The 72,089-nt window shown below is 45.0% G+C and overlaps 2 protein-coding genes across 2 annotated transcripts in view; one reads left to right on the forward strand and one right to left on the reverse strand.

The window, feature by feature from the left end:
- Window positions 1-569, forward strand: part of GPR174 (G protein-coupled receptor 174) — a 10,799-nt gene extending 10,230 nt beyond the window's left edge. Inside the window, exon 2 of the mRNA XM_083722452.1 lies at window positions 1-569. This exon is cut by the window's left edge and continues 2,907 nt beyond it. The gene's annotated coding sequence lies outside the window, so the exon portion shown is untranslated.
- A 7,906-nt stretch (window positions 570-8,475) lies between these two features.
- ITM2A (integral membrane protein 2A) lies at window positions 8,476-20,702 on the reverse strand. The gene is made up of 6 exons (XM_083722546.1): window positions 20,333-20,702; window positions 14,433-14,564; window positions 12,828-13,016; window positions 11,316-11,426; window positions 10,227-10,377; window positions 8,476-9,603 (listed from the first exon to the last, which is right to left on the reverse strand). The coding sequence occupies exons 1-6, from the start codon at window positions 20,414-20,416 to the stop codon at window positions 9,515-9,517; spliced, it is 756 nt and encodes a 251-aa protein (XP_083578672.1). The 5' UTR covers window positions 20,417-20,702; the 3' UTR covers window positions 8,476-9,514.
- Window positions 20,703-72,089: the final 51,387 nt, after the last annotated feature.

A 72,089-nucleotide genomic window follows, 5' to 3' on the forward strand; every position in this document is an offset into this window, starting at 1 on the left:
CCAAGTTTTGTTGGACTACGGCTCCTATCATCCCTGGCCACTGGCTGTGCTAGCTGAGGCTGATGGGAACTGGGTTCCAACAACATCCGAAGTTGCCAATGATTCCTCAGCTCTCAAGGGTGGCTTTGTGGCATCCCCATGTGCTGGATCAGATGTAAGAACATAAGAAGAGGCCTGGATCAGGCCCAAAACCCACTGAGTCCAACAAACACTTCTCACTGTGGCCATAGAATCTGGCTGGGGCTGGTGGGGATTCTATTCTGAACCATCTGGAGGACCCCAGACCCCCTTGGCAAAGGCTGTGTTAGAAGGATAGGTGTTCCTGAAAATAATCATGTATGTCCTGGAACATTGGTGCAAGTGGGAGAGGGGGATAAGCTCTTCCTACTTTCCCCACATGAAGTTTCATATTTGTTTGAGGGGTTGGTAGGTTGTTTTTCGTTGTTGTTTTTTGTACAAGCAGAAAAATACTGTGAACTGTTAATTTAATATGTTTGATGGAAGTAATTTATTTTTTAAAAGCATCTATTTTTTGTACTGTAATAAATCTGATCTGTGTAGTACTGCAATGCTGTAAAGTCTCAGTGAAATATAGTTTTAAAAGGAGAGAGAGAGAGAGAGAGAGAGAGAGAGAGAGAGAGAGAGAGAGAAGCTATCTGGAACTTTAGGCCTTTGGCCAAATATGGCCCTCCGGGGTTCTCAATTTGGCTCTCAGGGCTATTCCCAGACCACACCCCCTCCCACAGGCCATGCCCTCCTTTAACATTTTTGTCTACCTAGACTGCCTCCTTGAACTCTTGCTTGCCTATAAGGAAGATGGAAAGATACTTGGAGTGTGGGTGTGCATGTAGAAACCTTCAACTTTTGCAAAGTACAAAGGTAAGTGTCACATCGATTTTCCATCCACTTTTCCATCTAACACCACCCACCACTGGTATGTGACCTCTGGATGGCTGGCTGCCCACAAGAGCAACAGAGAACAATCTTCCATGTGACAACACTTCTAATATTTGATGAGTACCATTATGTCATCTCATGGTCTCTTTTCCAGCCTATAAAAATACCCAGCACTCGAAACCTTTCCTCATAGGGCTTGGTTTCCAAGGTGGAATAGAAATGTCTTAAGTGAATGAATAATTAAAAAAAAATGAAAGTGTGCAGCTCAATATGCTACCTGATTGCTCACTAAGGAACAACACCGTTACACAGAGCCTGCTGGATCAGGCCAAGGGCATATCTAGTCCAGCATCCTGTTCTCACAGCGGCCAACCAGAAGCCCACAAGAAGCACAGATGTAGGACCTGAGCATAACCCCTTCCACAGTTTTCAGCATCTGGTATTTAGAAGCGTACTGTCTCTGAATTTGGAGGCAGGGCATAGCCAATATGACTAGTAGCCAGGGTTGGATTTAGGTTTAATGAGGCCCTAAGCTACTGAAGGTAATGGGGTTCTTTATATGTCCAGCTGTCCTTTGTCAACAACAAATTATCACTGTTTTTTGTGTTGAATATATGCTATATGGTAATTTATGGACCTAATAGGTATCTAAAGCCATTTGCACATAACAAAATATGTATTTTATCAAAGTAATTGTTGAACTTATCTTATATTTTGGAAATGTACATCCAGGTTTTTTCCCCTTTAATTTTTTGTGGTGCCCCAAGAGTGCTATAGCTAGTTTAGCTTATACGTAAATCCAGCACAGCTAGTAACTGTTGATAGCCTTTTGTCTAATCCTCCCAGACTCTCCAGGTGTCCCTATTTTCCAGGAACAGTCCTAGATTTACAGAAGCTGCCCCGGTTTCTGCTTTGATCCCAGAATGTCCTGCTTTTCCTTAGGATGTCCCTATTTTCACTGAAGAAATGTTAGAAGGTATGTCTTCTTTTGAAGCCACCACTGCCTTCTAAGGGATTGAGTTCCATAGTTTAACTTTGCGCTGCTTGAAGAAGTATTTTATCTGTCCTGAATCTTCGAACATTCAGCTTCTTTGGGTGTCTGCAGGTTCCACTGTTTTATGAGGGGGCAAAAAGCCTTCTGCTATCTACTTTCTCCATGCCATGCATAATTTTATAAACTTGTATTATGCCCCCTCTGACCTGCTTTTTCTAAAAAGTCCCAAATGCTGCATCCTTTCCTCATAGGGGAGTTGCTCCACCCCATTGAACATTTGGATTGCCCTTTTCTGAAATAATAATAATAATAATAATAATAATAATAATAATAATAATAATAACCAACAGAATAATAATTACCTATTATTTATTATTTATTATTTATTATTTATTATTTATTATTTATTATTATTTATTATTTTTATATTGTATCCAACTAAGTTTTACTCATGAACCTTAGTTATGTCTATCAATTTCAATGAGTGTACTGAGTAGGAATAGAAGTGGATATGTTGTTGTTGTTTCTTACCTACCCTTCAACATAAGATTCCAGAGTGGCTTACAATATTAAAATGCAAGGTTAAAATCAGTTTAGACAATCTACACTCAGAAGAATAGGGTGGGTTCAGATAGATAGATAGATAGATAGATAGATAGATAGATAGATAGATAGATATGGTGTCAAAGCCCAGCATATGTTGAAAGCTATACAATGAAGATGCCAGATGGACCTCTGTGAGGAGGGAATTCTACTGCTTAGGGGCTGCTGCAAAAAAAGTCCTCTCCTGGGATGCCACCCCTCAAATTTCTGACAGTGGAGGAACGGCTGCTGGCCTTCATATCTGAGAGGTTTTCTGTGGTCTTCCAGATGTCTGAGGCTAAAGCGTTTGGGGGTTTTCAAACAGTAATGTGAGCATTACTGGAAGGTATATTAATTGTTCAGCAACGATTCCCCGCCCCAGCTTACTACAACACCTAAGTCTGGGACAAAAAACACCTGTTTCAATCTGCCACAATGATGTCACAAATAGCTCTCGCTTCATTCTGCCAACACCTAGCTCCCTGCTGCCGCCCCAGTAACAGTGAGCGGAAACCACAGTGTGAAATAAGAAAGAAAGAAAAAGTGAAAAGGAACACTGCTACAGGAAGCTCAGATGAAACATGCCACCTGAAGATGAAAAAAGGGAAAGAGGCAAGATGGAGCACACTGTGATGGCTCAGATAAGTGATAGATGCTGTGCATTACAAAGAAAGGCAGTCAACCCAGCAAAGGCACCAGCCAGTCTGCTCGCTACACAGATGATTTTTTTTAGCCAGCGGTTGCAGGTATTTTAAATCCACCAGCACAACCAAAGGCTCAGAACTTTTAGGGATCCCATTGCATGTGCCTACTATGAGCAAGGTTTGCTCACAAGTAGTGGATTGGGCTCTCCCTTCTCTCAGCCTGCATGATGGGCCCCCTAGATATGTAAGGTTTGGAATAATTCCTTTGTCACCAGAAATGACTGAACATATTGCAGAGGAATTGAGTGGGCATGTAGGGGGAGGCCAAGCAATAATCTCCCTATGCACAAGTAGGAGAAGATGAATCATGCCCTTCTGAAGAGGGCTTGTCCTCATGTCAGCACTAGCTTTCTTGATATGCTATCCCAGGGTTGTCAAGAGCTTACTACAGTGCTAATTACAGTTACAGTTGACAGGTGGCTGTATTGGCTCATCGTGTGATGCCTAAAAGCAGGGTGGGGAACCTCTGCCCTTGGCCCTTCATAGAGTTCAATTTGGCCCACAGTACAGTTTCTCCAAAACCACACCTGCCTGTCAATCAGCTGGTGCTGTTGGTGCTGCTTTATTGTAGTGAAGCAAACCCCTGCAGACAGCAGCAGAGGAAGCCGCTTGGGTGCCTGGGGCAGCGCCCAGGGGCGAGGTGAGCTGCCCATAGGGGTAGGGCGCACCGTGGGGCCTCCGGAGTCTGCCGCTCTACAGCTGGGGGGTGGGCAGCGGGTGGACAGTGTGGACAGCGCAGAGCCTGCACGCGCCCAAGCCACTGCATCTCTCCCAGGAGAGACACGTGGCTTAGGTGCGCTGTAGGCCCCGCGGTGAGTGCCGCCCGGCATTTTGTCATCCCCCTGAGTGATGACATCCAGAGCAGCCCGCACCCACCGTACCCCCACTTCCTCTGCCCCTGCAGAGAGCAGAACTGAACCCTCCACTCATCAGCTAATGAGCATGGAATTCAATCCTGCTGGGTGCCAACACATTCCTGGTGTGGAATGTGCTGGTGAAACAGACCCCCTTACTGCCATACCTGTGGGTCAACTTCAGCAGGCAGGCAGGACTGCCCACCTAATCAGTCACCTGAACTCATTATGACATTGGGTGATTGATAGATGGCCCTGCTTACACACCTGTAAAAGGTATACAGAGGAAAAGCAGGTCCTACAATTGGGACTCGATTTTGTTCCTAAGCCTCGCTGTAACACTTTTTGCACAAGTGTAGATTAACATAAATTTGTGCGTAATATTAAGTTACGTGACATGTTTGGTTTCAGAGATCAACAAACATAGCTTTTTAGACCTAAATAATCCTTTATCCCACCCAGTTCTAATCCTTCCCTCACTTCATTCCATCAGTTGGTGATCCGTGATTTAGACCAACTCGAAAAGAGGGGCCCTAGGACACAGGACAATTTAACCAAGTCCCAATGTGCCTGCCTTAATGACTTGTCTAATGATACTAACATCATCATTAAACCAGCTGATAAAGGAGGAGGAACTGTTCTGTCTGCTGCTGCGCTTGGAGCACCCTATTGTGACGTTTGGAGCACACATCTCACATTTGTAGGATATTGACTGTGGAAAGGCACTTTGCCTCCATTTCAGTGATCTTTGACAGTGACTTACCACTCCTACCATTCCTGTTCATGGAACATTTATTTGATTCTTATTAGTTTGTGACTCCATGCACATATTATATGTCTTCTATATAAAACATGGCACACTGGTCCAAACAGATCTCTCAAACCTGTTCGCAATAATTGTGTGTGGAACAAGTCTTTGTGAGCCAGAGTAAATGTGATCATCTCAACTGGTAGTTGCATTTGTAGTCTTCCCAGAAGCATCCGGTTGGCCATTGCGAATAGTTGTAGATGCTGAAGCAGACAAGCTTTTCACTCTGATTAGGCAGGGCTCTCTATTTTGTTTTTAACCAGTCTATTTTGATCTCCAAATGTATTATGCAATACTGGGTTTTCTTAGGACTAACATAGATTAGTGCACCTTCTGAGACCATTTCATAATGAGTGTGTTGCTTTCTGAAGAATATTTCCTTTTAGAGTTAACTGTTTACCGCAAAAAAAGGGTCTCATCTCAAAAGACCACAATGAAGGTTTTTTTTGTTGTGTAACTGCAGGTAACTTGTGATGGCAGGAAGTCTAAATCGCTTATTCAGCAATTCTCTCTCAGTACTGATAATCTCCACTATTCCACACCCTTTTCATGGACCAGATTGCGAACCTCTGAAGTAGACAATAGGTTGATAGATGGCACACAACAATATTTAAGATTGGACAGTACAGGAGAACTGGTGCCTGTCAAATTCAAAGAGATGCCAAAAATACATATGTACTTTTGAAGTAAACCCCATTCAAAATTTAGCTTGGAAATCCAAATTTCACATTTCAGATTCTGAATGGCAAAGAAAAAAAGGTTGCCAAATCCACAAGTAGGAGGCAACTCCATTGTTAGGAATTTGAAAAACTAAAAAAGCATTTCATTATAACCTTGAGCCTTCTGTCTGCAAAATAGGTACAGTAACGTTATTATTTATTAGATTTATATACCTTCCTCCATCACAAGATCACAGAGCATTTCGCAGACATTGCCCTCCCTCACAGAATTATAGGGATTGTGTAAACAAAAAAAATTCCTTCCAGTAGCACCTTAAAGACCAACTAAGTCAGTTCTTGGTATGAGCTTTCGTGTGCATGCACACTTCTGAAGAAGTGTGCATGCACACGAAAGCTCATATCAAGAACTGACTTAGTTGGTCTTTAAGGTGCTACTGGAAGGATTTTTTTTTTTGTTTTGACTATGGTAGACCAACACGGCTACCTATCTGTAACAGGGATTGTGTAAATACCTTGAAACAACTTTAACTCTCTTTACTTAAACACAAGAGTGCCTGAGATATTTTCATAGAATATTTTCATAGAATTGTAGATTTAGAAAGGATACCGAGGGCCATTCAGCCCAACCCCCTGCAATGAAGCACTCCTGTCCTCCCCCCTCCCCAGCAAACATCACTTTTAGTGGTGAGGAAAATGTGTTTGTACAGTGGTTGGTAGAAAGGAAGTATAGAAGTAGCTCAGTGACTCAGGAAATTCTTATAAATGCTGAATGTGTTACCTACAAAAGTCAAAAGCTGCTAACTTGAAACCTTAAATAGGGGGATGTGGCCTGATTTATCCCCCACAAATATAAAAAAGGACAAGTAAATTTAAACTCACATTCGAGCAGGTCTGATGAGCTACTTGCAACAGACAGGCAAAATAGTTTGCAGCAAGGCTAGTTGAACTGGCCAGGGGTGTGTGTGTGTGTGTGATGGTTTCATGAACAAACTACGAAACCAAGAGAGATTGCTTTGAAGGAAGCGGTGTTAGAAAGAGCCATAGCTCAGTGGTAGAGCACATGCTTTGCACACGAGAGGGTCCCAGGTTTAATCCCTGGCCTCTCCAGATAAGACTGACAATGGGGTGCTGCCCAAAATGCTGGAGAGCCTCTGCCAGTCAGGTCAGACCTGCCTGGGTGCCCTTCAGGTATTTTGGATCAAAAACCCGTTTGCCATGGTGGCTGGTTGATTTAAGTTGCAGTCCAAAACAGCTGGAGCACCCCATGGTGGGATAAAGCTGTGAAGAACATGAGTTAATTGGATTTGGTATAAAAGGCTATTCCCCCTCCCTGCTGCAAGAACCTAACAATAAGAAATCCAGACTGCTTTTGGAATATTCTCTGCAAGTTGTTTGCTCCAGTTACTGTATGCCCAAGTGCACCACAATGTGCATAAGAGGCTGGCTTGTCTTGGGCATGCAGCTTTCCAGATGCCAGTCTGAAAAGTTTACATGTAAACTGTAGCCCTCCCAGTATTAATGGGCACAAATGGGTGTAAAAAGTCCGGATCTACACCAAATGTTATAAAGGTGATAAGCCTTCACTGCCCTTCCAAAAGGCATGATTCTGGATCATATGTTGCTTCCCTGGAGTATCAAACTTATTTCCAGATTAGTTGGTGTGAAGCATAAGCATGCTCTCTCATCAAGAACATTAAAAGGCTAGAAGGCTTAAAACTTGCTTGCCAACTTCGCCATCTAGTGGATAAGTGACATATCTATTTTGTAAGGGATAACAAGCACTAACTCAAGGCTGCATCCTTGAGAGTTTTGCAAGGAACAGTCTTGACATACAACAGGTGCAAATGTTAACATTCCAGTTCCAGCATGTGTATTTGTTTGCAGATGTCAGCTTTTGGAAAGGGAGTAAATACTTAGCTATTTTTTACCAACAAGCCACCACTTGTAGCAGTAGATACCTGTTCCTCTCCCACAACCATGGAGTACCTAAAGAAAAGGTTGTAGGTAAGAGGATCAAGTAATTAAAAAGTGCAGCACTTCTTGAGCACCTACTGATTGCGGAAAGACAAAGGTAGTTCCTGTAGGCAGAATGGCTCCATGACCCAATATTCTATAGGCAGGCTGTGACAACCATGAACAGCTTTTGAAAGGGTACTTATCTCCACCAGGTAGAAGGAAGGCCCCCATAGTCTATAACAAACTAAAAAATAATAACACTAAAGCTTGCAAAAATAAAAAGTGGACCTGTTTCTTGAACTAGAAAGTGTTTATTCTCTGAGGCAGGCTGGGATATATAATTAAAGCTCCTATCAGAATCACATAAGGTCTGCAAGTTATTAACTTGTCTTGCATGGCAAAAGGTAACTAAAGAGCACCACTTTCCATATTTAAACAAAAAGTACCACAAGACTTCAGACAGCAAAGGTCCAGTGCACTAGATCAATTTTTAAGATGGACTTGCATTTGTATTAAAGGATGAAGGACAAAGTAGCCTATCTGACAACTTCCTTATTTGGTGTACAGGAAGGTTTTCAGTAAACAGGATTCACAAGCACCTCCCACCCCACCCATGAATAAATGAATTCAGCAGGCTAAATTATGCCTCTCTCAGGTGCATACTTTATTCTCCAACTATATATGAGTTACATACTTTATTCTTTGTTAGTCTGTGAGAGAAAAGGAAACCCTATGATCAATTACTCCACGCCTTTAGCTCTAGAGATACACTAATCTTTGCCTACAATTCAGAACAATGATGGCAAAACACAAACCTGAAAGCCTAAGTTTCTCAGGCAACTAGATTCTGCACCTAATATAACATTCTGAAGTACTGTAGAATACATGGTTCTTGACTATAGCAGTTTCAGCGCAGGAGTGATACTCTACCAATATTTTGACAGCATTAATATTCCCTCTCACAACTACTTTTATTGCCAACAAAGTGAGACCACCACCATAGTCTTAAAGAAACATTTATTGGAGGGCTGCAGGATTTGTGAGAAATATAAAGTCCCTTATACAAAACACTCAACTTAGCAGCTCACTAACAATCCCTTTATCATCGTGTACCACAGTCTTAAGCAAAGATAATACTTTCAACTGCAGTCTTAGTGCTACTGTGCTTATAAGAAGTTATTCTCTGAAATATAGGCTTGGGAGGTTGGAATTCACAGCTACAGAAACAATGACAATTGGGCCAAATCAGGTTGTAATTACATAAGCTTGCAATAAAGATGTTGAAACCAGTCCAGCGCCAAAATACTAACATAAAAGCTTTTAAAGAGTAACTGCTCCTGAACATATAACTAAATATCACCAAAGAACCAAAATAAAGAAGTACTAAAGTCAACTCAGGGAAGGTTCCAAATATACATACAAGTTCAATACAGTAATTGCACAAAATGGAAAAAAATGTTTATGATTACCAAGGTTAGTTTACATGCTTCTCCTATGAAGTTCAAATAAACCTTAGAAGTCTTGATGTAGTTTCTTACCAGACTTAATGTAGAGCAATCCTACAGAGCTACATATAAATGTGCAAACCAGATATTAATGTGTTACTTTCATCATTCTGTAAAGAGTCAGGTGTTGACTGGACTACATTTCTATGTAGGAATTTGCTACTTGCAGTCCTTTTTTAAATTAGTTTGAGGCTGCAATCCTACACACTTAATTTGGAGTAAGTCTCTTAACAAAATAAGACTTCCAAGTAGACGTGTAAGACTATGCTGTGAAACAGATAATCAGGTGGGTATAGGGTATTCACTTTTGTGTTAGCAAGTGCGAATGAAAGCTAGAAAATTTAGCCACACCAGGGACACAAAGAAAAAATCATGGTAAATTTGGAATTTCCTTCTTTTGTTTTTAAATTTAAGCAACCCACAAAAAAGCATAAGGTTTTGATTATCACTGCATGTTTTAATTCTGAAAATAAAGATATAAAGCTTCGACTTCTTAATGAAGATGTGTGATTGTCACTTTCTACCCTGTACTTTTCACTGCTGACAGATCTTGGTTTCCACAACAAACAAGTTTTCAAAGTGCCGGATTGAATGACACTTTTCAGCGGAGCGTTTCTGGAGGCCTAAATAAGAGAACACAACACCAATTAATGCTGAACAGTATATGAAGATTTCAGACAGAAGTTTTATTTCCTGGTTAGTCTATTTATGGCTGCATGTGCCAAGCTGAATGTATCTATTGATTTAAAACCAGGGAAATGCAATTTGGGAAGGAGTGTTGGGGATAGTGATGTGCAGGTTGGGTACAAACACTTTTCCTACCCTGGAAATGAGCCACTGTGTGAAGTTTCCCACAATTCACTAGCTGAATACTGAACCAAATACTTCCAAAATACCATCAAGCAAGACACCAATGCAGCTAACTGTTCAAACATTTTTAGATTCTGAACAAAATCTTAAATTTCTGACTTTATCAGAATATTCATGCTTGAACTGCTGCTAGAGGTGTTAACATTGACTTTTCACCAGTTTAATTTAATGATTTAGTCTCACTATGTACCTCCACTTTCCCATATGTAACCTTAGAAAGAAAAAGCCTTTTCTATTAAAGGAAAATTAAAAAAGAAAAAACTAGATAGATTTATCAAGTAAAGCTCTTTCTGGAAACTTACAGAAGATTTTTAGATTTTATTTTTTTCTGCTTAAGATAAGAAGCTAAGTTTACATTCTCAGTTGAAATACTCACCATTGGTCTTATCTCTGTGCTGAAGCCTGAAAGTTTCCTTCCCTACACAGAGCTGGTAAATGAAAATGCCCAGATCCGACACATTATCAATCTTTTCTGTCACAACCATTTCTTCACGAACAAGGTAAGTCTGAGGCAAATAGGAACCAGTCTGTGGAAAAACACAAATATCACCAATATGAATATTGGCAGTTCTTTTTTTTTCAATACCCAAAGAAGAAGATTCACATTTGCAAAGGAACTTTAAATAAAGGGAGCAACTATACATGTGGAATCTATGAGAAAAGGTGAAAACTTCAGATAATTAAAGCAAGATTTATTGCAAATAGTGTGCCCAGACCTTGATCACAAAAGGTTATTCCTTGGGGTCATGTTTCTAGGAGTTCTTACCAAATGCACTTGATAAAAATTTCTGAAGAACGATTTGTCCATGAATAATGATAATTTCTCTTGCTTCCTAGTATGGGGTGTGTGTGTGTGTGTGTGTGTGTGTGTGTGTGTAAACCTCTGGCTTTTGCATGGCTAGAATGTAGCCTCCTGTACAAAGGTAGTCGTTAAATCCATTACTCCACCTCCTGTTGGCATTTGGCTTCCAGGCTGCCCAGGAGTGAATGTGAACCTTAGACTGAAAAAGGCTCCCGCACCAATCCACTTGAAGGAAGTCTCATTTTAATTTAGTTTACTATTTAAGTATGCTTGATTTAGGAAGCAGCCCCTGCCTGGGCTTGTAACAAAGTTAAGAAGAGATCTATTCAGTCTTATCAGCTGCTTGCATCTAAATGCAAGTAAGAAGGTCTAGACATAGTTATGCTTGTCCTATCTCTGCCTATAAATTCTGAGTGACGCAAATAAAAACATTATGTGCATCATACTGAAAACAGTGTTTATACTTTTGGCATCAGTGATACAGATGCTCTCAATAAGCCATCAGTCAACCAACACTGGCCATCCACAGACTTTTCGTAAGCAAGCTATGTGCCAGCTAAAGATATCGCTGAAGAAAAGATACCATTGATAAACAATAATACATTTCACTGTCTTCATAGAAAAAGAAAACTCTTCCCCATGTTACACTGAAACAATGCAAACCGTTAATTTTGAAAAGAGGTCCATCAGATTCCGTGGTGGCATAACAATGGACGTGTTCAGAGGGATCACATAGCAGTTACCCAGCTGCAGATCAAGGTAGGCAGTCAGGAGCTGCAAGAAGAAAGAAGAAATCTCAGTAATTTGAATACATACTTTAATACGCCTGTTGTCTTGGTCTCTAAGATAATGGAAGGTATCTCAAGAGAAGCAAATTTTTTCGTCTCCTTTTTCCAGCAGCAACGTGTGATCAGTTCCACATTATTCAAGAGGGTTCCCCAACCCTCTAGAGAGGCATGAGTGAGTATAGGTAGGAAGAGGGGGCAGAAAACTTTCCTTCACTTAACTTCCTTAAGTCATTGTTTTCAAATTAGTTCAAATTATGTAGTTCAAATTATGTAACTGATTTGAAGAGAAGCAATAAAGTTTCAAGTACTGGGATTTATCAAAAGGTTCCCTTCCAACACAGAGAAAGAGTTCTTTCCAATGGAGTAAGAGAATCTATTTTGGCAAGCAAAGATTCTAATAACTTTTTAAAACAGCCATTCTAACCATAGGTCTTAAGAGTAATACATTCTTGAGATCAATTTTGAAGATAAGCAATTTGCACATAAATCACTTGCAACTCATGTAACAAGTTTAAGGTGGCAGAGAGCATATGACATAGTGACAACAGAACCAAGAATAAAAAGGAGATTTATTATCTGAAAATAAGTGCTAAGTCTATGTTGAATACCAACCTTATTGGAAAGTTTTATAAATAGCAGCTTTGCAGAGCTACATTCATACTTTTAAAAAATACATAGAATTATAGACTGTGAAGCATGGCAGACCTATGTATCTCAAAACACAGTTACAGCCAGAACACTACTGTTGTGGAATGTAAGGCACCACCTCGTTTCCAGGATCACCATTACTATTGCATTCAGTTTTTCAGCACAAAGTTTCAATCTATTTTCACCCTGGATTAAGGCACTTTCTTAAACCTATACATGGTAATGAATAACTGCTACCAGTGGACAGGCTACAGCAGGGGTGGGAACTGCCAGCCTGTAATACATCTACATGTGACCTACACTCTCCACCTCACTCTTTTGTTTCCCTCTTCCTTGAAATGGTAGCTCCCAAACTGCCCACCACAACTTTTCCTAACACAAGTATACACCCTCAGGAGCTGCTACCTGAAATGTAAAGAGACTGCATTTTAAAAGGGGCGGGGGACTAATAATGGACATTTAACACACAAAGTTAGGACTCAAAAAAGGAGAAACATTCCTGATTTTTTTTTAGGCAAGACTAGTGGCCAGTAAGCTGAAGCTGTGAATTATGTGCTTGTACTAACTTGCACCAGATGAACCAAAATTAAAGCAAGCAACAAGGCTAGCTGTTACTAACATTATTTCTGTTATTTGATGTAGAAGGATGAAGGTGTTTGCTTTTTGTGTTGCCAATTATGAAAACTCACCAGATGGGGTAATTTTCAAAAAGAAAAGTTCTAGACTTGTCACAACTCACCCTTTCAAAGTCATGAACAATCGCCGCAGGATCACTGTCAGAGAATTTTGGAACAGGAACCTGAATGATGGCAATATTATCATCCTCACGAATGTCAGCTTCTTCAGCAATGGGCAAGAAGTAGGGTTCGGCTGCCTGCTCTTGCTGATCCTCTCCCGCGTAACACATTTGCCCACGCATCATTGCACGCTAAAAATAAATCACAGTAATCAATTATGAGACTTCTTTTAGGGACAGATTATCCAGTGCTATTTAGAGCAGACCCATTTAAAATTATTAACTTGGGTCTGTTAATTGCAATGGGTCTACTCGAAGTATAACTTAGCTGGGTACAACCCAGCATTGGTTTGCCACAATCATAATGCATTTTAGCAGACTTTCCACTTCTGTAGTGTCACCGGAAATAAAATCAATATTGGGCAAAAAAAATATCTAATGAGGGCAAGTGTTTTTGTGGTTCTGTTAGTTGCAATAAATTCATTTAATTACAGTTCAAAAACAACAAAAAATCAGAGGTGCGTAAGAGGTATATGCAAAGAAATACAAATTACTTCCAAGTTAGCAAAGAAATACAAATTACTTCCAAGTTAGTTGTTTTCCAGCAAAGATGCTGGAAAGTTAAGTTTTTAAGTTAATGTGGAACAAATGTACAGGATACTGTTTCACATTTATTTAAGTCTTTTCAGTTTATTAGAGGAAGGCATTTCTCCATTTCATTAGATGCATGAGAGAACTGTAATAAATGACATTCCAACTGTACCTTACACCTTGTAAAATATATGTGCAAGACTGGTGCAGACAAGCGGAAAAGGTGACTTTCTATGTGTGAATTGTGTGATGGCACTGTTGTAACAAATACTTGTATTAAACATTTCCACAAATTCCTCCTGACTCAATGTTTTGTCTATTAAACTTTGTTCAGAACATGTGGCCTATATATATTCTGTTAATGTATAAGCTCACAGCAATTTGAGTTGTGTTTGCAAAGTCCTTCAAGAAAATAGCAGATCTGCTACAATCACACAGTTAAATAAAAGTTTTGAACTTTTCTGCATATTTTTTAAAAAATATTTTGGTGGGGGGCAGGAAGACAAGACTTGGTCCCCAACACCACTAAGATGTCCAAGACCAGCTTACCATCTCAGGATGCTGCACTGCAGAGTCTGGCACCCAAATCATGGCAAGCAGCCGAACTGCCAAGAATGCCAGTCCTACTGAGGCAGACATGGAAGCTTCAGGGAAGGATGCATCCGAGATCCTGCAAGATGCAAGGATCTCACAGGGCCCCATGGGGCAGTACAAGGACAAGGAGGGGAAAAGCCAAGATGGTGGCTCCCAGGTCTGAGGCCTCAGTTCAGCAAGATAACTCTGGCTGTCCCAGTCACAAACATGAGAGGAATCCAGGCATATTCACTTTTTAAGTTCTTAGCTTCCTCAGTGCCACAGCTTTGAGGTGCAGATCTAATTTTAGACCCATATTCCAATTCAGTTACATATCATGCTTACACTGTGTGGAATATTTTGCTTATTTTGTATGTTTATATTTGCTTTGTCAATTTTATCTGCAAAAGGAAAAAAAGGGAAAAGGAGTTGTATTTCCATTACCCTTGGCATGAAGTACTTATAGAGGCAGGCTCCACCAACCACCACTCCTGCTAATATAAGCGCAAGACCCAAAAGAATCAGCAGACATCTTCCAGATGAACTTTCGTGCCCATGTGTTGCAACTTCTGGATCCTTCAGGAGAGAGAGAGAGAGAGAGAGAGAGAGAGAGAGAGAGAGAGAGAAGGAGAGAGAGAGAACTTAAGTTCTTTGTTGTCTTGGAGACAATATTTTCTTTAACTAATTACACCTTACCTTGGCTCAGCAGGATGATACCACACTTCAAGGGGAAAGCCAACAATGCCAGACAACACCCTTGAGAAATGTTTGACCCAAGGATGCCATAGTACACCTATATTTCATTCATGGGAGAATGGAACGTGTTTTGAGCCCTTTGTTTGGGTTTAAAACAAGGATGCCATAGCATCTGCTTTAAACACAAACAGTGAATAGCCTTTAAAAAACTACAGATGGATTTGTGCCTCCTGTTAAATTACATAACAGTGCTACAGTGAATTTTACCTACTAGGCTGCAAAAATAAAGGTTTCACATTTTAAACTTCCCTTAACATAATTCAGCTCATTGTTCCCTTCCCCTCCCAAGACAATCCTTCCTTAAGTGTTAGGCAGGGATGGGGAACCTGTGACATTCTAAATGTTGAACTCCAATTCCCATCAGTTCCAGACATCATGGCCAATGGTCAGGGGTGATTGGAGCTGTTTCTCAGCAACATCTGTCAGTTATAACTTCTATAACTCTTTAAAGTTATAAAAAGTCAATTTATCTATTCAACAGCATTTGCTCCTTGCTCATATTTATGGCAAAGAACATTTAAAGGGGTTGTGGTTAACTGCAAATATACACAAAACCACAAAATTGTGATGACCTTCCAATCCATAATTGCTAACATCAAGATCATATTTATGAGGTGTGTGACTTCAAAAGGAAGATTATTTCCATAATTCTAAAAACAAAAGCAGTATGACTCAATGACATGCATATTTAGCCTTGTTTGTTCAAGAGCATTATCAGCTGAGAGGTTTCAGTGTGGCATTTGCTTTTAACATTCAGCTAAGCTCATTTAAAAAAAAATAATGAGTTTTAAAACAGGAAATTCAGATGTTAAACTGATTTCAAGGATCTTTGTCCACTCAAATCATCAGTACAGTAGGACTATAAAAGTATCCAAAGGGTTGGCAAGATGAGACATTCCTCCTCCTTACCTCTCCACCCTCAGATTTAGAAGAGGAACAGCAAGTTATAAACTATCGAAAAAGAAGCATCAGCAGATTCTGAACTTCTACTATGCAAATAATATTCTAGTTCTCTGAGAACCTAATATGCTGTTGAAGAAATTTTGCCAGTTAACAATGCTAGATATGTGGCCTTTTTTAAAAAAGAAAAAAGAAAAAAAGGGCAATACTAACAGCCAAAACATATTTGCACTTTTAGTAAGCAAGTAGCTTGGGTTCTAAAGTTTCAGAATCCATATAATTGTCTAATATAATTTCAGTTCTGCTCTACAGATAGTTAACTTCAGCTGTGTATATACAAGCCAGGAATATTTCTTCACTAGTTTGCTCAAGCATCTTGAAATCTGATGCTAGCATGTTAAAATTAAATATGCTTTTTCCAGCTTCAATTATGTCATTTAGTTGAAGCCAAGCATCTTCAAAAATCCAGAGTCAGGCACCGTGGTCAAGTTGTAACCTGCCTTTTAACTGAGCCAGTGTAAATGAAGAAAAGAGCAGGCACCAATGTGCTACCTGTACAATCATTAAATGTACAGCTCCTGCACAGTTCACAAGGAATTACTAGCCGCACTGATTATTTCCACATCAGCTTTTGGGAGAACTACTCATGTACTATTGCAAAGATCAAGACAATTTAATTTCATGCACAAATATATATTTTAGTCCAGTCAAAGCCTGGTTTAATTCAACTTCATGTATTACAGAAAATCCCAATATTAGGAACACCAAGACCAAAATATTTACAATCATCTATTTTTAGCCCATCCCTTTTTGCAAGGAGCTCAGTGAATTGCAGGGTGGAGGACAACCCTGAAGCTGGAAAGCTAAACATTGTTCTGAATGTGCCAGACACAGGATAATAAACAGTTGTGCCCCTAGCCCACCAGAAAAAAATTCAGAAAGCAATAAACTCGACCTTAGACTCTTATGCAATGTTATAGCCAGTTCAAAATGTTAAAACTGTATGTTCAAGTATAAGTTTTGCAAGACTGCAGATAATAAAATAGCATTCTGCAGTAAATAGCAAAGTTAGTATTAGAATGTAACAGCCACAACAGTATTTCCTTTCTGCCCAAAGAACTGTCATGCATGTCTTCTTGATACTTAATAACAAGTGAGCCTGCACATTAATTGTCTAATCTCACAATCCCAAACAGCAATTCATTCTTTTCAAGTAACTACCTGCAAAATTTCATTATAGTATTAATAGCTGCATGTTTAAACATATGAAGCTGCCTTATAACTTGCCCAATATTGTCTATTCAGCAGACTATTGGTTCAAGTACACAAATCAGTGGCAGATGCAGGCCAAGTGGATGTCTGCTGCAGTCCTGTCTAGAGGTGGGAGTAGAATATGTGATTTATAACATTAGAGAAAGACATGAAAATTAGTTATGCATAGTCTATAACCTGACTGGGAAACTTTTGAGGGACTGAATGTGGGGGCGGAGAGGATTAAGAGTACCTTTTGGCACATTGCATCCTTTTGGCACATTACATTGTACCACTGCTTTACAGAGATTACATAGTAACCCAGCATTTAAAGGCAGGTCTGTACCTATCATGTCTGCCTAGCAGCATCTCCTAAAGGCTCACAAAGAAATCTTTCCCAGACTTTCTGCTCCAAGAGGTTCTTTGGCTGGTTATCAGGAATCAAACCAGGAATGTTGCATAAACTTTGCTAGTCATCAGTAGCCTCCACCCTCTGAATCATTATGCCAATACAAATGCTGAATTGCAAAACAAATTTCTCATAATGCTTTTACTTGCACAATCTCAAAAGTGAACTGTAACACTAGAAAAAGCAGATCTGCCACTTGTTGGAAATTTGTAGGAAATAAGGGTTCAGGCACATTTCAGTTCAATTATTTCACCTAAAATGAAAGTAAGAAGAGAGGAAACATCTGTGAAAACAAAGCAACATTTCCATTTTATGTTTGAAAGGATTCTATTTATGCACCACTCGTACCTGGTTTTTTTACTGCTAGACAGGAAACTAAGCAAGGCTGTCTAGTCAGACTCCTCTTGGGTGAGGAGGATGCATGTGATGGTTATCTTTATTATGTTTTGCTAAGGAACATACTGGGCCTTATGTAGATTTTGTTTCCATGTAAATATGCTTAGAACCATAAAATATGGATCACCTGTAATGTTGAGACACTTTTGTATAAATGAAAACTCAAAGTTTTGGAACTAGGCCTTCACATGCCTCAAATTTAGGCATGAACTCTCCATCAGAGTCAAGACATATCTGCAAACCAATCAAATGTATATCTTTAATCAGAAACAAGCCCCACTGCATTTAGTGAGCTTTCTCCCAGGTAAAAATGGGCAGGGATAGAAGGCCAAATTTAAGATTATGTTATTAAGAGCTTGCATTTAGTTTCTAATGCATTGTGGATTTTACTGAAACTTAAGGATTTAAAAATATTCAGTGATCACATGGGAGCTACAATCAAACCAGCTTTCCACTACCTAGATCTATCCTGCAATGGAAGTGTAGCTATTTCCAACATGAGGATAAAGCAGAGATCTGTTGGCACTGAAGCAATTAAGGTTGCCTTACATGCTACAAAGTAAGAGATGGCACACAGCTACCACACGTGAAGCAAGTATTTGTGTCACAATGTGGTGTTCTTCAACTGCCTGCAGCTCCCCAGTACATGTTTGCAACCATTTCCAAATGCAATCATGCACAAACATATGCACTGTCAATCAACCACTTCTTTAAATTGAGAATGAGTCAACTTTTGTGCAGGAAAACACAGAAAAGAGCATTTGGCCAGAAAAAGACACACACTAGTTATCCTAATGTATATAAGCAAAACCCACCAACACAACACTTAGGGCAACTATGAAACAGGCAAAGCACTACCTGTGTGTTAAGCCTCAGCTGTGTGGTGTAGTGGTTAGAATGTTGGACCTAGAAGAACTTGGATTTCAATCTCCTCCTGAGTCATGACGCTCATTTGATGACAATGTAGTAGTCACCATCTCCCAGCCTAACCTCTATCACAGGGGGATAACATGTATGCCACCTTAAGGTCCTTGGAGATACCAAGAGAAGATGGCTCTGAACAGAGGCAGAGTGATATTAATGTGTTAAAGAAAACTGCACTTTCTATGCAGGCTTGCACTAATAATACCAGGAAAATCAATGCAAAAAGTTCCACTGTTGTTTTGCATGCAGCGAGTTCCAGGTTCAACTCCCAGCCACTATATAAAGCTATGAAAAGTTCTCAGGGAACATATACAAAACATTGAGACAAGGGTGGTTTAAAAGAAGAATAGAAGTGGTCCCCTAATGCATTTGAGAGGGCTCCAGAACTTGAAAGAAGTGGAAGACTTATGCTGAAATCCTACCCTCACTTGCCTAGGGCCCATTCAACACTACCCATATGTGTACTCTGATGTATATATTTTGGTTACTCACACTGATAAGTTGTTTAAAAGGCAAAGTAGAAACCCCCATAATGAACAGGTACATTTACACAGGTGCAACGCCCCCCCCCTTACATGCATGTGTGTGACCTACTTCTGCACTTTTAACCGGTGGACTTAGAATCAATGTCAGCTTAAACTACAGTGTCCCTGGATTTCAGACAAATGTCTTGCACATGCTAGCAGAGATCCTTTATGTAGCCGGAGAGGCAAGGGATTAAAACCTGGCAGCCTCTTCGTGCAAAGCATCTGCCATACCATTGTGTTATGGAACACCAGCATCCTTTTATAAGGTGCAGTGTCTGGGATGCTTGCAGCAGGCTACTCCACAACTAAACCACTGCTGGGTTGCAAGCGTTGGACTAAGGGAGTCACAAACCAGCACACTACACCCAGTCAAACGCAGGAGAAAATATGTTTTAATGCTATTGTTGTTATCAAAAAACCCAGCAACTATTACTTAAATTTCACATACACTCAAGGCAGCTTTGCAATCCAAATCACAAGCAGCAGCATTAATTCTCCCTTTACCCTTAAAACCACCACTATCACTATCACTTCCTCTCTCTTTTTTGGTGTCGTCTTTTTTGGGAGTATGAGTCTGCAGGCAGGGGCTGTCGTGTATTATTATTATTATTATTATCACACACTTTATACGCGCCTAATGCAGGTGCGGGCTAGAAAAGCTAGGGGGGTCCGCGGCCTGATCCAAGCATAGCTGTCAACATTTCCCTTTTTTTTAATGGGAAATCCCCTTATTCTGAATAGGATTCCTCGCAAGAAAAGGGAAAAGTTGACAGCTATGGATCCAAGGCACCTGCCGATTGCGAAATGGGTTTAAATAAGGGGGGGGGGGCAGATGGGTGTGCGTCTGAAAAGGCGAAAGAGCTGTCCTGCTAGAGATGACAGGACCCGGTCTCTGAAGTGGCCAAGGGAGGCTTAGGAATGGGGCTGCCTTTGGGGTTAAAGAGGCCTTCGCCAAGGCAGCGGCGCCATTATTTTGCTCCCCGAAGGCGCGTTATTGGGGTGCTAGTGCTGGTGGAGGGAGCGCTCCCGATGCGCGCCCCCCCCCTCGCACTCTCCGTCGTGTGTTTTTACTTCCCTTCTAATTCCCGTTCCGCCGCCACCACAAAATGGCGCCGGTGGGGGAAGGGAGATTAAAGGGCGGCCGGTTACGGGCCGACGTCGCAGCTTCGACCCGCGCTCACCTTGTCGGCCACCAGCACCTCGGCCGCCTCCTTCTTGGACTGGTCTTTGCCGGCGAAGGGCGGCTGGAAAGAGATCTTCACCATGTTGTTGGCGGCGGCTGCAGCGGCGGCAGCGGCTGTGATAGGAGCCGGGCGTCCGCCTCTCACGCGGCGGTCGTAGTTCGCTCTGCTCCGGTTCCTTCTGCTGCTGAGGCGGCTGCTGCTGCCACAAGCGCCGATAGGGCCTCTCGGTCGGCCACCTAGATGGAGGGGCGGGGCCTAACGCGGTAAAGATAAAAAGAGTCAGGCTTAGGTAAAAAAACAACAACAACAACCTCAAAGTCTCCCTCTCCCGGCAGCGAAACGTGTTGGCCGAGACTGAAACGCGCGTAACGTGGGAATGCGCACACACGCGCACAAACACACGCGCGCAAATTAATTTTGTTTGTGTACACACACACACACACACACACACACACACACACTCCATTTAGAAGCATTTCAAGAAGATGTAGAAATGATTTAATACTGGAAACTCAGATGAACCGAAATGGACAAATTTCGCCCGTCCCTACGTATGCTACACACAAGTGGCATTACTGCCCTGTCAGTAGATCTTAAAAGAATTTATGGCAGGGGGGTGCAAACTTGAATAAAATACTGGGGGATAGGGGTGGGGTCTGCGCTGCGCAGGTAAGCCCCACCCTGCATAAGCAATCACATGATGCAGCACACATGCACTATTTGAATAGCGATACCCATCAACTTTATTGGGGGGGGGGCAGCCAAGGGGGTGCAACTGCCCCTCCATCCAGTAAATAAATGAAAGTGTTTAATTAACTGACCAAACATGCGGCAGATAACTCGGTTCTGCCCGCCCCGCCCCCGTCCAACAAAGCGCCTCTACATCCATGCCTGGCCCCCTCAAATGTTTTTATGGGGGGCAAAGGGACCTCAGGCCCCTAAGAGTTGGCTCCTATGGATTCTGCAATGAAACATGTAGAACTTGGTGGCTTTGGAACAGGCCTGCTAAACGTGCCTCATACTGCAATATTGCAATATAACCAGGGACCAGAAAGGTTCTTGTCTGACTCCCATTTTCAAAACATAAAAAGTTGCTGCTGCTCTTAAGATTAAATAGCATAACCTGAAATGAAAGCGAGCCAAACCACCAAGAAAACAGTTTCCGGATGAGGCAGGAAAATTACCCAGCAACATGTGCTGTATGATAGCACAGCGCCAGCACTCAGTCATCATTTTGTATCTTTCTGGTATCTCTGAATTTCATACAGCGCTAGTCAACTGCACACTCAGAGATGGGTTACCTCTCCTTCAAACAGATAGTGGAAACTTAGTGCAAGATGTTTTTGTGAGATGATCTGATACATTAACCACATGGCAGGGAAACCACATGTAAAGTGTGTGTTCTGTATACATTATAACTTCTGCAAGTACTGTTTAGATAGGCCTTGGGTGTTTCCACATAGTTTGTTGTGGCCTCAGTGCAGCTCACACACGCAAGTTTGCTTGTTTGTTTGCAACAATCACATGACTTTATATTCATTAAAAATAGCACCCCATATTCCTTCCTCCCCTCATTTAATCCAGATTTATTGCTTCAGTTGTTTGTATGTACTTACCACCCTAGCAGCTCGCCTTAGAGTCCGTTTTCTGGCATTGTCTGAACACCTCATCTTGCTCTGTGGTCTATCAGCCCCTTGATCCTTCTCTTTCCTAGGCTTTGGAACTTTAGGCCGATGTTTGCCACAGTCCTTCCCCACCCTCTTGCTCATTTATAAGGATCATAGAACCCCATTGCCAACAGCTGTATGTCTCCCTCACCCAGCCCTTTCTTATTTGTCTCATCAGGTCCCACTGCAAGGAGGAGAAATGGTTGTTTGGTTGCAGGGTTGTTTCTCAGCTGATCTCCATCAGCAAGCCTTGCTCACCTGCATATTCACAAGATAGAAGCAGAGAGCAGGGCAGTCTCTGGTGATCCTCCACACCAGGTCTAATGAAGAAAGAATATGGGATAGCATTTTGATGAAGACAAAAGTTTTGTGGCTGCTGTGCAAAGCTTACATACATGCAGCGAGTCCAGAATAAACTGTTACATGGAAGCATCCTGTCATATGGAAGTCGCAATCTTTTTAAGCTTTCATGTTCTGAAGAACTCATAGTCCCAGCATCTTCTTCGAAGCCCCTTGATCACAGTCTCACCAACAAAGGGGAGGCTGGGATAAAAGGGTACACAGTCCCCACCTATAGGAGTTTTTAATGTTTGATATTTTTTTAAATTATTCTGTTATAAGCACATAGGCCTGCGCTTTCCTGGTCTGTGTATGAGCACTTTCTCCCCCTCTCCCATTTTTCCCAGGAAGACCCAATATCTACCAATGATTCGGAGCAAATGGCAATTCAAGTTTTCTGTGGATTACTGTTTGCTTCAATTCAGCAGCAAAGAACAGCACTTTCTCGTGGAGAAAGTGTTGGGGCAAAAAAAAAAACAACACTCTGACACAGACCTGGAAAGCCTAGAAATGTAGAGCATTGGTAAATGTGGATGAAGCCTTACTCAACCTTTTTCTAAAGCAAAAAGTCCCAGACACTGGAATCTTTTTTCATAAGGGTGCTGGCATTAAATCTGGATCTGGACTTGTGTTTTATTTCATCCCAGACAAACTATGAACAGCACCAAGGTTTGTTCAGTTGCCTTTTTTGTGCTTTGTAGGTGGCAGGGGGTGGGGTGGGGTGATAAAAAATGTACCTATTTCATGCTACAGTCATATCCACACCATGTATTTAAAACATATTTATAACACTATGAGTCATGACTTCCCCCAAAGAATCCTGAGAACTCCACAGAGCTACAATTCCATGGGGTGAGCTCCCATTGCTCTGTCCCAGCTCCTGCCAACCTAGCAGTTTGAAAGCACGTCAAAGTGCAAGTAGATAAATAGGTACTGCTCCGGCGGGAAGGTAAACGGCGTTTCCATGCTCTGCTGTGGTTCGCCAGAAGCAGCTTAGTCATGCTGGCCACATGACCCGGAAACGTACGCCGGCTCCCCGGCCAGTAAAGAGAGATGAGTGCCACAACCCCCGAGTCGTCTGCGACTGGACCTAACGGTCAGGGGTCCCTTTACCTTTACCTTTAAGAGTGCTTTAACACTGCTAAAAACTTCTGCAGGTTCAGGTTGGAGAGTCAAACAAAGATTATAGCCAGGATATAGAAGCGAAACAGCAGCCAAGGGGCTTGATCTTAATTGTTGCAACAATGACTCCAAACGTCAACATAGGAGATACAGACAGAAGCCCTGAACAAAGGGTGAAACCCTCTTTTAAAAGTTTTCCAGATCCTCCATAACCCCACATTGAAATCGTCACACATATGTCACAAACTAGGAGTAGCATCTTGGCTGAAAACTGATGCCTTGTCCATCAGGGATAGTTGGCATCCCTGGCGCTAGTTGAGACAGGTGATACCAGCAATCTCTGTCTTCCCGGCCAAGTCAAATACCCCCCATTGTCTCTCCCAGTATCCCAGTACTGAAACCGGTTGGTTATTGTTCTCAGAATGGGTTTGAGTCTGGCACTCCAGAGTCAGGAAGGTGAGACTTAGCACCTATCGAGTATGGGCAGGGGTACGTGACCATATGCCTGGGAGGGGGGGTATGGCTACCCCAGGCCTCAACTTCCTCCTCTAGTTGTCATCTTTTCCCTGAGCAAAACACCGTTGGAATGCTGAAAATCCGTCACAAACGTGATTTTATATTGAACTTTAAAGCTTTATACTATAGAAAATAGACTACGGATCTACTGGGTACAAAATAACAAGGCTAGATACAATGTTGCAAGTGAGCTTCACATTTTCACTGACTCTCAGTAGGTTCCTCTGCAAGTCTTAGCTGCTTTTGCGGGCACAGGGGCTAAACCCGGCCAGCTGTCCATTGTCCTCCATGGCCGGGGATGGTTCAAAGGCCGGCCCAAGGAGATGGGAGGCACCCGCCCAGGGGAGCCCCCGCTCGGTGCCGCCAACCCCGCCCACCTGTGGGGAAGGGAGGGTGGAAATTGCAGGTACGTGGTTTGACAGCTACAGCGTCTGACAGCTGCAGTACCTGCGTAGTCTTTGTTAGGGGGCGCTGCCTCGCAAGCAGCTGTCAAAATAACAAATGTCAAGGGATCGCTGTATGCTACGTTGTACAGCCCTTATCTACGGGCGTATGCTTATACTACTATTAAACAATAAAGGGTTTGAAAATTAAGACGTTGGTTGGTTCATTTCTTTGTGTATTTCTTCTTTATTTTTTCCGGTAACATTAAATGTATGGCGTGGATGAGACCCAAGCCAAACAATGGCATAGTTCACAGCATTGCAATAGCAACCACACTGTAAGAGGAACAGAGCAGCTGAGATATTCTCCGGGAAGCTGCATGTTTGCTTGTCTGCACTAAGCCATGGTTTTGTTCAGAAATAGATTTGACTAGGGCCAAGGATTAGAGTTCAACAACCAATCCCACATATACAGGGTCAAGGGTTAGACTACTTTGCTTCCACTGAGACTTCAGTCAAAGCACAAATTCTTTGAGGGTGTGCAACATTTGTCCATAAGCTGCTTTTATGGGGAAACATTATTGGCAAAGTTTGGTTGTTTGCTAAATGTTCTTCAAGAGCCACATCAAGCAAGAGTCAGGGGTATGATCTTGCTGAACACCTACAAGACCTTTTTTCTTATCATTTTGTCTGGAAATACTGCATTTCAACTTTGCCCTTCAGACTGTCCTTGTGTCACTTCAGCAAACAAACTTTCCAGATAGCTAGCCCAACCAGCAGCATCAGTTCACTAAAACACTTGTTTTGCATTTGTTTTTCTTTTTACATATTATTAAAGATTTACTAATATTTACTCTAAGGCTGAATACTTGTTTGGCAGCAAGCCTAGCTGAACTCATCGGGAAATACTTCTGGATAAACATATGCAGCATCAGCCATCACGAAGAATTGCTTGATCATAATGAAGGGTTGAACAGAGAGCAACATGTAAAAATTTAGTGCTTATCCCAACTCAGATGCATACTTTTGCACCACTTAGAGAACAATCATATGCTCCCTGGAAGGGCATCCCGGGAGCCATGGAAACATTGGATATCCCCCTCCAAGGCTGGAAAGTCTGTGCCAACTTCAGAGTAGGGCTGGGCAATGTCTGGTTTTCAACACCATAGTATGACACCAGCTAAACATCTTGATATACCAATATAACATGATGTCCAAAATAAGAATGGAGCTATATAGTGGTCTAAAACTTACACATTTTTACTTACCTTTAACATATTGTTATAACTGTTATTTTATAGTACAGATAATTTTTACACCAGCACATTTTCTCCAGAATTAAAACTGAAGAAGTAATTAGAAAACAAAGGTAAAGTGAGAGAATGTTCCCCAATCAACACTGGAGGGGGGGGGGAGGAAAGAGGCTTAAGAACAGGCAAGGTTGGATGAAGCAGATGGCCCTGTCTTAGCTGCTGCTTGTCCACCAGGTTTCTCTTAAGCACAGCAACCCAGGTCATGTGGGCAGGGAGGGGCAGGTTTGCAGTGATTTTTAGGAAGTCACTAGCTTGCATCAGGCATCCTACTGGGAAGACCCAGTTTTCTGAGTGCATGTTCTGGAAGTTGGGCAATAGGGGCAGTACAGGATTGCTTCAGGTTGTAGTGGATGTTCTCCTGGAAACACCTAGTTTAGTTGTCCTAGGGGATTTTAACATCCAAGCCGACACGACCTTACAAGGGGCTGCTCGGGACTTCATGGAAAGCATGGCCTCCATGGGGCGGACCCTGAATAAGTTTGGCCCAACTCATAGTCACGGACCTTAGACCTGGTGTTCACCTCTAGTGACGGGGGTGATCTGACACTAAGTAAAAGTGAAACAAAAGAAGTTCCATGGTCAGATCACTTCCTGGTGCAACTGGACTTCTCCTTGACCCTTTCCCTCTGCAAGGAGGTGGGACCAATTTGGAGGGTCCGCCCCGCCACTTAATGGATCCAATTGGCTTCCAGAGAGTGGTAGGGGATGCTTTATCCCATGTTGATGCCTTTCAGCTGATTCCCTGGTGGCCCGCTGGAATGCGGAGTTAACCAGGGCTATTGACTGTCTGGCTCTGAAGCGCCCTCTCCGATTGCATGGAGCCCGGACAGCCCCATGGTTTTCTTCAGAGCTGAGGGCGAGGAAACAATTGCTGAGATGGCTAGAGCTTCGGTGGCAGAAAACTCCTTCTGAATCAGACCATACACAGACTAGAGCTCAACGTCGAGCCTACCAAATGGTGATAGTAACGGTGAAGAAGATTTTCTTCACTGCCTCTATTGCATCTGTAGAAAATAGTAGCAGGAGACTCTTTCAGGTGGTTCTCAATTTAATGGAACCACCTTTACCATCGGGGCCTAGTAAAGACCCCAAGATCTTCTGCAATGATTTTGCAAAGTTTTTTTGCAGATAAAGTCGCTCAGATTTGGGAAGTAGACACCACCTGAAATATACTCAGAGTCGCAAAGTGATTTCATGCTCTTTATTCAGCTCATAGTGGTGAGGAGGAATGAATGAAAGTCCCCTCAAAGTATCTGCTTTATATACATTATTTACACAATGGGCTGCACATGATTGGCTAATTCCACAATTCTACTGTAAGCCAATCAGGTTGTGGATTCACTTCTATCTGGAGCATGATTGGGTGGTTCCTGCCAACCAATCATACTACTGCATTGTTCTAGGACCAATCAGACTGCTGCCTTTTGGATCCTATTGTTCTAGGACCAATCAGACTGCTGCAGTTTGGATCCTATTCAATTCAGTACATAACACCCCTCCCCTCTAAGTTCCAGTCCTGCCCGGGAGGTCGCATTCATAATCCTCAAGGTACGCCGGCGGCCTACATGTGCGTTGCGGCCTGGGGTGTTCCCTGGTCCAGGGTTCAGGTTCTGGCTCGTGTTCCAAGGATGCTGGCTGTGATGGGGTTGTTTGGTCTGGCGCAACCGGCTCGCTCAGTCGTGGTTCTGGTTCCGGTGTCCTTTCGGCCTCACGGGTCCTCTCTGTATTTACTGATTCTGCCTCTCCTGCTTGCCCCTGCTGCTCTATGGGCCTCACTGCCCCACTGTTCCCTTGGGACTCCTCTGACCTGTCCTCCTCCTCCTGGTTTTCTCCATGTGACTAGAATTGAAGATCGCATCCTTAGAAACTTGCCTGTGGAAGCAAGTCTTCAATTATTGGCTATCATTGTGGCATAGATTACCAAACCACTACCTTGTCCAATGCTTATGGCGAGATGAATTCTCTAGCCTTTGGACTAGTAGAATTCATGCCAAACTCCTGAGTTATGGAATCTCTCCTTCAGATTCCCTAAAACTAGACCAAATTACTGCTCAAAGACTGATCCGCCAAAGACTGGATGACATCGATCTACAGCGAAATTATATGCTGGGGGGAGGTGTTTGTTCGCCTCAGAACATTGGTATCACTTTAACCTACTGCGTTCCATCATACCTCTCCTCCCTTTCGACTGTTGCCCATAGACTGGCCTTCACCAAAGCGAGGTTCAACGTTTTTCCCTCCAACGTCCTGAGACATAGATTCTCAAAGGGCCAAGCCCCCGCCATTTGCGAATGTGATAAGGAGACACCGGAGTCGCTCCAGCACATTATGTTCACTTGCCCCCTGTTCAATGTGCCACGGGCAAATTTGTTGGGATCAATCATACAGAAACTAGAGGGTACCCCACCAAAATTCCACCTTGCCCAAATCTTGCAGGATAAGGATACTCATATGACCCTGAAAGTGGCAAGGTTCCTGGTCGCTGTCCTTACCCAAAAGCGACGCCAAGGAGCACTACAAGCTAACTAAGGCGTAGTATGCCATTCTATCTTATAGTATTTTATTGTTATAGTGGTATTTTAGCGGCTGTTTTCCCCACGTGCACAAGTTGTTATTTATGTGTCGTTTTTACCTGTATGGGCCTATGGCCGTAAATAAAATTACTTAAAATTACTCTCCCGGGAATCGTCGTTGTATCTGGTTGCAGTGGCGGCGCCAGCATTGCCCCCCATCTGTTAGCACCTCGTACGACACGGGGCCAGTGACCCTGGTGACTGTGGTGGGTACCCATGCAGGACCTGCCCCCAAATTCTTTGCGTACACTGGGTCCTGGGCCTCAAAGGTCCGGGGGTTCCTGCCTTCCCCCACCCCTACCTCATCCTAAGCCCTATCAGGGTGAAGGCGGTCCAATCTGATTGCAAGGCGCCGACCCATTAGTAGTTTAGAAGGGCTCCGGCCAGTCGTTGAGCTGGGGGTGCTGTGCTGTGCTAGAAGGAATGTGGCAAGGCTGTACTCCCAATCCCCTTGCGTCATGCGGCGAAGGGTGTCCTTGGTGGTCCGCACCATGCGTTCTGCTTGGCCATTGGTGGCAGGGTGGAATGGCGCCGAATGGATGTGGCGGATGGCGTTCTGCGCTGTGAAGGTTTGGAATTCTCCTGACGTAAATGCAGTCCCATTGTCTGAGACGAGAGTGTCAGGGAGCCCGTGGGTTGCAAACAGCCTGCGTAGTACCCGGATGGCTGCAGACGTAGAAGTGGACGGTACCAGTGCAACTTCCAGCCATTTGGTGTAGGAGTCCACCACTATGAAGAATGTTTTCCTCTGAAAGGGGCCAGCGAAGTCCACATGCAGGCGTGACCATGGTGCTCAGGCGGACTCCCAGGACTGGACTGGGGCCCTTGGGGGATCTGGGCGGGATTCTTGGCAGGCCTGGCAGTGTTTGCCCAGGCCTCTATCTCTCCGTCGATCCCCGGCCACCACACATAACTCCTGGCAAGGGCCTTCATTCTTACTACCCCTGGGTGTGTCTCGTGTAGAGCTGTGAAGACCCTTTTGCGGAGGGGCTGGGGAACAACGACCCTGCTTCCCCATAACAGGCACCCCTTGTGGGCCGACAGTTCGTGTTTGCGTGTTGTGATGCCAGCGAATTCTGGCCCGGGGCTGCTGCTGGGCTATCCCCTCCACACCCAGTCCAAAACCCGGGCGATGACCCTATCTTTCTTGGAATGGTGTGCAACGTCTTGTGCCTGAATGGGGCGGTCGGGAAGCAGCTCCAGGCTCATAACCTCTTGTGCAGGTGCTGGGTCGGGGCCTGTTTCCGGTAGTGGTAGCCTGCTGAGGGCGTCCGCATGGCCCATCGCCTTTCCAGGGCGGTGAATCAGTGCATACTGGTAGCTGGCAAGGACCACCTGAGGACGCGAGGAGACAGCATTTGGGGGGTCTGCTTTTCGGGGGCAAACAAGCCAAGCAACGGCTTGTGGTCAGTCACCACGGTGAAGGGCCACCCGTACAAGAAATCATGGAATTTTTTTTACTCCCTTCACGATTGCCAGACCCTCCTTGTCGATTTGCGAGTAGTTCTGCTCGGTTTCGTTGAGTGTCTGGGAAAAGTATGCCACCGGTACCTCTCTTCCATCTGGGAGTTGGTGTTCCAGTACAGCTCCGATGCCATAGGGCGAGGCGTCACATGCTAGCACCACCGGCAGCCTCTCATCGAAGTGTGCCAAGACTGAGTTTGAGACAAGCAAGTCCTTGACTGCCTGGAATGCGGCCTCCTGGCGCTGGCCCCACACCCAAGGGGCCCGCTTATCCAGGAGTCTGTGTAGGGGCTCTGCTACCGCCTCCTTGTGGGGAAGGAAGAAATGGTAAAAGTTCAATAGTCCCAAGAAGGCCTGAAGTTCAGTCTTGTTCTTGGGCGCTGGGGCATCACAAATGGCCCGTACCTTGTCCGCAGTCGGGTGGACCCCTTCTGCGTCCACCATAAATCCCAGAAAGTCCACCTGAGGCACTTCTAGTAGACATTTTTCCCGCTTCACCTTGAGACCCGCTGTCTGGAAACGGTGCAGAATGGTGCGGAGGTGGTCCTCAAACTCCTCTGGTGTGGGCCCAGCAATCAACACATAATCGAAGAAGGGGGTGATGCCAGGAATCCCTTTTAGGAGAGAGTCCATTAGATTCTGGAATATGCCTGGTGCCACGCTGACACCAAATTGCAGCCGCTTTACCCTGAACGCTCCTCTGTGCGTCACAATCGTCTGTGCCTCTGCTGTGGCCTCATCTACTGGCAGCTGTTGATATGCTTGGGCCAAGTCCAGCTTGCCAAAAATTTTCGACCCAGCCAGGGTGGCAAGGACATGGCTGACCACTGGCACTGGGTATGCATGGGCCGTGAGGGCCTTGTTTATGGTACATTTGTAGTCTGCGCAAATGCGGACCGAACCATTAGGCTTGACGGGTGTGACGATTGGGGTTTCCCAGGGGGCATTAGGCACTGGCTCCAGCACTCCTTGCTCCACAAGCCGGTCCAATTCCTCGTCTATACGGGGTTTCAGGGCGAACGGGACCCAGCGGGACTTGAGCCTGACCGGTCGTACTGTGGGGTCAAGCTGTTAGAGCAATGGGGGGGGCGTATACTGTCCCAATTTCCCATCGAAAACCCCCGGAAATTCCTTGCATATGGTGTCCACATCCACTTGTAAGCTGGTGTGGTTCACCCCGGTGACGGCTAGCCCCAATGGTCCAAACCATGCCAATCCCAGTAAGCTAATGTAGGGGCCCTTGACCACAAGCAAGTCCAGTTACCGCGTCCGCCCTCGGTATTGCACCCTGAAGGTCCCCACCCCCATTGTGGGGACCTTGCGTTTCTGGAAGTCCCGGAGGGTGAATGGGGCCGGCCTGAGTTTGGGACCCCCAGTAGGACACAGTTTCCTTAAGGTCCTTGCCGAGATTATGGATAGAGTTGAACCCGTTTCAAGCTCCATGCAGCACGGGGCCCCCTCTATCTGTACCTCTACATAAATTTTCTCTACGTTGGGGTGGGGCAACTGGTATACCTGGAAGTCCGTGAGCTCCGTCGAGTTGCCTTGGTGCGTTGGGCCCCGGGACCTGGGGCTCTTGGATTGGTCATCTGATGCCTGGTGTCGGGTGGGCCGAGCGCGACACACCCGGGCGATGTGTCCCAATTTTCTGCACTGCCTGCACTCTGCGTTGCGGAAACGGCAGGTCCTCCTCTCGTGACTTTCTCCACAGCTTGCGCAGTTCCCTCCTTCTCGTCGAGGCAGCTTTGGTATGTGGGCTGCTTGAGTGCGCTGCTGTACTCGGTGCACCTCCTCCCTGTTGGATCCTGAGTCGTTGGTGAGGTCTTCGTGGTGGACCCTCAGTTGGGATGGCTGGCTCGGCCGTGCCTCTTGCGTCGACCTCTCGGCAGCTTCCGTTGCCAGGGCCTACTCCAGAGCGACCTGGAACATTAGGTTCTTCTTAGCGTAGAGGCGTCGTTGCAGCTTCTCATCCTTCAGGCCACCGACGAGGCGGTCACGAAGCATGTTCTCCAGCTCTGAGAAGTTGCAGAACCGGGCAGCTTGGCAGAGAGAGGTCACAAACCCAGTTATGGTTTCTCCAGGGGCTTGCCGCTTTGCGTAGAAGGCATTTCGACGAGCCACCACTGAGGGCTGTGGCGAAAAGTGCCCCTTCAGCTGTTCCAATATTGTTTTGTATGGAACAGTAGCAACGTCTTCAGGCGCAAGGAGAGCCCGGGCGATTTCAAACGTCTCCTCTCCGCAGACGCTGAAGAATATTGCCCTCTTCTTGGCGTCTTCTTCATTGGTGATCCCTTTGGCTTCTAGGAGGAAGGTGAAATGGGAGGCATACGCTTCCCAGTCTCCAGATGCTGGGTTGAACGGCGAGAAGCTGCTGTCGGTTGCCATTCTGAGTTCCTTGTGTCCCGGAGCTGAAGCCTGGATACATGGTGTGAGGCAGCGGCGCGGCAGGTGGCGGTGCTGCGGTGCTGTGTGTGGCAGTCAGCTCAGCGGGATCCCACCTTCGTCGCCAGTGAAATATACTCAGAGTCGCAAAGTGATTTCATCCTCTTTATTCAGCTCATAGTGGTGAGGAGGAATGAATGAAAGTCCCCTCAAAGTATCTGCTTTATATACATTATTTACACAATGTGCTGCACATGATTGGCTAATTCCAGAATTCTACTGTAAGCCAAGCAGGTTGTGGATTCACTTCTATCTGGAGCATGATTGGATGGTTCCTGCCAACCAATCATACTGCTGCATTGTTCTAGGACCAATCAGACTGCTGCCTTTTGGATCCTATTGTTCTAGGACCAATCAGACTGCTGCAGTTTGGATCCTATTCAATTCAGTACATAACACCCCTCCCCTCTAAGTTCCAGTCCTGCCCGGGAGGTCGCATTCATAATCCTCAAGGTACGCCGGCGGCCTACATGTGCGTTGCGGCCTGGGGTGTTCCCTGGTCCAGGGTTCAGGTTCTGGCTCGTGTTCCAAGGATGCTGGCTGTGATGGGGTTGTTTGGTCTGGCGCAACCGGCTCGCTCAGTCGTGGTTCTGGTTCCGGTGTCCTTTCGGCCTCACGGGTCCTCTCTGTATTTACTGATTCTGCCTCTCCTGCTTGCCCCTGCTGCTCTATGGGCCTCACTGCCCCACTGTTCCCTTGGGACTCCTCTGACCTGTCCTCCTCCTCCTGGTTTTCTCCATGTGACTAGAATTGAAGATCGCATCCTTAGAAACTTGCCTGTGGAAGCAAGTCTTCAATTATTGGCTATCATTGTGGCATAGATTACCAAACCACTACCTTGTCCAATGCTTATGGCGAGATGAATTCTCTAGCCTTTGGACTAGTAGAATTCATGCCAAACTCCTGAGTTATGGAATCTCTCCTTCAGATTCCCTAAAACTAGACCAAATTACTGCTCAAAGACTGATCCGCCAAAGACTGGATGACATCGATCTACAGCGAAATTATATGCTGGGGGGAGGTGTTTGTTCGCCTCAGAACATTGGTATCACTTTAACCTACTGCGTTCCATCATACCTCTCCTCCCTTTCGACTGTTGCCCATAGACTGGCCTTCACCAAAGCGAGGTTCAACGTTTTTCCCTCCAACGTCCTGAGACATAGATTCTCAAAGGGCCAAGCCCCCGCCATTTGCGAATGTGATAAGGAGACACCGGAGTCGCTCCAGCACATTATGTTCACTTGCCCCCTGTTCAATGTGCCACGGGCAAATTTGTTGGGATCAATCATACAGAAACTAGAGGGTACCCCACCAAAATTCCACCTTGCCCAAATCTTGCAGGATAAGGATACTCATATGACCCTGAAAGTGGCAAGGTTCCTGGTCGCTGTCCTTACCCAAAAGCGACGCCAAGGAGCACTACAAGCTAACTAAGGCGTAGTATGCCATTCTATCTTATAGTATTTTATTGTTATAGTGGTATTTTAGCGGCTGTTTTCCCCACGTGCACAAGTTGTTATTTATGTGTCGTTTTTACCTGTATGGGCCTATGGCCGTAAATAAAATTACTTAAAATTACTCTCCCGGGAATCGTCGTTGTATCTGGTTGCAGTGGCGGCGCCAGCATTGCCCCCCATCTGTTAGCACCTCGTACGACACGGGGCCAGTGACCCTGGTGACTGTGGTGGGTACCCATGCAGGACCTGCCCCCAAATTCTTTGCGTACACTGGGTCCTGGGCCTCAAAGGTCCGGGGGTTCCTGCCTTCCCCCACCCCTACCTCATCCTAAGCCCTATCAGGGTGAAGGCGGTCCAATCTGATTGCAAGGCGCCGACCCATTAGTAGTTTAGAAGGGCTCCGGCCAGTCGTTGAGCTGGGGGTGCTGTGCTGTGCTAGAAGGAATGTGGCAAGGCTGTACTCCCAATCCCCTTGCGTCATGCGGCGAAGGGTGTCCTTGGTGGTCCGCACCATGCGTTCTGCTTGGCCATTGGTGGCAGGGTGGAATGGCGCCGAATGGATGTGGCGGATGGCGTTCTGCGCTGTGAAGGTTTGGAATTCTCCTGACGTAAATGCAGTCCCATTGTCTGAGACGAGAGTGTCAGGGAGCCCGTGGGTTGCAAACAGCCTGCGTAGTACCCGGATGGCTGCAGACGTAGAAGTGGACGGTACCAGTGCAACTTCCAGCCATTTGGTGTAGGAGTCCACCACTATGAAGAATGTTTTCCTCTGAAAGGGGCCAGCGAAGTCCACATGCAGGCGTGACCATGGTGCTCAGGCGGACTCCCAGGACTGGACTGGGGCCCTTGGGGGATCTGGGCGGGATTCTTGGCAGGCCTGGCAGTGTTTGCCCAGGCCTCTATCTCTCCGTCGATCCCCGGCCACCACACATAACTCCTGGCAAGGGCCTTCATTCTTACTACCCCTGGGTGTGTCTCGTGTAGAGCTGTGAAGACCCTTTTGCGGAGGGGCTGGGGAACAACGACCCTGCTTCCCCATAACAGGCACCCCTTGTGGGCCGACAGTTCGTGTTTGCGTGTTGTGATGCCAGCGAATTCTGGCCCGGGGCTGCTGCTGGGCTATCCCCTCCACACCCAGTCCAAAACCCGGGCGATGACCCTATCTTTCTTGGAATGGTGTGCAACGTCTTGTGCCTGAATGGGGCGGTCGGGAAGCAGCTCCAGGCTCATAACCTCTTGTGCAGGTGCTGGGTCGGGGCCTGTTTCCGGTAGTGGTAGCCTGCTGAGGGCGTCCGCATGGCCCATCGCCTTTCCAGGGCGGTGAATCAGTGCATACTGGTAGCTGGCAAGGACCACCTGAGGACGCGAGGAGACAGCATTTGGGGGGTCTGCTTTTCGGGGGCAAACAAGCCAAGCAACGGCTTGTGGTCAGTCACCACGGTGAAGGGCCACCCGTACAAGAAATCATGGAATTTTTTTTACTCCCTTCACGATTGCCAGACCCTCCTTGTCGATTTGCGAGTAGTTCTGCTCGGTTTCGTTGAGTGTCTGGGAAAAGTATGCCACCGGTACCTCTCTTCCATCTGGGAGTTGGTGTTCCAGTACAGCTCCGATGCCATAGGGCGAGGCGTCACATGCTAGCACCACCGGCAGCCTCTCATCGAAGTGTGCCAAGACTGAGTTTGAGACAAGCAAGTCCTTGACTGCCTGGAATGCGGCCTCCTGGCGCTGGCCCCACACCCAAGGGGCCCGCTTATCCAGGAGTCTGTGTAGGGGCTCTGCTACCGCCTCCTTGTGGGGAAGGAAGAAATGGTAAAAGTTCAATAGTCCCAAGAAGGCCTGAAGTTCAGTCTTGTTCTTGGGCGCTGGGGCATCACAAATGGCCCGTACCTTGTCCGCAGTCGGGTGGACCCCTTCTGCGTCCACCATAAATCCCAGAAAGTCCACCTGAGGCACTTCTAGTAGACATTTTTCCCGCTTCACCTTGAGACCCGCTGTCTGGAAACGGTGCAGAATGGTGCGGAGGTGGTCCTCAAACTCCTCTGGTGTGGGCCCAGCAATCAACACATAATCGAAGAAGGGGGTGATGCCAGGAATCCCTTTTAGGAGAGAGTCCATTAGATTCTGGAATATGCCTGGTGCCACGCTGACACCAAATTGCAGCCGCTTTACCCTGAACGCTCCTCTGTGCGTCACAATCGTCTGTGCCTCTGCTGTGGCCTCATCTACTGGCAGCTGTTGATATGCTTGGGCCAAGTCCAGCTTGCCAAAAATTTTCGACCCAGCCAGGGTGGCAAGGACATGGCTGACCACTGGCACTGGGTATGCATGGGCCGTGAGGGCCTTGTTTATGGTACATTTGTAGTCTGCGCAAATGCGGACCGAACCATTAGGCTTGACGGGTGTGACGATTGGGGTTTCCCAGGGGGCATTAGGCACTGGCTCCAGCACTCCTTGCTCCACAAGCCGGTCCAATTCCTCGTCTATACGGGGTTTCAGGGCGAACGGGACCCAGCGGGACTTGAGCCTGACCGGTCGTACTGTGGGGTCAAGCTGTTAGAGCAATGGGGGGGGGCGTATACTGTCCCAATTTCCCATCGAAAACCCCCGGAAATTCCTTGCATATGGTGTCCACATCCACTTGTAAGCTGGTGTGGTTCACCCCGGTGACGGCTAGCCCCAATGGTCCAAACCATGCCAATCCCAGTAAGCTAATGTAGGGGCCCTTGACCACAAGCAAGTCCAGTTACCGCGTCCGCCCTCGGTATTGCACCCTGAAGGTCCCCACCCCCATTGTGGGGACCTTGCGTTTCTGGAAGTCCCGGAGGGTGAATGGGGCCGGCCTGAGTTTGGGACCCCCAGTAGGACACAGTTTCCTTAAGGTCCTTGCCGAGATTATGGATAGAGTTGAACCCGTTTCAAGCTCCATGCAGCACGGGGCCCCCTCTATCTGTACCTCTACATAAATTTTCTCTACGTTGGGGTGGGGCAACTGGTATACCTGGAAGTCCGTGAGCTCCGTCGAGTTGCCTTGGTGCGTTGGGCCCCGGGACCTGGGGCTCTTGGATTGGTCATCTGATGCCTGGTGTCGGGTGGGCCGAGCGCGACACACCCGGGCGATGTGTCCCAATTTTCTGCACTGCCTGCACTCTGCGTTGCGGAAACGGCAGGTCCTCCTCTCGTGACTTTCTCCACAGCTTGCGCAGTTCCCTCCTTCTCGTCGAGGCAGCTTTGGTATGTGGGCTGCTTGAGTGCGCTGCTGTACTCGGTGCACCTCCTCCCTGTTGGATCCTGAGTCGTTGGTGAGGTCTTCGTGGTGGACCCTCAGTTGGGATGGCTGGCTCGGCCGTGCCTCTTGCGTCGACCTCTCGGCAGCTTCCGTTGCCAGGGCCTACTCCAGAGCGACCTGGAACATTAGGTTCTTCTTAGCGTAGAGGCGTCGTTGCAGCTTCTCATCCTTCAGGCCACCGACGAGGCGGTCACGAAGCATGTTCTCCAGCTCTGAGAAGTTGCAGAACCGGGCAGCTTGGCAGAGAGAGGTCACAAACCCAGTTATGGTTTCTCCAGGGGCTTGCCGCTTTGCGTAGAAGGCATTTCGACGAGCCACCACTGAGGGCTGTGGCGAAAAGTGCCCCTTCAGCTGTTCCAATATTGTTTTGTATGGAACAGTAGCAACGTCTTCAGGCGCAAGGAGAGCCCGGGCGATTTCAAACGTCTCCTCTCCGCAGACGCTGAAGAATATTGCCCTCTTCTTGGCGTCTTCTTCATTGGTGATCCCTTTGGCTTCTAGGAGGAAGGTGAAATGGGAGGCATACGCTTCCCAGTCTCCAGATGCTGGGTTGAACGGCGAGAAGCTGCTGTCGGTTGCCATTCTGAGTTCCTTGTGTCCCGGAGCTGAAGCCTGGATACATGGTGTGAGGCAGCGGCGCGGCAGGTGGCGGTGCTGCGGTGCTGTGTGTGGCAGTCAGCTCAGCGGGATCCCACCTTCGTCGCCAGTGAAATATACTCAGAGTCGCAAAGTGATTTCATCCTCTTTATTCAGCTCATAGTGGTGAGGAGGAATGAATGAAAGTCCCCTCAAAGTATCTGCTTTATATACATTATTTACACAATGTGCTGCACATGATTGGCTAATTCCAGAATTCTACTGTAAGCCAAGCAGGTTGTGGATTCACTTCTATCTGGAGCATGATTGGATGGTTCCTGCCAACCAATCATACTGCTGCATTGTTCTAGGACCAATCAGACTGCTGCCTTTTGGATCCTATTGTTCTAGGACCAATCAGACTGCTGCAGTTTGGATCCTATTCAATTCAGTACATAACACCACCGTGGGAGCAGGGCTGGGGCGGGAGAGTGCTAGCACCCTGTCTGGGCAAGTTGCATGGAATCAATTTCAATCTATTACCCCCGAGTATGTGGACAGGCTGCTTGGATGTGTGAAGCCAACCACCTGACTCCTTGATCCTTGCCCATCCTGGCTAATAAAAGCAAGTCGGGAAGGGCTGGGCAATGGGCTGTGCAGGGTGGTGAATGCTTCTCTCTGTGAGGGAACATTCCCAGACCCGCTGAAAGATGCAGTCATTAAACCGCTTCTTAAAAAAAAATCTTTAGACCTGGCCAATATGGCCAACTATCGCCCAGTCCCAAATCTTCCATTCTTGGGCAAGGTGATTGAGCGGGTGGTTGCTGAACAACTCCAGGCACACCTGGAGGGTGCAGATATTTGGATCCCTTCCAGTCGGGATTCAGGCCTTATCATGGGACTGAAATGGCCTGGTTGTACTGGTTGATGATCTCCGGCGGGCTAGGGACAAAGGTGTGAGCTGTTTCCTAGTTCTGCTGGATCTCTCAGTGGCCTTTGATACAATTGACCATAACATCCTTCTGGACCGTCTTGAGGGGCTGGGAGCTCTGTTATACAGTAGTTCCACTCCTTCCTCTTGGGCTGTGTCGAGAAAGTGGTGGTGGGGGATGAGTGTTCAGACCCCTGGGCCCTCACTTGTGGGGTGCTTCAGGGTTCCGTCCTCTCCCCCATGCTTTTTAACATCTACATGAAGCTGATGTGAGAGATCATCAGGGGGTTTGGACTGGGTGTCCATCAATATGCAGATGATACCCAGCTCTACCTCTCTTTCAAATCAGAACCAGTGAAGGCGGTGAAGGTCCTGTGCAAGTGCCTGGAGGCGGTTGGAGGATGGATGGCGGCTAATGGATTGAGGTTGAATCAAGACAGATTCTTGGGGGACAGGAGGTGGGCGGCTGTGGAGCCCTGGTTCTGAATAGGGTAACTGTGCCCCCTGAAGGACCAGGTTTGCAGCCTGGGAGTCATTTTGGACTCACAGCTGTCCATGGAGGTGCAGGTCAATTCTGTATCCAGGGCAGCTGTTTACAAGCTCCATCTGGTACACAGGCTGAGGGCCCTCCCTGCCCACACACTGTCTTGCCAGAGTGGTGCATTTTCTAGTTATCTCCTGCTTGGACTACTGCAATGCACTCTACATGGGGCTACCTTTGAAGGTTACCCGGAAACTACACCTAATCCAGAATGCGGCAGCTAGACTGGTGACTGGGGGCAGCCACCGAGACCACATAACACCAGTCTTGAAAGACCTACATTGGCTCCCAGTACGTTTCTGAGCACAATTCAAAGTGTTGGTGTTGACCTTTAAAGCCCTAAATGGCCTCATCCCAGTATACCTGAAAGAGCATCTCCACCCCCATCGTTCAGCTTGGATGCTGAGGTCCAGCGCCGAGGGCCTTCTGGGGGTTCCCTCACTGCGAGAAGCAAAGCTACAGGGAACCAGGCAGAGGGCCTTGTAGGTAGTGGCACATGCCCTGTGGAATGCCCTCCCATCAGATGTCAAAGAGATAAACAACTACCTGACATTTAGAAGACATCTGAAGACACCTGTTTAGGGAAGTTTTTAATGTGTGACATGTTAATGTATTTTTAATCTATATTGGAAGCCACCCAGAGTGGCTGGGGAAACCCAGCTAGATGGGTGGGGTACAAATAAATTATTATTATTATTATTATTATTATTATTATTATTATTATTATTACCGTATTATTATTATTATTATTAAGTAAATAACCAAAGTTTATTTTTTCATGGTGGTGCCAGGGCTCTGGTATCCAAAGCCCTTGCACTGCTCCTCCCCCAAAGCCAGACTTCAGTAATCTTTTGAGGCTAATATGTGTCATTCCCCCAACTGGATCTTCTCAATTATGGATCTTTTCAATATTGCACCATCTCACCTCTCCCTGTGTAGGAAAACTGTCAGATCTCAGACTGCAACTAAGGAAGGTGCCATGGAAGCACTTACTAGGCTTCTGGTTTAGGAAGGGTGGTACCAGGGTACTGAGAAAGTGGTGACAGCAGTGCTCTGACAGCATCCCAGGGCCTGGGTGTCGTCCTCCAAAAACCAGAAAAAAGGGACATACTTGGTAAACATTTATGAAATGGTGCCCTGTGTGAGGCCAATATTTGGTACCCCAAAATAGTATTTCTCAGTTATGGATCTTCTCAATTTTGCACTACCTTGGCTAAGCGCCCTGTGCAGGGAAACTGCTAAGCAAGGTGCCAGGCTCTGGGAAGGCAGCTCCAGGGCTCCAAAGCTGGAATCCTAGCAAGTGCTCCCCTACCTTTGCAAAGGAAGGAAGGGCTCTTGGCAAAGCCCTGGCGCTACATTTGCTGAAGCAGGTGCCTTCCTCAGCCACAGAGCTGGATTTCAGACTCAGAGCTGAAGTTCTGCAATATTAAGAAGATCCACTTGGGGGAGCCAAATATTGGCCTCACAAGATGCCATTTTAACACAGATAAGAGATGAACCAGATAAGATAAACTTCATAAAATGGCGCCCAGCGTGAAGCCCATTGGCGTCCCCAAGTGGATCTTCTTAATTTTGCAGAATCTAAGCTCAACCCGATGTTTGGTTTTCCACATCGTGATACTCAACATTGTGATACATTAGCAGCTAAACATCGCAATGTACCCATATTGCATGATGTCTGAAATATGGATGGAACTATCTGAAGAAGTACATTTAAGGAGACAGAAAAACAGAGAGACAGATAGCCACCTCAGCACCGCAGATTGTGCAAAGAAACTGTTGGCACCACTCTAAATCCACCGTAGCTAAACATTGCAGTATCCCAATAAAACATAGTGTTTGAAATTAGGATGGAACCACGTGGAGGTGAAGAGCATAATGTCCTGGCAACTGCTGCTTCTGAGGTTGTCTTAAAGTTACAAATTTCTACTTCCCTTTAATATATTGTTACAACTGTTATTTTATAGTACAGCGCATTTTCTCTAAAGTTAAAGCAGTAGAAGTAATTAGTATCATAGACCTCAATAGTAAGGTGGCAGATTGTTCCCTAATAGACACGATTGTGACACAGACACACACACAGAGAGAAACTCACAGAGAGGCACAAAAACAGGAGGTGAAGGGAGGAAATAGGCTTAAAGAACAGGGGAGGGGTTTTTTTTTTTAAAAAAAACCTCAGAAGTAAACAATCCCAGTTTATTCTTCCATGGGATCAGCAGCGGCAGCTTCCAAGCAAGTCCTGGCTGAGGGCAACAGCTGTTTAACAGGCACAGCTGGGCAATAATTTGGGGGGCATTTCAGAGGCAAGGGAGACAGTGCCTCATTACAGCAGGTGAGTGGTGAAGTAAATTCAGAGAAGGAGAAAGGGGAAACCCACTCTCCATTTATTTATTCCTCTCCTTCCCACCCCCCCACCCCTGAGCAAAGCTGTGGTCAGATGAGGTCTACCTGGCTTTGTGAAGGTGGGGGTGGGGTGGGAAGGAGAGCCCTGACACTGCCTATGTGCAGGAAAATGCTGGGTCCCGCACTGCAGCAAATAAAGGTGTCTGATTCTGGGAAGACTGTTCCAGGGCTCTGGCCAGGTCCTAGAGCCCTTCTCTCCTTCCCAAAGCACATACTAGGCTTCTGGCTTCGGAAGGGTGGCACAACCTTCACAGAGATCGGCCTCACACAGCTCGCCGTTTTATGTTAGATCACAAATAGACCACACAAAATGGACTTCATAAAATTGCGCCTGGTGTGGACCAATACTTAGCGCCCCCAAGTGGAACTTATTAATTTTGCAGCTGAGCGCACTGCATAGAGAAACTGGTGGCAGCACTCTAATTCCGCACTGCGACTGAGCATGGCACCTGCTTCTGTGAAAGCAGCTCCAGGGCTCTGGCAGGGTCCTAGAGCCCTTCTATCCTTCCCAAAGCTGTGGGATTGCTTACTGGGCTTTGGGAAGGGGAATGGAGGGCTCTGGGGCTCTGCCAGAGCCCTTTCTATACTTTCCCAAGATCGGCAAGGAGCCCTCCACACAGGTTTTTTCCGCAAACAGCGGAGGTGAGGCAAGGGCTCCAGGACCCCAGCGCAGGAGGTACGTGTGGAAGTAAATACAGGAACCAAAGCTAGGATCCGATGAGATTTTTCCCAGCTTTGGGGAGGCAGTGCCAGAGCTCTTGTACCCCAGAGCCCTGGCACCACCCTCTCAAAGACTGATAAAATGGATGGAGCTTAGTAATATTTTGAAGCAAATATGTTGCCCTCTTCAAAAAATGGATCTTCTCCTTTATGAATATTTGCAATTTTACACCTGCCCAGATCAACACCTACGCATGAAAATTGCAGGATGCTGCAGTGCAGCTAAGCAAGGCGCCTGCTTTTGGGAAGGCAGCTCCAGGGTTCTCGCAAGGTCCTAGAGCTCTTCTTTCCTCCCTAAGGTAGTACTAGGCTTCCGGCTTTGGAAATGCAGCAAGGGCTCCCAGATACGGCCAGAGCCCTGGCAACATTAAGAAGATCCACTTGGGGGCGCGAAACATTGGACTCGCACAGCACGCCATTTTAACAGATAAGAGATGAACCAGATAAAATGGGACTACATAAAATGGCAGCACCTCAGCTCTGCACGATGTTTGGTTTTCCAACATCATGATATGTTACCTGCTAAACATCGCAATATACTAATATAACATGTTGTCTCAAATAAGGATGGAAATATCTGGAGGTGAACGGGGGTGATGTTCTGAAAACTGCTACTACTGACGGGGTCTAAATCTTACGTATTTTTACTTGCCTTTAACATATTGATACAACCGGTATTTTATAGTACAGATAATTTTTACATCAGCATGTTTTCTCTAAAGTTAATACTGTGAAAGTAATTAGTAGCATAGATACTCCACACACAGAAATAGGAGAAGAAGGGATGAAAGAGGCTTAAATTACAGGGGAAGATTTTATTTATTTATTTTTAACTCAGAAGCAAGTAATCCCAATTTATTCTGCCACGGGACTAGCAAGGGAGCCCTGGCTGAGGGCAGCAGGGCTGGGCGGCAACTTGGGAGGGTGTCTTTGGGACCCGCCTTCGCTGACATAATGCAACATTCAGAAGATCCACCTGGGGGCGCCAAATATTGGCAAGATGCCATTTTAACAAAGATAAGAGATGCATTAGACAAAATGTAAAATAGTGCCTGGCGTGAGGCCCGTTGGTGCCCCCAAGTGGATCTTCTTAATTTTGCAGCATCTCAACTCAACCCAATGTTTAGTTTTCAATATTGTGATAAATTACCAGCTAAACCTCGTGATGTACCAATATAACATGATGTCTGAAATATGGATGGAAGTGGAACTATCGAGAGAAGCACCCTGTACAGAGAAACTGCTTGCACCACTCTAAATTCGGTTACTGTGGCTGAGCAAGGCACCTGTTTCTGGGAAGGAAGCTCCAGGGTTCCATCAGGGTCCTAGAGCCCTTTTGTCATTGCCAAAGCAAGAGACAGGAGGGGTCTGGGATGCTCCCAGACTTAATTCCACCCTTCCAAAGTCAATTAAACAGATCTCCACCTTGCTGAGCCCATTCTGGTGTTTTGTGGCATTACACATTTCCCCCCCATGTACGGGATCCTCCTGTACATTCAGTTGAGTGGGGCCTCTGATTTCCCCATCCCCCCAGCGTCCTGTCCTGACAAAACCACAGGTGAACATCTACCTGCAGCAAAATGAATAGTGGAGCCACTGTTCATATCCTTCCCCCAATCACCTGTTACTGTTCTTGTAGCACTAGCTAGCAGGTGGGTGATAATGCTGAGGCAAAGGGATATGCACAAGAAGGACCCCCCCCCACCCTCAATGTTGGTTTGGCTGCAATGGAAAGCATTGAAATGATCTATCCAGCAGCACACAATCCTGGGCAATGTACATGGAAGTCCTGGACTGCACAGACAACAAGACAATCCCCCCCCACTTGAAGTAAACCTATTCTTCATTTATTTAATTTGACGCACACAGACACACACCCATGTGCAAAACTGTGATCACATAATGTTTACCTGACTATAGGAAGGCACTGCCAAAGCTCACACAGCCCTCCCAAAGATGAGGGATGTCTATATTTGGCAACCCCAAATGGATCCTCTCAATTTTGCACTACATTGGCTTAGCACACTGTACAGGAAAACAAGGCTCTGGCAGGGTGCTAGAGTTTCCATCATTCCCAAAGCTGGGCAAGCACTTGTGAAGGCGTTGCCAGGGCTCAGCAAAGCCCTTCCAAAATCAGAGAAAACTGACATATTTGGTGTCCTTTCATAAAATGGTGCCCTGTGTAAAGCCAAAATCTGGGGCCACCAAATGGTGGTTTTCAATTAAGGAGCTTCTCAATTTTGCACCACTTCAGCTGGGCATGCTGCTGGATTCCACACTGCAGCTAAGCAATTTGCCTGGCTCTGAGAAGGTAGCTCCAGGGCAGGGTCCTAGAGCCCTTCTCTCCTCCCCAAAGCAAGGGAAGCACTTACTAGGCTTCCTGAATTGGGAGGGTGGTACCCAGGCTCTGGGAAGGCAGTGTCCCAGAGGCCTTCTCTCCATCCCAAAGCCAGAGGTGCACCTACTAGGCTTCTGGGAAGCTGCGGAGCAAAATCTGAGGCTCCCTACAGCTGCATGTGTAGGAGGAAAAAATGTGTACAGCCAAAAAAATCCCAGAATGCGGAGGGGTGCTCACCTCACCTCACTTTGGGAAGGTGGCACAAGCACTCTAGCAGCCTTTCTGTCTCCTGCTAAATCCCATAAGTGCTTGTGCAGCTTTGGGATAGAATGGAAAGACTTTAGGACCCAGCCAGAAACATGGAACTTCCTTTGCAGAAGCAGGTGCCTTGCTCAGCCACAGTACCAGATTTACAGTGGATGTGGAGTGATACTAGCAATTTCTCTGTGGTGCTGCAAAATTAAGAAGATCCACTTCAGGGTGCCAAACATTGGTCTAGTGCCGGCCGCCATTTCCTGCTCCATTTATGATCTGTCATAAAATGGTGCCTTTGGAGGCCAGTATTTGGCACCCCTAGTGGAAATTCTTAATGTTGCACCTCTTCCACTCCACACCCTAAATCCGCACTGCAGCTGAGCAAAACACCTGCTGTTACAAATAATGCAATGCCATACTTCCCTGCTTTTTGAAGGAGCGACGGGCTCTAGGACCCTGCCTGACCCCTGGAGCCTGCAAGAACAGAATGCGCTTTCCCCTGCCACCTCAAATGCACCCCAAGTTGCTGCACAGCCCTGCCTTTTGAATAGTATTGGCCTCTGCTGGAGCTCGCTTGGAAGCTGCCGCTAGTCTGGTGGAAGAATAGACTGGGATTATATACTTCTGAGTAAAAAAAATAATTGAAACCTTCCCCTGCTTTTTAAGCCTCTTTCCTCCCTTCTCCTCTTTGTGTGTATGTCTATGTGTTTCCTTATCCATCCTGTATCTCTAACAGTTTTAATTTTAGGGAAAATGTGCTTACTTAAAAATTATCTGTATGGTAAAATTACATTTGTAACCATATGTTAAAGGTAAGTAAAAATTTGTTAGTCTTAGATCCCTCAGTAGTAGAAGTGGCCAGGACATTACCCTGATCCCTTCTAGATAGCTCCCTTTTTTCAAACATCATGTTATCTTGGTATATCACAATGCTTGGCTGGTAACATATCACGATGAAACATCGTGCTCAGCTGAGGTGGTGCCATACTAAGAAGATCCACTTGGGGGTGCCAAATATTGGACTAGAACCAGCCACCATTTTTTCTGTAATCTGCCATACTAAGAAGATCCACTTGGGGGTGCCAAATATTGGACTAGAATCAGCCACCATTTTTTTCTGTAATCTGCCATACTAAGAACATCCACTTGGGGGTGCCAAATATTGGACTAGAACCAGCCACCATTTTTTCTGTAATCTGCCATACTAAGAAGATCCACTTGGGGGTGCCAAATATTGGACTAGAACCAGCCACTATTTTGTCTGTAATCTGCCATACTAAGAAGATCCACTTGGGGGTGCCAAATACTGGACTCGAATCAGCCACGATTTTGTCTGTAATCGTGCATCTTGGCGAGGCCAATCCTTAGCGCCCCCAAGTGGATCTTCTTAATGTTGCAGCACCTCTGCAAAGATGACGACATCCGAAGAGCCCTCATGCCGCCCTTCCAAAGCTGGAAGCTTATTAAATGCTTCCCCAGCAGCGGGAAGGAGGGAAGGGCACTAGGACCCAGCCAGACCCCTGGAGCTGCCTTCCTAGAGCCAGGCACCTTGTTTTGTTGCAATGCGGGATCTGAGCTGAAGTGGTGCAAATTGTGAAGATTCATAATTGAGAAGTTCCATTTAGGTGTGTCACATTTTGGCTTTAAATATTATTAAAATCTGTCCATTTTATCCTTCTTTGGGATAAATATCCCACAGCTCTTTGATATTGTCAGAGCTAAGGCTAGTCCTCTGAAAGAATAAAATGTGTTAATTTACTTCTAAGTTAAAAAATAATAATAATGAAACCTTCCTCTGCCCTTTAAGCCTTTTTCTTCCCTTCTCCTCTTCTTTTTGTGTTTGTATATGTGTTTCTTTGTCCACCTCATATCTATTATGGAACATTCTCTCACCTTACTTATGACATCTATGCTTCAAATTACTTCTACAGTTTTAATTTTAGGAGAAATGTGCTGATTTAAAAACTATATGTACGGTAAAATAATATTTGTAACAATATATTAAAGGTATGTAAAAATTTGTAAGTTTTAGATCCCTCAGTAGTAGCAGTTGCCAGGACATTACCCTGTTCATTTCCGTGCAGTTCATCTTATATTGGTATTTCACGATGTATAGCTGGTAACATATTACGATAAACCGTGCATCGCACCAAGCTCAGGTGGCACAAAATTAAGAAGATCCACCTGGGGGCGCCAAATAGCGACCTTGAACTGGGCGCCATTTTATGGAGTCCATTTTCTCGGGTCCACCTGTAATCTGCCATAACATGGTGCCTTTGGAATATTTGGTGCCACCAAGTGGATCTTCTGAATGTTGCACCACCTCAGCATAGGCGGCGCCAGGGCTCTGGATAGGCAGTGCTATGGGAGGTGTCAGAGTCCTGGCACCGCCTTCTAAGAGCCCTAGTATCACCCTCCCAAAGCTGGAAGCCTAGCAAGTGCTTCCATGGCTTTAGGGAGGAGAGACGGGCTCTAGGACCCAGCCAGAGCCCGGGAGCTGCATTCCCGGAGTCAGGCTCCTTGTTCTGCTGCAATGCGGGATCCGGCACAGAGATCTGAGTTGAGGTGGTGGAAGATTGTGAAGATTCATAATCAAGAAGTTCTATTGAGGCATGCCACATAATTGGCTTGAAATATTATTAAAGCCTGTTCATTTTATCCATGACTTCACTGAGGAGGTGCAACATTAATAAATTCCACTGGGGGGTGCCAAATACTGGCCTTGCACAGGGTACTGTTTTATGACAGATAATAAATGGAACAGAAAATGGACTTTGTAAAATGTTGGCTTGTGTAAAAACAATGTTTGTTGCCCTGAAGAGGATCTTCTTAATTTTGCCCCACCTCAGATGAGCTACAGAGAAATTGCTAGTAAGGCACTAAACTAAATGCACTGTAAATCTGGTACTGTGGCTGAGCAAGGCACCTGTTTCTGGGACGGCAGTGCCAAGGATCTGCCAGAGACCTAGAACCCTTCTGTCCTTCCCAAAGCAGAACAAGCACTTATGACAGGGGTCAGCAAACTTTTTCAGCAGGGGGCTGGTTCATTGTCCCTCAGACCTTGTGGGGGGCCGGACTATATTTTGGAAGAAAAGAAATGAATGAATTCCTATGCCCCACAAATAACCCAGCGATGCATTTTAAATAAAAGCACACATTCTACTCATGTAAAAACACCAGGCAGGCCCCACAAATAACCCAGAGATGCATTTTAAATAAAAGAACACATTCTACTCATGTAAAAACACTCTGATTTCCAGACCATCCGCAGGCTGGATTTATAATGTGATTGAGCTGGATCCGGCCCCCAGGCCTTAGTTTGCCTACCCATGACTTATGGGCTTTGACAAGAGGCAGAAGGGCTCTGGCACCACCTTTCCACAGTGGGGCAAGCAGCCCCTCACCTTGCTGGTGCAGGTTCTGAGGTTTTGTGTATTTATGGATTTTTTTTACATGTATGGGATCCTTCTACATATTCAGCTGTGGGGGTCCTCAGATTCTTCCCCCCAACATCCTACCCACAGACGAACATATAATTGCAGCAAAATGATATGCACAATAAAGTGTCCCTCCTTTAATGTTTGTTTGGCTGCAATAGCAGTACTGAAGTGATCTCTTTGCAGCAGAAGGCTGAGCAATGTGTGAGAAGGTTATGGGCTGCACAGAGGACAAGACCCTGTCTGAGAAAGTGGAATACAAGGCGCTATCCAACCACCTTAGGGGTTCTACTCAGGATTTGTGTAGAGTTTACTCCTGAGCAGTTTCTTCTCTGGAAGAGATCCCCCAACACTGAGATTAAAGTGAGATAAGGGTTTGACTCTCCTGAGTTAACAAAAGAGCAACCCTTAAATGCTACAAGCTGAAGGGCAACAACATTTCTCAGAAATAATAATTAGAAGTACCACAATTAAGAAAAGTGGTTCAATTGTACATTTGTGTACTATTATATACTTATTCAATTCTGGAATTCCACTTATTCAATTCTGGAATTCCAGTTGGGATATCTGGTTTACTGAAATAGCATAACAGTATGTAAGAATCATAACAGAAATAACAAACTAGAAACAGCATTAAGTACCACAGGAGTATCAAGAAAAGCAGATCCTACAGGCAATGTATTCCATCATATATGAGGTTCTGTTAACTGAAAAGGCATGCAGATTGACAGACTGAAAGAGCATCCTACGCAAAAAAAAGGCAAAGGTGGTTGCAACAAGTTCTGGGCAATGCCTGGTAATGCAGAGCCCTGGTAATGCAAAATTGTGTCCAGTGAGGTTCTGATATTTGGTGCTCCCGAGTTCATCTTAATATTGCACCACCTCAGCCATCTTCCCAAAGTTGGGTAAGCAGCCCTCCAAACATTTTTTTCCATATATGGAAAACTCAGACACATTCAGTTGAGTGGGGCCTCAGATTCCCCCCCCCCCAGTGTCCAATGCTGACAAAACCACAGAGGAACATATATTTTAATAATAATAATAATAATAATAATAATAATAATAATAATAATAATAATAATTTATTCTTCTTTATTAAACTGGCAGCTGCTTCCAAACAAGCCTTGCCTGAGGACAGAAGCTGTTCAAAAGGCAGGGCTGGACAGCAACTTGGGGGACTTTGGGGATGTGAGACCATGGCCCCAGGGCAGACATGTGAGGAAGAAAATGAAGAAATCAAAGCTGCAATCAAATGACGCTTTCCCAGCTTTGGGAAAGCAATGCCAGGGCTCTGCTAATATCCTATAATTCTTGCGCCACCCTCTCAAAGATGGATAAAATGAACAGGCTTTAATAATATTTGAAGCCAATTATGTGGCATGCCTCAATAGAACTTCTTGATTATGAATCTTCACAATCTTCCACCACCTCAACTCAGATCTCTGTGCCGGATCCCGCATTGCAGCAGAACAAGGAGCCTGACTCCGGGAATGCAGCTCCCGGGCTCTGGCTGGGTCCTAGAGCCCGTCTCTCCTCCCCAAAGCCATGGAAGCACTTGCTAGGCTTCCAGCTTTGGGAGGGTGATACTAGGGCTCTTAGAAGGCGGTGCCAGGACTCTGACACCTCCCATAGCACTGCCTATCCAGAGCCCTGGCGCCGCCTATGCTGAGGTGGTGCAACATTCAGAAGATCCACTTGGTGGCACCAAATATTCCAAAGGCACCATGTTATGGCAGATTACAGGTGGACCCGAGAAAATGGACTCCATAAAATGGCGCCCAGTTCAAGGTCACTATTTGGCGCCCCCAGGTGGATCTTCTTAATTTTGCAGCATCAGTCTAGTCCGATGTTTAATTTTCAGCATCGTGATATGTTACCAGCTAAACATCGTGATTTACCAATATAACATGATGTCTGAAAAAATTTAGCCATCTAGATGCAAATAGGATAATGTCCTGGCAACGACTACTACTGAGGGGTTTAAACACAATTTTTAACTTACCTATAACATATTGTTACTACTCTTATTTTATAGAACAGATAATTTCTAAATCAGCACATTTTCTGGAAAATTAAAGGTGTAGAAGTAATTGGCAATACTGACATCAGAAGGTGAGAGACTGTTCCCTAATATACAGGAGGGATACACAGAAAAATATACACACTCAGAAAGAGGTGGGGGGTTGGAAGTTGAGGCCAGTGTCCCAGGGCAGGTGTGAGGGAAATTAAATAAAGCAACCAAAGCTGGGTTCAAATCAGGTTTTCCCAGCTTTCGGAAGGAAGTGCCAGAACTCTTGTAGCAAGCATCACAGGTCCTTCACTCTGCCCTCTCAGAGCCAGATAAAATGGACAGATTTTAATAATCATTGAAGCCAATATGTGGCATGCCTAAACAGAGTGTCTCAATTATGAATCTCCTTAATTTTGAACCACTTCACATCAGATTAGAGCCCTTTGCAGGAAAACTGCAGGATCCCAGATCCTTGGCTTCGGGAATGCAGCTCCCGGGCTCTGGCTGGGTCCTAGAGCCCGTCTCTCCTCCCCAAAGCCATGGAAGCACTTGCTAGGCTTCCAGCTTTGGGAGGGTGATACTAGGGCTCTTAGAAGGCGGTGCCAGGACTCTGACACCTCCCATAGCACTGCCTATCCAGAGCCCTGGCGCCGCCTATGCTGAGGTGGTGCAACATTCAGAAGATCCACTTGGTGGCACCAAATATTCCAAAGGCACCATGTTATGGCAGATTACAGGTGGACCCGAGAAAATGGACTCCATAAAATGGCGCCCAGTTCAAGGTCGCTATTTGGCGCCCCCAGGTGGATCTTCATAATTTTGCGGCATCAGTCTAGTCCGATGTTTAATTTTCAGCATCGTGATATGTTACCAGCTAAACATCGTGATTTACCAATATAACATGATGTCTGAAAAAAATTAGCTATCTAGACGCAAATAGGATAATGTCCTGGCAACGACTACTACTGAGGGGTTTAAACACAATTTTTAACTTACCTATAACATATTGTTACTACTCTTATTTTATAGAACAGATAATTTCTAAATCAGCACATTTTCTGGAAAATTAAAGGTGTAGAAGTAATTGGCAATACAGATATCAGAAGGTGAGAGACCTAATATACAGGAGGGATACACAGAAAAATATACACACTCAGAAAGAGGTGGGGGGTTGGAAGTTGAGGCCAGTGTCCCAGGGCAGGTGTGAGGGAAATTAAATAAAGCAACCAAAGCTGGGTTCAAATCAGGTTTTCCCAGCTTTCGGAAGGAAGTGCCAGAACTCTTGTAGCAAGCATCACAGGTCCTTCACTCTGCCCTCTCAGAGCCAGATAAAATGGACAGATTTTAATAATCATTGAAGCCAATATGTGGCATGCCTAAACAAGGCACCTGAAGCTGTGCTGCCTCTTACTTGGCATTGGGAGGAGGGCTCTGAAACATTGTCAGAACCCTTATGCCACCTTCTCAAAATTGGGTAAGCAGTCCACCATCTTGCTGCAGAAGCCTGGATGGTGTGCGTGGAGGTCCTGGGCTGCTGCCCGAAGGAGGAGTAAAAGACACAACCCAAAGCCATCCCGTAATGTCCCACTTTTCCTTAGGGTGTTCCTATTTTCTTTGAAGAAATGTTGGAGGGTATGGAGTAATTTGATCCCTGAACCGTCTGAAGGCAATCCTGTATAGGAAAGGTTTTTTAAAAAATGTTTTATTATGTTTTTTTATATGTCAGAAGCTGCCCTGAGTGCTGGGGCAAGATGTGTGTGTGTGTGGGGGGGGTGTAAATAGTAAAATTATCATATTTATGGAATGGTACGACCCTATTTTCATCGGCGAAATGTTGGAGGGTATGAAACAGCAGCCCTTAAAGCCCACCAGCTGAAGGGCAGCATAATTTATCAGAAATAATCATTAAAAGTACGTACAACAATTAAGCACAGTGCTTGAATTGCACATTTTTGTGCAAAGTACACATGCAATTTCTGGAGTTCCACCACCAGAGGTGCAGTTGGATTACTGAAATAGCATAGGTAGCTCTAAATAGAAATGAGAACAGGAATAACGGACTGGAAACAGTGTTAAGTACCTCAGGGTGAACATACCATACAAAAAAGCAGGCCTTCTATGCAATGTGTTATTTTAAATTTCTGCTACTTGCAAAGGCATGAAGAGCCACAGACTGAGCATCCTACAGAAAATAGTTCAGAAGTGAAATGGCCACAAGGAGGGCTGGGCAATGTCATTGTGATATATCACCATCTAAATATTAAGATATACTGATATAACATGATGTCTGAAATAAGGATGGAGCTATGGGGAGGCAAATGGGGCAATTTCCTGGTGACTTCTACTATTTAGGTGTCTAAAACTTACACATTTTTATTTACCTTTAATATATTGTTACAACTTCTAGATTCAGGTAGGTAGCCATGTTGGTCTGATGCTGTTGAAATAAATTAAAAAATTGTCCAGTAGCACCTTAGAGACCAACTAAGTTTATTCTGGGTATAAGCTTTTGTGTGCATGCACACTTCTTCAGATATCTTCAGATATATTGTTACAACTGTTATTTTATGGTACAGATAATTAATACATCAGCACATCATCTCTAAAACCACCAAAGTAATTAGTAGCATAGATATCAAAAGGAAAGTGGGAGAATGTTCCCCAATAGACACAAGGAAGACACAGAAACACACATGCGTGTGTGCATGCGTGCACGCTCACGCGCACACACACACACAAACATATGGGGGGGAGAGGGGAAAAATAAATTTATGCAACAGGCCTGGTTTATTTTAATTTTTAAATTAGAAGCATATAACCAAAGTTTATATTTCTATAACTGGCAGGGGTTTCTAAGTGAGCGCCAGCTATGGACAGCAGCCATTCAAAAGACAAGCCTGGGCTACAACATGGGGGGAATTGGGGGAAGAGAGCAGGAAAGGGCTTTCTTCTCTTGCAAAGGCCCTGAAGAGTCCTGTTTGTATGTTATTTTCCCCTTTCACACACACCTGCCCAAAGCTGGGATCACATGAGGTTTACCCGGCTTTGGGAAGGTGGTGCCATCCCAGAGCCCTTGCAGAGTCCACCCAAAGATGGACTTTAGCAATCTTTCAAGTCCAATATTTGGCACTCCCTATTGGATGTTCTCAATTTTGCGCCACCTTAGTTCGACTCCTTATGCAGAAAACCTGCTGGATCCAGCACGCAGCTAAGCAAGGAGCCTGGCTCTGGAAATGTGGCTCCAGGGTCCTAGAGCCCTTTTCTCCTTCTTAGTTGCAATGTTAAGAAGATCCACGTGGGGTGCCAAAGACAGTATTGGCATGGACCAGACAAAATGGCGACTGGCACAATACCAGTATTTGGTGCCCCCAAGTGGATCTTCTTATTTTTTCAGGCATTTGTACAGAGAAACTGTACAATAAATCTGGCACTGCGGCTTAGCAAGGCACCTGCTTCTGGGAAGGAAGGCCAGGGCTCCAGCAGGGTCTTAGAGCCCGTCCATTCTTACTAACACTGTGCAAGCGCTACCAAGCTTTGACAGGAGACAGTAGGGCTGCCAGAGTCCTTGCAGCACCTTCCCAAAGTCAGGTAAGCAGCCCTCCACCATGCTGGGGCCCTATTCTGGGGCTTTATTTGGGGCACAAGCCTGGGCAGTGTATGTGGATGTCCTTGGATGCCAAGAGGGCAAGATACGCACATACCCTTGACCTTACTGATGTGGTGCAAAGGAAAGCAGAGCAATACATTTGGCACCAGCTTGACTGCAGGAGTTGCCCAAAGGAATTGTACAAGGTGCCATCTAACCGCCTTAGGGACTCCACTCTGCATTTGCTCAGATTGTTGCAGCATTACAAACACCCTCGACATAAGAGACAGCAGTAGGTTAAAGTGAGATCAGTTGGTAACTCTCCTGCAGTAACAAAACAGCAACCCTTAAAAGCCACCAGCTGAAGGGCAACCTCATTCATCAGAAATAATAATTTGAAGTAACATAATTAAGCTCAGTTATTCAATTGTACCTTTTTGTACAATTAAGTACTTATTCAATTCTGGGGTTCCACCACTAGAGGGGCAGTTGGGATTTTTGGGCTGACTGAAATAGCATAGCACTATGATGCAGGTGGTGCTGTGGGTTAAACCACAGAGCCTAGGACTTGCTGATCAGAAGGTCAGCAGTTCGAATCCCTGCGATGAGGTGAGCTCCTGTTGCTCAATCCCAGCTCCTGCCAACCTAGCAGTTTGAAAGCACGTCAAAGTGCAAGTAGATAAATAGCTACCTCTCCAGTGGGAAGGTAAGCGGCATTTCCGTGCGCTGCTCTGGTTCGCCAGAAGCAGCTTAGTCATGGTGGCCACATGACCCGGAAGCTGTACGCCGGCTCTCTCGGCCAATAAAGCAAGATGAGCGCCGCAACCCCAGAGTCGGTCACGGCTGAACCTAATGGTCAGGGGTCCCTTTACCTTTACCTATGAATAAATGAGAACAGGAATAAAGGACAGGAAACAGTGTTAAGTGCCTCAGGGGTATTGTACCCTTCAAGAAAAGAAGATCCTACAGGCAACATATTCTTTCATATATGAGGTTCCACTAACTGAAAAGGTATGCAGATTGTCAGACTGAGATTAGCATCCTACATAAACATAGTTAAGAAGAGAAGAGTGTTGCAAGGAAGGCTGGGCGATGTTTGGCTTTCAACATCATTATATATTACCAGCTAAACATCGTGATGTGCCTATATAGCATGATGTCTGAAATAAAGATGGAGCTCTCTAGAGGAGAACGAGATAATGTCTTGGCAACTGCTATTACTGAGGTGTCTAAAACTTACACATTTTTACTTACCCTTAACATATTGTTGCTATATACAACAAATACAACATTTTCTCTCAAAGTAAAGCTGCAGAAGCAATTAGTAGCATAGACATCAAAGATATGGTGAGAAAATGTTCCCCAAGAGACAGGAAGACACAGTCTCTCTCTCTCTCTCTCTCTCTCTCTCTCTCTCTCTCTCTCTCACACACACACACACACACACACACACACACACAGAGAGAGAGAGAGAGAGAGAGAGAAGTAAATGAGGGGGGAAAGAGGCTTAAGCAACAGGCAAGGTTTATTTTCATTTTTTAAACTTGAGATTATATAACCTCTGTTCCTTCTTCCATGGGACTAGCTGCAGCTTCCAAGCCAGCCACAATTGATGGCAAGAGCTGCTCAAAAGGCAGAGTTGGGCAGCACCCCACAGAGGTTTGGAAGAGGTGAGGCAAGGGCCCCAGGGCCCCAAAGAAGGTGTTTGGGGCAGTAAATAAAGAAACTAAAACTGTGATCAAATGAGGTGTTCCCAGTTTTGGGAAGGAAGTAGCATCTTGTAGCATCTCTGATACTTTGCCCTGTCCTCCCAATGAGGATAAAATGAACAGGCTTTAATAATATTTCAAGCCAATTATGTGGCATGCCTCAATAGAACTGATTGATTATGAATCTTCACAATCTTCCACCACCTCAACTCAGATCTCTGTGCCGGATCCCGCATTGCAGCAGAACAAGGAGCCTGACTCCGGGAATGCAGCTCCCGGGCTCTGGCTGGGTCCTAGAGCCCGTCTCTCCTCCCCAAAGCCATGGAAGCACTTGCTAGGCTTCCAGCTTTGGGAGGGTGATACTAGGGCTCTTAGAAGGCGGTGCCAGGACTCTGACACCTCCCATAGCACTGCCTATCCAGAGCCCTGGCGCCGCCTATGCTGAGGTGGTGCAACATTCAGAAGATCCACTTGGTGGCACCAAATATTCCAAAGGCACCATGTTATGGCAGATTACAGGTGGACCCGAGAAAATGGACTCCATAAAATGTCGCCCATTTCAAGGTCGCTACTTGGCGCCCCCAGGTGGATCTTCATAATTTTGCGGCATCAGTCTAGTCCGATGTTTGGTTTTCAAAATCGTGATACATTACCAGCTAAACATCATGATTTACCAATATAACATGATATCTGAAATAAAGATGGAACTATTTGGAGGCGAAGGGCGGGGGCGAAAGTAGGCTTTATTTCACCCAGGTCAAAGATGTAGTTTGGCAACTTCCAAATGCATTTGTGTATACTCACACACAGCCTGACAACCTCAATAGCTCCCCTCTGGAGGCTTTACCTGGGGCAAAAATCCTGGTTACCCCCTGGAGTGTTTTGTTTTGTTTTCAAAACTTGCCAATTTTTACTTCTGTTTATTTATTTATATATTTAAAATAATTCCCATTAAAGATTTCTTATTTTACCAAAATACGTGCATTGTTTATTTTTTACTTCCCTTTAACACACTGTTACTTTTATAGTACAGATAATATTTTTAATGAGCTTATTTGCTCTAAAATCAAAACTGTAGAAGTAATTAGTAGCATAGACATCAAAGATATGGTGAGAAAATGATCCCCAGGTGACATGAAGGAGACACAGACACACAGAAACAATCAAAAAAGGAAGAGAAGGGTGGAAAGAGGCTTAAACAAGAGGGGAAGGTTTAATTTTTTTTTTTTAAATCTCAGAAGCCAACAATCCTAGTTTATACTTTCATAGGAATAGGTTTTTTAGGGGGTAATCAAAGTTGTTGAGCTCTCTTTTAGGAGATAGCTCCCTAAGGTTGTTGAAGTGTTTTGGGGGAAATCACAGGCAAAAAATAACCCCCAAAAGATGACATTATAGGGGGCTGGCTTTACTGGGGGGGGAGCTTATGCTGGGTCGGAAGAACCATTTTTAAAAATTGGTTTATTGCATTATATTGCATAATTGCAATATATAATGCACATATTGCATTATAATACAGATGTACCAAAGCCAACACCATTTCCTCCCCATTCTCCCATACCTTTACATTTCTATTTCCTCAATCCATCAAATTATTTTTTTCTCCTTCCTCCCACTTTCTTCTGCCCCCACTCAATTTCCTCCACATTATACAATTTACAATAATCTTTGCATTCTACAATCCTCTCAAATCATCTATATATTATCATTATCTTTCCTTACTAATTTTGCTTTCATCCAGTACTTCACATTTTAATCTGGGCATTGTAGCGTATCTTTTTTTGAGCAATATTTTGCCATATATTCATAAAAACATTTCCACTCTTTTTTAAATTTTTGATTCGACTGATTTCTTATTATAGCAGGTAATTTTGCCAAAATTAAGTATTTGTTTAATTTACAAATCCATTCCTCCTTTGTGGGTAGTTTGTGACTTCCACCTAGCAGCAATCACTATTTTAGCAGCTGTACTTGCATACAGAACCCGCCCTGTGGTATCTCTTAATCTATCAACCCAAGGAGATATATCTCTGGTTTCTTTGTTACTGTTATTTTCAAAAGTTAGTTGAGTATTTCAGTGCTTTTTAATATTTTTTGTGGATGGGGGGGGGGGGGACGGACGGACAGGAACCTGGGGTCTACCTGGCTTTGGAAAGACAGTGCCAGGGATCTAGCTTCTCAGAATAAAGCTGCAGGGCTCTGGCAGGTTTTGAGAACGCTTCCATGCTTCCCAAAGCTACACAAGCGGTTTCTGGACTTTGGCAGGAGATGAGAGACCTCTGGGGTACAGCATCCCAAAGTTAGGTAACCAGCCCTCCACACATTTCCCCCCATATTCAGCTGAGTGGAAACTCAGATTTTGTCACCCAGCATCCTGCCCTGACAAAACCATATACTAGCACCAAAAGGAATAATCACAGTTTATTGTTCCACGGCACTAGCAGCAGCTTCTAAGTTAGCACCGGCTGAAGGCAGCTGCTGTTCAAAAGGCAGAGCTGGGCAGCAACCTGGAGGGTTTAGGGGAGGTGGGGCAAGGGTCCCAGTGAAGGTGTGTAGGGCAGTTAAATAAAGAAACCAAAGCTAGGATCAAATGAGGTTTTCCCAGCTTTGGGAAAGCACTGCCGGGGTTCTGGTAACACCCCAGATCCCTCACACTGCCTTCCCAAAGGGGGATAAAATGGACAGATTTTAATAATCTTTTAAGCCAATATGTGGCATGCCTAAATTTAACTTCTCAATTATGAATCTTCACAATTTTGTTCCACTTCAGTTCAGATCCCTGTGCCGGATTCCCGCATTGCAGCAAAACAAGGTGCCAGCTCTAGGGCTCTGGCAGTCTTTCCTTCTTTAGCTTCCAGCTTTGGAAGGGCAGTGTGAGGCTTCCTGGATGTGGTCAGAGCCCTGGCAGTGACTTGCCAGAGCCCGGGCACTGCCTTCACTGAGGGATGCAACAGCACCATTTTATGACAGATCGTGATAGGAACAGAAAATGAACTAAATGAAATGGCGCCTGGTGTACAACATTGTGATATGTAACCAGCTAAACATCATGATACATTGAGATCACAAACTTTTACATTAACATATGGTTACATATTTTATAGTACAGATAGTTTTTTAACATCAGCACATTTTCTCTTAAATTAAAAATTAAAATTCACGGGGAAAGGGGTGATTTACTTTTTTAAAAACTTAGAAGCAAATAATCACAGTTTATTGTTCCAGGGCACCAGCAGCAGCATCTGTGTTAGTTCCGGCTGAGGGCAGTGGCAGTTCAAAAGGCAGAGCTGGGCAGCCACCTGGAAGGTTTAGGGGAGGTGGGGCAAGGGTCCCAGTGAAGGTGTGTAGAGCATTTAAACAAAGAAACCAAAGCTAGGATCAAATGAGGTTTTCCCAGCTTTGAGTAAGAACTGCCAGGGTTCTGGCAGATCCCTCACACTGCCTTCCCAAATGGGGATAAAATGGACTGATTTTAATAATCTTTTAAGCCAATATGTGGCATGCCTAAATGGAAATTCTCAATTATGAATCTTGGTAATTTTGTTCCACTTCAGGTCAGATCCCTGTGCCGGACCCCGCATTGCAGCAAAACAAGGTGCCAGCTCTAGGGCTCTGGCAGGTCCTAGAGCCAGTCTCTCCTTCCCTAGCTTCCGGCTTTGGAAGGGCAGTGTGAGGCTTCCCGGATGTGGTCAGAGCCCTGGCATTGACTTGCCAGAGCCTTGGCATTGCCTTCACTGAGGGATGCAACAGCACCATTTTATGACAGATCGCGATAGGAACAGAAAATGAACTAAATGAAATGGCGCCTGGTGTACAACACTGTGATATGTTACCAGCACTGCCAGGGTTCTGGTAACAACGCAGATCCCTCACACTGACTTTCCAAAGGAGGATAAAATGGACTGATTTTAATAATCTTTTAAGCCAATATGTGGCATGCCTAAATGGAACTTCTCAATTATGAATCTTCACAATTTTGATCCACTTCAGCTCAGATCCCTGTGCTGGATCCCCGCATCGCAGCAAAATAGGTGCCAGCTCTAGGTCTCTGGCAGGTCCTAGAGCCAGTCTTTCCTTCTGTAGCTTACGGCTTTGGAAGGGCAGTGTGAGGATTCCCGGATGTGGTCAGAGCCCTGGCAGTGACTTGCCGGAGCCCGGGCACTGCCTTCACTGAGGGATGCAACAGCACCATTTTATGACAGATCGTGATAGGAACAGAAAATGGACTTAATGAAATGGCGCCTGGTGTACAACATTGTGATATGTTACCAGCTAAACATCACGATTCACTGAGATCACAAACTTTTAATTTAACATATGGTTACATATTTTATAGTACACATAGTTTTTTAACATCAGCACATTTTCTCTTAAATTAAAAATTAAAATTAAGCAACAGGGGAAAGGGGTGATTTTATTTTTTTCAACTTAGAAGAAAATAATCACAGTTTATTGTTCCACGGCACTAGCAGCAGCTTCTAAGTTAGCACCGACTGAAGGCAGCGGCTGTTCAAAAGGCAGAGCCTGGCAGCAACCTGGAGGGTTTAGGGGAGGTGGGGCAAGGGTCCCAGTGAAGGCGTGTAGAGCATTTAAACAAAGAAACCAAAGCTAGGATCAAATGAGGTTTTCCCAGCTTGGGTAAGGACTGCTGGGGTTCTGGCAGATCCCTCACACTGCCTCCCCAAAGGGGGATAAAATGGAAATATTATAATAATCTTTTAAGCCAATATGTGGCACGCCTAAATGGAACTTCTCAATTATGAATCTTCACAATTTTGATCCACTTCAGGTCAGATCCCTGTGCCGGACCCCGCATTGCAGCAAAACAAGGTGCCAGCTCTAGGGCTCTGGCAGGTCCTAGAGCCCGTCATTCCTTTCCTAGCTTCCGGCTTTGAAAGGGCAGTGTGAGGCTTCCCGGATGTGGTCAGAGCCCTGGCAGTGACTTGCCAGAGCCCGGGCACTGCCTTCACTGAGGGATGCAACAGCACCATTTTATGACAGATCGTGATAGGAACAGAAAATGAACTAAATGAAATGGCGCCTGGTGTACAACATTGTGATATGTAACCAGCTAAACATCACGATATACTGAGATCACAATCTTATACTTTAACATATGGTTACATATTTTATAGTACACATAGTTTTTTAACATCAGCACATTTTCTCTTAAATTAGAAATTAAAATTCAACAAACGGGGAAAGTGGTGATTTTATTTTTTTCAACTTAGAAGCAAATAATCATAGTTTTTGTTCCACGGCACTAGCAGCAGCTTCTGCGTTAGTTCTGGCTGAAGGCAGTGGCTGTTCAAAAGGCAAATCTGGGCAGCCACCTGGAGGGTTTAGGGGAGGTGGGGCAAGGGTCCCAGTGAAGGTGTGTAGAGCATTTAAACAAAGAAACCAAACCTAGGATCAAATGAGGTTTTCTCAGCTTTGGGTAAGAACTGCCGGCGTTCTGGTAACACCCCAGATCCCTCACAATGCCTCCCCAACGGGAAAAAAATGGACAGATTTTAATAATCTTTTAACCAATATGTGGCACGCCTAAATATAACTTCTCAATTATTAATCTTCGTAATTTTGTACCACTTCAGGTCAGATCCCTGTGCCGGATCCCCGCATTGCAGCAAAACAAGGTGCCAGCTCTAGGGCTCTGGCAGTCTTTCCTTCCCTAGCTTCCGGCTTTGGAAGGGCAGTGTGAGGCTTCCCGGATGTGGTCAGAGCCCTGGCATTGACTTGCCAGAGCCCGGGCACTGCCTTCACTGAGGGATGCAACAGCACCATTTTATGACAGATCGCGATAGGAACAGAAAATGAACTAAATGAAATGGCGCCTGGTGTACAACACTGTGATATGTTACCAGCACTGCCAGGGTTCTGGTAACAACCCAGATCCCTCACAGTGACTTTCCAAAGGAGGATAAAATGGACTGATTTTAATAATCTTTTAAGCCAATATGTGGCATGCCTAAATGGAACTTCTAAATTATGAATCTTCGCAATTTTGGAGCACTTCAGCTCAGATCCCTGTGCCGGACCCCGCATTGCAGCAAAACAAGGTGCCAGCTCAAGGGCTCTGGCAGGTCCTAGAGCCCGTCATTCCTTCCCTAGCTTCCGGCTTTGGAAGGGCAGTATGAGGCTTCCTGGATGTTGTCAGAGCCCTGGCATTGACTTGCCAGAGCCCGGGCACTGCCTTCACTGAGGGATGCAACAGCACCATTTTATGACAGATCGTGATAGGAACAGAAAATGAACTAAATGAAATGGCGCCTGGTGTGCAACATTGTGATATGTAACCAGCTAAACATCATGATACACTGAGATCACAAACTTTTACTTTAACATATGGTTACATATTTTATAGTACAGATAGCTTTTTAACATCAGCACATTTTCTCTTAAATTAAAAATTAAAATTCAACAAACGGGGAAAGGGGTGATTTACTTTTTTAAAAACTTAGAAGCAAATAATCACAGTTTATTGTTCCAGGGCACCAGCAGCAGCTTCTGCGTTAGTTCTGGCTGAGGGCAGTGGCTGTTCAAAAGGCAGAGCTGGGCAGCCACATGGAGGGTTTAGGGGAGGTGGGGCAAGGGTCCCAGTGAAGGTGTGTAGAGCATTTAAACAAAGAAACCAAAGCTAGGATCAAATGAGGTTTTCCCAGCTTTGGGTAAGAACTGCCGGGGTTCTGGTAACACCCCAGATCTCTCACACTGCCTTCCCAAAGGGGGATAAAATGGACAGATTTTAATAATCTTTTAAGCCAATATGTGGCACGCCTAAATGGAACTTCTCAATTATGAATCTTCACAATTTTGATCCACTTCAGCTCAGATCCCTGTGCCGGATCCCTGCATTGCAGCAAAACAAGGTGCCAGCTCTAGGGCTCTGGCAGGTCCTAGAGCCAGTCTCTCCTTCCCTAGCTTCCGGCTTTGGAAGGGCAGTGTGAGGCTTCCCGGATGTGGTCAGAGCCCTGGCATTGACTTGCCAGAGCCCGGGCATTGCCTTCACTGAGGGATGCAACAGCACCATTTTATGACAGATCGTGATAGGAAAAATGAAATGGCGCCTGGTGTGCAACATTGTGATATGTAACCAGCTAAACATCACGATATACTGAGATCACAATCTTATACTTTAACATATGGTTTCATATTTTATAGTACAGATAGTTTTTTAACATCAACACATTTTCTCTTAAATTAAAAATTAAAATTAAACAACAGGGGAAGGGGTGATTTTATTATTTTCAACTTAGAAGCAAATAATCACAGTTTATTGTTCCACGGCACTATCAGCAGGTTCTGCGTTAGTTCCGGCTGAGGGCAGTGGCTGTTCAAAAGGCAGAGCTGGGCAGCCACCTGGAGGGTTTAGGGGAGGTGGGGCAAGGGTCCCAGTGAAGGTGTGTAGGGCAGTTAAGTAAAGAAACCAAAGCTAGGATCAAATGAGGTTTTCCCAGCTTTGGGAAAGCAATGCCGGGTTTCTGGTAAGACCCCAGATCCCTCACACTGCCTCCCGAAAGTGGGATAAAATGGACAGATTTTAATAATCTTTTAACCAATATGTGGCACGCCTAAATGGAACTTCTCAATTATGAATCTTCGTAATTTTGTACCACTTCAGATCCCTGTGCCGGATCGTGACAGATCGTGATAGGAAAAATGAAATGGCGCCTGGTGTACAACACTGTGATATGTTACCAGCTAAACATCATGATATACTGAGATCACAATCTTATACTTTAACATATGGTTACATATTTTATAGTACAGATAGTTTTTTTACATCAGCACATTTTCTCATAAATTAAAACTGTCGAAGTAATTAAACAACAGGGGAAGGTTTCATTCAATTTTTTTAAACTTAGAAGCAAATAATCTAGTTTATTGTTCCACGGCACTAGCAGTCGCTTCTGAATTAGCTTCTGAGTTCTGAGCTTCTGAGTTATGACAGATGGGAAACCTCTGGAGTACAGCATACCAAAGTTAGGTAACCAGCCCTCCACACATTTCCCCCCACATTCAGCTGAGTGGAGACTCAGATTTTGTCACCCAGCATCCTGCCCTGACAAAACCATATACTAGCACCAAAAGGAATAATCACAATTTATTGTTCCACGGCACTAGCAGAAGCTTCTAAGTTAGCACCGGCTGAAGGCAGCGGCTGTTCAAAAGGCAGAGCTGGGCAGCAACCTGGAGGGTTTAGGGGAGGTGGGGCAAGGGTCCCAGTGAAGGTGTGTAGGGCAGTTAAATAAAGAAACCAAAGCTAGGATCAAATGAGGTTTTCCCAGCTTTGGGTAAGAACTGCCGGGGTTCTGGCAGATCCCTCACACTGCCTTCCCAAAGGGGGATAAAATGGACTGATTTTAATAATCTTTTAAGCCAATATGTGGCACGCCTAAATGGAACTTCTAAATTATGAATCTTCGCAATTTTGGAGCACTTCAGCTCAGATCCCTGTGCCGGATCCCCGCATTGCAGCAAAACAAGGTGCCACCTCTAGGGCTCTGGCAGGTCCTAGAGCCCGTCATTCCTTCCCTAGCTTCCGGCTTTGGAAGGGCAGTGTGAGGCTTCCTGGATGTGGTCAGAGCCCTGGCAGTGACTTGCCAGAGCCCGGGCACTGCCTTCACTGAGGGATGCAACAGCACCATTTTATGACAGATCGTGATAGGAACAGAAAATGGACTTAATGAAATGGCGCCTGGTGTGCAAGATTGTGATATGTAACCAGCTAAACATCACGATATACTGAGATCACAATCTTATACTTTAACATATGGTTTCATATTTTATAGTACAGATAGTTTTTTAACATCAACACATTTTCTCTTAAATTAAAAATTAAAATTAAACAACAGGGGAAGGGGTGATTTTATTATTTTCAACTTAGAAGCAAATAATCACAGTTTATTGTTCCACGGCACTATCAGCAGGTTCTGCGTTAGTTCCGGCTGAGGGCAGTGGCTGTTCAAAAGGCAGAGCTGGGCAGCCACCTGGAGGGTTTAGGGGAGGTGGGGCAAGGGTCCCAGTGAAGGTGTGTAGGGCAGTTAAGTAAAGAAACCAAAGCTAGGATCAAATGAGGCTTTCCCAGCTTTGGGAAAGCACTGCCGGGGTTCTGGTAACACCCCAGATCCCTCACACTGCCTCCCGAAAGTGGGATAAAATGGACAGATTTTAATAATCTTTTAAGCCAATATGTGGCACGCCTAAATGGAACTTCTCAATTATGAATCTTGGTAATTTTGTACCACTTCAGATCCCTGTGCCGGATCCCCGCATTGCAGCAAAACAAGGTGCCAGCTCTAGGGCTCTGGCAGGTCCTAGAGCCTGTCGTTCGTTCCTTCCCTAGCTTCCGGCTTTGGAAGGGCAGTGTGAGGCTTCCTGGATGTGGTCAGAGCCCTGGCAATGACTTGCCAGAGCACGGGCACTGCCTTCACTGAGCGATGCAACAGCACCATTTTATGACAGATCATGATAGGAAAAATGAAATGGCGCCTGGTGTACAAGATTGTGATATGTTACCAGCTAAACATCATGATATACTGAGATCACAATCTTATACTTTAACATATGGTTACATATTTTATAGTACAGATAGTTTTTTTTACATCAGCACATTTTCTCTTAAATTAAAACTGTCGAAGTAATTAAACAACAGGGGAAGGTTTAATTCATTTTTTTTTAGACTTCTGGAGGTGGCGCGTCCGGCAATGGCTGCCCTGTTCTAACTGCGAAGAGGGAGCTCCGCAGAAACGGGTCGTCCTCTACGGCGCAGCTCCGTAGAGGGCTCTGTCTAGAGGACTTTGGATTTACAACCATTTGTGACTTTCCTTTTGGTTTCATTTCCTCCTACTTGGTTGTTTACTTTATGGGCTTGTGGATTCTCATGGGAACATATTCAATTTGACCTTGACTAGCAGACAGAATTGGAATCAGTGGCACTGGGAGACAAACAAGAGCAGCTAGAGGAGGAAAAAAGCAAACAACTTTGAATTTACTTTCACAGCCACGCAGATCATCTGTTCCTGATGTTTTGGAACTAGAAGAAAGTGAGCATCTGCTGGGAGAAGATATGGCACCAGGTGGATCTGCTTCAGTATTAGGCAGAATACTTGAAAAATTGGAAGGCTTAGACAAAAAAGTGGATGAACAAACGGCAAAGATTGATCAGACCAGAGATTGTGTCAACAAGTTAACTGAACAAGTTACTTTGAACGCTCAAGCAATTGGCAATTTATCTCAATCCACTGTAGAAAATTGGAAACTGGCAGAGGAAGCCATTCAGAAAACTGCGGCACTGGAGCAGGAGGTAAGACCACTGCATAAGCAGGTTGGGGAACAACAGGCCTATCTGTCTATGATCGAACTTCGGGCCCGGGAAAATAACTTAAAATTGAGGTTTATACCAGAACTTGAACCCGAACAAGGGAACTTAATTGAGTTTTTGACAAAAGAATTTTCCAAGTGGTGGCCTTTGGAGGAGGAAAAAGATCCTTTGAATCGGCAAATAAATGTGAAAAGCTGCTAGCATGGCAGCTGAAAAAGAGACAAAAATTGAATACGGTAACAAATTTAGAAATTGAAGGAAGAAACATCCAGAACCCAGTGGAGATCAGAAAGTGTTTTCAGAGATATTTCAAACAATTATATACACAAGGGCCGCAAAACGATTCGGAGATAGAACAATTTTTAAAGAAGAATGGTTTACCAAGGTTGTCTCTGTGAAATAGAACAATTCTGAACTATAAAATAACACAACAAGAGATGGAAGAAGCCATTCAGAACATGCAATTAGGCAAATCTCCAGGGCCAGACGGACTCACCTCCAAATATTATAAGACATTGAAAGACTATTTGATACATCCATTAATGGAGGTTTGCAATGAAATCATGGAAGGGAAGAAGGCACCGGAGTCGTGGAAAGAGGCTTTCATCACATTGATACCCAAATTAGAAACTGAAAAGACACAACTTAAGAACTACTGCCCCATCTCCCTCCTGAATGTGGATTATAAAATATTTGCAGACATTTTAGCAAGTAGACTTAAAAAAGTGTTAAATGAAGTGATTCATAAGGACCAAGCAGGCTTTCTCCCAGGTAGACATTTGTTTGCTAATACAAGGAACATTATTTATATTTTGGAACTCTTGCAAACAAATATCAATACAAAAGCTGTCCTGATATTTATAGATGCGGAGAAGGCCTTTGACAATATTTCTTGGAAGTTTATGAAGAAAAACTTGGAAGGAATGGGAATGGGGCGGGGGTTTGAGAATGGGATAGAGGCAATTTATTCGGAGCAAAAGGCAAAACTGATAGTGAACAATGTGGTGACGGAAGAGTTTAAAATTGAAAAAGGAACACGACAAGGATGTCCTATTTCCCCCCTGTTATTTATATCGGTCCTGGAAGTGCTTTTAAATATGATCAGAGGAGACCGGTTGGTGGAAGGTATTCAGGTCGGAGCCAAACAGTATAAACTCAAAGCATTTGCAGATGACCTAGTATTGACCTTACAGGAGCCAGAGCCTAGTACCAAAAGGGTATTGCAACTGATTTATGAGTTTGGTCGGGTGGCGGGATTTAAACTTAATAAGCAAAAAACCAAGGTTTTGGGGAAAAAATTGACCTCTTTAGAATCAGAAAGGTTTCAGAAAGAGACAGAATTAAATGTGGTTAAAAAAGTAAAATACCTAGGGGTAAACATAACAGCGAAGAACATGAATTTATTTAAAGATAACTATGAAAAATTGTTGGTCTGAAATTAAAAGGGATCTAGAAGTTTGGTCAAGACTGAAACTCTCCTTGTCAGGACGTATTGCTGCTATTAAGATGAATGTATTGCCAAAAATGCTGTTTTTGTTTCAAACTTTGCAGATTGTGGATAAAATGGAGTGTTTTGGGAGGTGGCAGAGAGATATCTCTAAATATCTAAATAAATAAATAACTAGTGAGCCAGTGTGGTGTAGTGGTTAAGAGCGGTAGTCTCCTAATCTGGGGAACCAGGTTCGCGTCTCCGCTCCTCCACATGCAGCTGCTGGGTGACCTTGGGCCAGTCACACTTCTTTGAAGTCTCTCAGCCCCACTCACCTCACAGAGTGTTTGTTGTGGGGGAGGAAGGGAAAGGAGAATGTTAGCCGCTTTGAGACTCCTTAAAGGGAGTGAAAGGCGGGATATCAAATCCAAACTCTTCTTCTTCTCTTCTAAATTTGTCTGGCAGGGCAAAAAGCCCAGAATTAAGTTTAAGATATTAACTGATGCTAAAGAAAGAGGGGGCTTCGCCCTGCCAGACTTAAAGTTGTATCATGAATCAGCAGCTTTCTGCTGGTTGAAAGATTGGCTGCTTCTTGAAAACACTGATGTTTTAGATTTGGAAGGATTTAACAATGCTTTTGGATGGCATGCATATCTGTGGTATGACAAGGTCAAAATACATAAGGCTTTCAAGAACCATGTTGTGAGAAAAGCAGTGTTCAATGTCTGGACAAAATATAAAGAATTACTGGAAAATAAGACCCCAAGGTGGTTATCACCAATGGAAGCTAAGGCCCCGAAAAGACTCAATATGGAGGCCAAATGGCTGAAATATTGGGAAATAATAGAAAAAGATGGAGACAACTGGAGGTTGCAGAGTTTGGAGAAACTAAAGGGGAAAGTGCGAGATTGGTTACATTATGCTCAGATCAAAGAAGCTTTTAAGTCAGATAAAAAGTTAGGATTCCAGGTGGAAAAATCGAAGTTAGAAACAGAACTGTTAGAACCCAGCTCTAAGATACTTTCAAGAATGTATAACTTGCTGCTAAAATGGAACACACAGGATGAAACGGTCAAATCAGCTATGATAAAATGGGCACAGGACATAGGGTACAACATTATGTTTGCTGACTGGGAAACGTTATGGACCACAGGTCTGAGATTTACGGCATGTAATGCCTTGAAAGAAAACATTATGAAAATGATATACAGGTGGTACATGACTCCAGTCAAGCTTGCAAAGATATACCATTTGTCTGATAATAAATGTTGGAAGTGTAAAGAAGCTGAAGGAACATTCTTTCACCTCTGGTGGACCTGCCCTAGAGTGAAGGCTTTCTGGGAAATGATATATAACGAGTTGAAAAAGGTATTTAAGTATACCTTCCCTAAGAAACCAGAGGCCTTTCTTTTGGGCATCGTCGGCCAGAGGGTGTTAAAGAAGGACTTCTTTAATGGAACTTCTCAATTATGAATCTTCACAATTTTGATCCACTTCAGCTCAGATCCCTGTGCCAGATCCCCGCATTGCAGCAAAACAAGGTGCCAGCTCTAGGGCTCTGGCAGGTCCTAGAGCCAGTCTCTCCTTCCCTAGCTTCCGGCTTTGGAAGGGCAGTGTGAGGCTTCCCGGATGTGGTCAGAGCCCTGGCATTGACTTGCCAGAGCCCGGGCATTGCCTTCACTGAGGGATGCAACAGCACCATTTTATGACAGATCGTGATAGGAAAAATGAAATGGCGCCTGGTGTACAACATTGTGATATGTAACCAGCTAAACATCACGATATACTGAGATCACAATCTTATACTTTAACATATGGTTTCATATTTTATAGTACAGATAGTTTTTTTACATCAGCACATTTTCTCATAAATTAAAACTGTCGAAGTAATTAAACAACAGGGGAAGGTTTCATTCAATTTTTTTAAACTTAGAAGCAAATAATCTAGTTTATTGTTCCACGGCACTAGCAGTCGCTTCTGAATTAGCTTCTGAGTTCTGAGCTTCTGAGTTATGACAGATGGGAGACCTCTGGAGTACAGCATACCAAAGTTAGGTAACCAGCCCTCCACACATTTCCCCCCACATTCAGCTGAGTGGAGACTCAGATTTTGTCACCCAGCATCCTGCCCTGACAAAACCATATACTAGCACCAAAAGGAATAATCACAATTTATTGTTCCACGGCACTAGCAGAAGCTTCTAAGTTAGCACCGGCTGAAGGCAGCGGCTGTTCAAAAGGCAGAGCTGGGCAGCCACCTGGAGGGTTTAGGGGAGGTGGGGCAAGGGTCCCAGTGAAGGTGTGTAGGGCAGTTAAATAAAGAAACCAAAGCTAGGATCAAATGAGGTTTTCCCAGCTTTGGGTAAGAACTGCCGGGGTTCTGGCAGATCCCTCACACTGCCTTCCCAAAGGGAGATAAAATGGACTGATTTTAATAATCTTTTAAGTCAATATGTGGCACGCCTAAATGGAACTTCTAAATTATGAATCTTCGCAATTTTGGAGCACTTCAGCTCAGATCCCTGTGCCGGATCCCCGCATTGCAGCAAAACAAGGTGCCACCTCTAGGGCTCTAGCAGGTCCTAGAGCCCGTCATTCCTTCCCTAGCTTCCGGCTTTGGAAGGGCAGTGTGAGGCTTCCTGGATGTGGTCAGAGCCCTGGCAGTGACTTGCCAGAGCCCGGGCACTGCCTTCACTGAGGGATGCAACAGCACCATTTTATGACAGATCGTGATAGGAACAGAAAATGAACTAAATGAAATGGCGCCTGGTGTGCAACATTGTGATATGTAACCAGCTAAACATCACGATATACTGAGATCACAATCTTATACTTTAACATATGGTTTCATATTTTATAGTACAGATAGTTTTTTAACATCAACACATTTTCTCTTAAATTAAAAATTAAAATTAAACAACAGGGGAAGGGGTGATTTTATTATTTTCAACTTAGAAGCAAATAATCACAGTTTATTGTTCCACGGCACTATCAGCAGGTTCTGCGTTTGTTCCGGCTGAGGGCAGTGGCTGTTCAAAAGGCAGAGCTGGGCAGCCACCTGGAGGGTTTAGGGGAGGTGGGGCAAGGGTCCCAGTGAAGGTGTGTAGGGCAGTTAAATAAAGAAACCAAAGCTAGGATCAAATGAGGTTTTCCCAGCTTTGGGAAAGCACTGCCGGGGTTCTGGTAAGACCCCAGATCCCTCACACTGCCTCCCGAAAGTGGGATAAAATGGACAGATTTTAATAATCTTTTAAGCCAATATGTGGCACGCCTAAATGGAACTTCTCAATTATGAATCTTGGTAATTTTGTACCACTTCAGATCCCTGTGCCGGATCCCCGCATTGCAGCAAAACAAGGTGCCAGCTCTAGGGCTCTGGCAGGTCCTAGAGCCCGTCATTCCTTCCCTAGCTTCCGGCTTTGGAAGGGCAGTGTGAGGCTTCCCGGATGTGGTCAGAGCCCTGGCAGTGACTTGCCAGAGCCCGGGCACTGCCTTCACTGAGGGATGCAACAGCACCATTTTATGACGAATCATGATGGGAACTGATAATAGACTTAATGAAATGGTGGCTGCTCAATGTGATGTATTGTTTTCAACATCGTGATATGTTACTAGCTAAACATCGCAATATACCAAGAAAACATGATGTCTGAAATAAGGATGGCATCAAGTGGATGTAAACAGGGTAATATCCTTGCAATGGCTCCTACTGAGGGGTGTAAAGCTTACAAATTTTTATTTACCTTTAAAATATTGTTACAAGTGATATTTTATAGTAAAAAGGTCAAAGTAATTAGTTGCCTAGATATCAAATGTAAGGGGAGATAGACATAAACACACACACACACACGAACAGGAGAACAGGAATAATGGACTGGAAACAGAATTAAGTATCTCAAGAGTATTATACTCTACAAGAAAAGCAGATCCTACAGGCAATGTATTCTCTCATATATGAAGTTCTGCTAACTTAACATATCCTTAACATCGGATATAACACATGGTCTAAAATAGGAATGGAGCTATGTTGAGGGGAACGGGGCAATGTCCCACCAAGTTCTACTCCATAGGGGTCTAAAACGGATTCCAAGGAAGCTCCAGCTAAAGGCAGAAGCTGTTCAGAAGGCAAAACTTGGCAGAAACTAGGGGGGGCTTTAGGGAGATGAGGTAAGCGCCTCAGTGCAGGGATGTAGGGAAGTAAATAAACCAAAGCTGTGATAGTATGAGTTTTACCCAGTACAGTGGTACCTCAGGTTAAGTACTTAATTCATTCCAGAGGTTCGTACTTAACCTGAAACTGTTCTTTACCTGACGCACCACTTTAGCTAAAGTTCTTAAGCTGAAGCACCACTCCCGCTGCTGTCATGCCGCCGGAGCACGATTTCTGTTCTCACCCTGAAGCAAAGTTCTTAACCTGAAGTACTATTTCTGGGTTAGCAGAGTCTGTAACCTGAAGTGTATGTAACCTGAAGCGCATGTAAACCCTCGCACCATCCTCCCAAAGACAGATAAAATGGAAGGACAGGTGACTCTGAGAAAGCAGCTCCAGGACTCAGGCATGGTCCTAGTGCCCTTCTTCCTTTACCAAAGCTAGGAGGGTGGTGCCAGGGCTCTGAGAAGGCGGTGCCAGGGCTCTGACACAGCCCTGCCTTCCCTGAGCCCTCCCACCGCCTTTACTGATGTGGTGTAACATTTAGAAGATCCACTTGGTGGCGCCAAATATTGGCCTCGCTCAAGGTGTCAGGTACTGGCAGATTACAGACAAAATATACTTCATATAATGTCGGCAGGTGTGGGTTCAATGTTTGGCGCCCCAAGTGGATCTTCATAATTTGACATCACCTCAGCTTGGTACAATGCCTGGTTTTCAACATCATTATATTTTATCAGCTGATACGTTATCAGTTTAACATCAAGATATACCAATATCAC

Source organism: Podarcis gaigeae, assembly GCF_964106915.1.
Source record: "Podarcis gaigeae genome assembly, chromosome: Z".
NCBI classification, from domain to species: domain Eukaryota; kingdom Metazoa; phylum Chordata; class Lepidosauria; order Squamata; family Lacertidae; genus Podarcis; species Podarcis gaigeae.

What these genes read in the sequence shown, in the direction of transcription:
- ITM2A (XM_083722546.1), bottom strand. Translation starts at nt 20,416, where the DNA reads ATGGTGAAGATCTCTTTCCAGCCGCCCTTCGCCGGCAAAGACCAGTCC. An exon ending in ATAAGTACTTCATGCCAAGG is followed by an intron (nt 13,017 to 14,432) that starts GTAATGGAAATA and finishes ATTTATTTTTAG; the next exon opens with CGTGCAATGATGCGTGGGCA. An exon ending in TTGTTCATGACTTTGAAAGG is followed by an intron (nt 11,427 to 12,827) that starts GTGAGTTGTGAC and finishes TTCTTCTTGCAG; the next exon opens with CTCCTGACTGCCTACCTTGA.